We start from the raw sequence: 72,089 nt of genomic DNA on the forward strand, positions 1-72,089 counted from the left end.
TGGAGGATACTACTATCAATATTTAGGTTGGTGGGGTTGGTTGTAGGTCTTTTCTCTTAAGTTTGCCATAAGGGGTTTGATCTCACTCCCTCCTCACTATTATATAACCACCACATGTCCATATTTTAATTTACCTCTTATATTAAACATGATTTGATTAAAGTGCCCTCATGTAAGGGACATGCAACTGGATTTTAATGAATAACATCGGGTTATGGATGGAGTTAATTTTTAGGGGCTAAAACGGTTAGGAAAATGGCATTAGGGTTTGAAGAGTCAAAAAAATCCTTTTTGAGTTAATATGGTTAAAGTAACTTAACCACATGCGTCAGAAACATAATATACTCTTTTCAATTAAAGGGTAAAAATCCAATTTGCCCTATTAATTTGCAAGACAAATGACCAGAGTTGCAAAATCATCGTTCGTTAAACAAAAAGACAAACTATGACAACATATAAACTTAAAGGATCAACTTTTTCAGTTCTTTATATTTAGGATGAAAAGTGAAATTCACAATATACCTAAAGGCCGAAACTCTAAGTTACTAGCAAAAGAATAACTTTATTTGCATTATGATAGAGCAAAATGATACTTTCTATAATAGTAGGGTCCATTTTGAAACCTCTTAAAATGCTTAGGGTGGTTATAGTAAAATTCGCATTAGGGTAACCCCACACTTCCTATTTAAATGAACACAATGCCATTTTCATTATAATCACTTAATCACCGCCGCACCCTTTCTTCTCTCATTCATCCACATCCTGGCCCTAAAGATGACCTCTCTTCTTTCGTGTAATTGTAAGAGCTTTTATTAATTTTATTTTTATCTAATTTGAATTGCCTCATAATATTTCTTTACATTTTTAAAAATCATTTCTTGTTTTCAAAAGTATGAATTTGAGAATTTTGGTTTAATTAATTTTACAGAGATGTGTGCTTTAATTTTGTTTGTGTTGATGTAACATATACACATACTAACTCAGATCTGTTTGAAAAATTAAAAAATTCATTACCAAATACATTTTTTAGAATTTTTAATTTTCTACAGGCATGTTCTAGTATAGATCTATAAACAAATGAAGAAGAATTTGTAACAGATATTTTTTTTGTTCCTTATTTGATGTGTAGTTATGAGGTTTTTTTGTTCCTTATTTGACATGTAGTGATGAGGATCTTCTGTTTTGTGCTTGTTTTGTTGGTCGTAAATGTTAGGTTTGGGGTTATTCACCGATCTCACATCACAAAGGGATCTGGCTAACCATTTAGGAGCAGACTATAGCATGTTGATTGTTCATGGAGTTTCAAGGGCTCAATTGAGAAAGGTAAAATCCAAAGCCATCTATACTATATTATAAATCATATTCGAATGATAGCTTAAGGTAATTTGCCACTTTACTTAAAACACCTTTAAAGCATGATGTACAAGTGTTTAAAGCACATGAAATAAAAAATGGATTTCACTTTCCCATTATACCCTCACTCACACAAATGGATTTTAGAAGCTTTCAAACACCCTGAAATCTTTGGGCGGCCAAAATATTCACTCAAATTTTAAAACACATGAAACCATAGATTTTTGAAATTCAAATCACGCTTCGCTCTTCTCTCTCTCTCTCTTTCACCCCCCCCCCCCTCTCTTTTCCTCTGGATCTGGAACCGGCGACCACAACGATCTTCGTCCATTGAAAAGATTAGGGTTCCGGTGAAGGTAAAGTCATAGGAGGATGAACCACCTGTGATCAAAATGATCTTCATCCATCGCTCTTCTTCTTTCATGTGTAATGAAGCTTCCATAAGAAGAAACATGGAGAAATCTAATGAGCTTCTGGTGCAAGTTCGAAAGCCGCTGCCACTCGGCTTCTATTCTAGTAATAAAGTCATATCTGGATTTTTTGAGATGCTCAGTAATTTGTTCAGGGTGTCTTTTTTTATCAATTAAATCAGCCAAAACAATGATACAGTTACAATCAATTGATTTTGTTCTGCGACTATGAATTTGTGTGTGTTTGTTTGTTCTGTTGCAGAGGAATGATGGAGATTCAGAAAAAAAGGTTATGCAAATCAAAGCTCCGAAGCCTAAGAGAAGGGTTAAGATGGTGAGAACCTTTTACTTTTCCTTTTTTTGTTGTTGTTTTAAGTTAGACATTTCAGTATTTCATGCATTTAGACATTTTAGTTAATAAGCTTGTAAAAAATAAACTATATGGGTTGGTTAGGATGAAAAATGTGATTCTCAATCCAAATTTGTTGCTATTGATCGAGCAACTGAGCTTCAAGCAAGCCTTTGACCAGAGTTATTGAGTTTTGTTAAGTCTATGTACCGATCAAATGTGATTGTTTTCTTTTGTCTAGTAAGTTATTATTTTATAATAAAGTTATGATCATATAAGCATTATTTGTGCTACATATGGCAGAGACACCCCAAGAAATTATGTGATGCACATATGCCAAAATAGGATGAAACAGTTGTGTTGGTGGATGAAGATGATCGAGAATTCAACACAAAGCTTCTTGTTGAGAAAATTGGATTGAGTGGCGGGTAGAGAGGTTTTTAATATGTTGAAAACTCAAGATTGTGGTTTAACAATGATCTATATATATTACCACCTAAAGCCTTTAGCCATGTAAAATTTGTATTATATAGAAAATAGAAGATACTTCAAATTTTATTTTTGTTTTTATTTTTTCGTACGTGTTTAGATTATCTAAGTGTGCTTGTCATATGTCTGGCTAGTAGCTCTCAAACGGCTCAAAGACTCCCGCTATTGTTGTTGAGTTAGGTAAACGCACACCTATTATTGTTTCTTACTTGATAACCTCCTATACAGGGTTGCCTACTTACTAAAAAAGTAAACCCTAGGTTTGGACACCCAAAATTTTTAGATTCTCATTTTGATATTTCATGTATTTATATATATATATATATATATATATATATATATATATATATATATATATATATATAACAAATATTTATATTTGTAATTGTTTTAATTTACCTGCACATAATAATTGAAGTACGATTTTTCTTCTGGATAACAAATGAAGCTTTTAATTCTATTGAATTCAAAATGATTTGGCTTTCTGGTCAAAGTGGTCATATTCAAAAGCCATATTTTAAAAGAGAATTATTACACTTGAGATGAACACACAAAACCCTAATTTCAAATGTTTGAATGTATTATTATTCACTTTGTATCTTATTGATCCTTGAAAATATATAGACCAAAAAAAGTAAATATGTGGCATTGCAACAGTGTGTTTGGCCATGGCCTTTGGAGCTTACAAATGTGGAACCATTGAGTTTGGCATGGGTCTTCAACCAAACAAATACTTTGTGGAGACGATTAACGTAAGTATTCAGTTTTCGTCAGTTATTTTTCCAGTCGTATGTTGTTATTGATCATTGTTAATTGTTATATTAGGTGAAGCAACCATCCAAAAACAATGATAGACCAAAACCATACGGGTTTAACAAGTAACCACTTCTACATATAAGTAGTTGGAACGGGTCCGTGTGAGTTACATCTTGTGTTAAAAGGACCTCCACCACCTTGCCCAGCTAATGTCAAGGTTTCAGATGATAGTGATCATCTATATATATTATCACCTATACCCTTTAACATATACATTTTGTTTTATATTAGGTGGAGCAACCATCCAAAAACAATGACAGACCAATACCATACGGGTTTAACAAGCAACCACATCTAAATATAAGTAGTTGGAACAGGTCCGTGTAAAGGGCATCTTGAGTTAACAGGACCTCCACCACCTGGCCTAGCTAATGTCAAGGTTTTCAAATGATAATGATGATCTTTATATATTATCACCTATTATAGCTTTCTATATGTACATTTCGTTTTATATAATGAAATACAAAATGATTCAAATTTTGTGTCTACTTTAATATTTTGGTAAGTGTTTAGATTATTTAATGTACTTATCTCATGTTAGACTAATGGCTTAGAGATCTCTAGTTATTGTTGTAAAGTCAGGTGAACACGCAGTTGGTATTATTTCCTAATTAATTAATTACATGAGATATTATTAAGGTCACCAATAGCAAGAAACTCACATAAAGGTTTTATAGTACTCTAAGAGGCTTCTTTGTAAAATTAAATTTGTAAAAAATCATGTTCTCTTTTCTTAGTCTTTCAATATTCACTAAATAATTAATAGCATGAATAGTTCAATAATGGTCTTGTAAGCAACTTCTTTCTAGTATTGAATTATTGAATATTTGTGTCTTCCTTTAACACTTATGTTTTCTAATAGACCTTTTTAGTCTAATAATCAGATTATTAACGTTCCCAGGAGTTTGTTATCTCATCTGTAGTCGCCTTCCTTTTCATTCCCTTCCAATTTGAGACCACAATAACAACGGGTTAGGTCAGTTATAGGGTCGGTTGGTGATGCAACAGACCGGTGATGATGGTTTTAGAGTGTTAGTAACGTCGGTAATAGTTAATGGTGAAACCAATTCGACCGGCGAACCTAATAGCCGGCGCAAAGCGGCGGTGATAGCTTATATGTCCCAATCTATTGAATGGTTGTAGATATGCATCATGAAGTGGTTTCATGAGTTTCTTTAGGGTTAAGCGACAATTGGCCATGACAACCTCTTTTTCTCTCTCTCTCGCTCCCGCTCTTGCTCTCGCTCTTGCTCTCGCTCTCGGTAGTTCATAGAGTGAAAAAGACTTGTGTCTCTTTTCTTGCCTCTAACCCATGACAAAAACCATTATAAAATAAACGTGGCCAAATCATTACTTAACACATGCACCAACCAGACATACTGTTCCAAAACTTGCATTTTAGATAAGTGTGTAATGTGTAATCCAACAATGTCATTATACTTGTTACTTTATTTATCTGATTTTTTACAACTCGTGTTTGTTAAATTTTTTAGAAAAGCAAAATACATGGTAGTAGTCAATTTTGTTTTGACTTGCGAGTGAAAATGGAGGTGTATTAAAAATAATATATTTCTTTGGTATTGAAGTCTATACGAGTGTCGGTACCCTGACGAATCAAACCAATTCCGACCGAGCATCTGTACCATTATTCGTTGTTTTTACGGATTTTGATCGTCGGTCTCCTTTCTTGCATATCACAAATTTCTTTTTTTGTTTACTATTTCGGTTGACATAGCGAGCGCTGATAATGTAAGGGTTAAGGGAGTGGGTGTCACACCCCGATATTTCCACGTATTACCGGTGGGCCTGGTGGGGAGTATCGTGACGTAGTTGATATCATCATAGTCAATTTATCACAGTTAAAATGCACAGCGGAAGTCGAAAGATAAAATATTACAAACCGAATGAAAGTAATATCATTTATTACAAAAACGGTTGTAAGGGATCCACAGGCGGATCAAAGATAAAAGGAACATTGTTCAACAGATTTATAAACATCCAAGCTTGCAAGACTCTTTATTGATGCTAGGAGTAGCCAGCCTATTCCGTCTAGTACCTGCACTTAGCCTTTTTGGAAAATACGTCAGTTTACACTAGTAAATACAATTAACCGACTCATTTTGAAAATGTTTAAGAAAATTGATTTGAATGCACAAGGCACAAAATATCTTTTATAACTTGGGACAATTATTTTAAAATAATCTTGTGTACAGATTTATATGTTTGCCGTCCGTCAGGGCCGGTTAGAAGAGCCGGGCAAGATAAATTGACAAACCACAGGTATAATATCCACAAGGAAAACTCCTTATTGTGGATTACCATTTATACATACGCAACTGTCAAGTGTATGCCTACACCCCGTGCTTAAGTCGTGGCCATTTCAATGAATGAGCCGAGGATATCTAGGACATGGTCATTAACCCCCCAAAGGCCATACACCAAACAAAACAGATTAAAACGGGTTATGTAAATATATTAATCACAATCCGATTTAAATAACTACACACCCAACCAAGCGGAAATATTATAATACCGTATCCCAAGCCCGTATAACGGAAAATAAGTTAAAAGTATTTACCTGAGCAAATTATTCAAATTTATCCCAGCCATACAAATCAGCAAGTGCAAAGTATCTTTTACTGGTCTCCTAAATCTGGAATGAAGGTTTTAATTAACCTATTAGATTCCTAACGGGTCTTACTTAAGTTTAAACTTAGACCGGTTAGCTTTAAAGAAAGGTATACAATTCAAAACGCATGATTAAGCGATGACCGGAATAGAACGTGATTTAGACCCAACAAGTTCGAAGACTTGTATAATATGGGTAAACTAAACACATTTTGGATTTTGAGATAAAAATGATAAGGTTTGACCCATTTCGGTTAATTTATGCAAACTAGTTACATACACCGCACCGAACGCGAAAAGTGCATAACGGGTAAACAAATGAGTCATGAACAGGTTTCCTAAGTTAATATGCCTTAAATATATTGTGATATCAGTAGGGTATTACATATATGTGAAAGTTATCATTTATAACCAAACTATGCACCGAAGGGTCATTTTGGTAATTTCACATAAGCTTAAAAGGTCAAATTTGAAACTCTGAGTTCAAAATTTTTTCTTACTGTTAAAGTATAAAAATTTACTTAAAACATCAGTAGGTATTAAGTCTTATATGATAAAAATAATTTTAATCCATACTATGCGTTTAAAACGCGTAAAAGTCGGTTTTTAGCGATTTCCGGGTTATAATAGGAAATCTGAGTTTTTGATCAGTTTATAAAGTTTAAAATATTTTATTTATCATATAAAATCAGTAGCAAAAAGTTTGGTATCAAAAGGTTATGTAAAACTCATTTTATTAGCAAAAAGGGTATTACCGACAATTAACGATTTAAAGCAAGAACCCTATGTTATGCTCAGCTTAAAAATAAATTAAAATCTTTAAAAATCCTAAAATATTATATTACATTAGTGGGTAAAAAGTTTGGTATCAAAATTTGGGTTTAGATAGGCTTTATGCTAATAATGTCGTTTAATTAATAAAAAGCTTTCAATTTACGTTATTGAGCATAACTCCTAACCTAGACCTCAAACTGATGTCAAATTTCTAGGGCAAGTTTATAAATTAGTAACAAAGGTTTTTGTCCTCTCACATTTTCAAAAATTTGGTTTTAAGGTCAAAAGGGCATAATGGTCAACTTTTAGGCATATAACGGAAACATGCAAATGAGTCGGATAAATTAGGAACCAAGTTGTATAATCTCAGAGGGTTATACTAACCTATCACCTGGTCCTAATGGAACTCTAAGGCATGTCTAAACTAAACTAAATCGGGTCAGAACTGAAAGTCAAAGCAAAAGTCTACTTTTGCGACTTTCGGTTCCGAACCGAGCCTAAACTCAGAGTTGTCGGATTGAATCATGCTTAGACATGTTCTTACATTAATTACCAAGTTAATTAAGTGTTAAAACAGGTTCCATAGCTTCTACATTGCTAGTTATAAATTTATTTGAAAAATAGCTTTCTGTTGATTTTTTTAATATTAAGTTTGACCCGAAAATTGACCAAGTTAGGGTGATAATCAGTGGGTGCCCTTTTAAGGGTTTATTACCCACATAATTACCAACTCATAATCACTTTTAATTCGAAAAATGACTGGATCATTAGTGATTAATCACTAAGTCAAAGCTTAATTACGATGGCTTTGACTTTTGGTCATTAGACTAATAAAACATGAACTAGGAAGGCTAACAACACTCACAATGGTCCTTAGCACGAATTAGGAGCCTAAGAAAGCTTGCTTGAGCTCCAGGAAGTTCCAGAGAGTGAGTTGGAATGAAATTTGTGAAGTGAGTAAATGAACTAGCAACATCAAGTTCTTATATAGTGAGTTTAATTGCATGAGATCATTACACACAAGTCTAGGATTGATCCCAGATGAATCCAAGTGTCCCCTATGCATGAAAATCTGTTGGCCAAGCTCCTGAATTCGAAAACCATGCTTCTATTGCGGTGTAACTTGCTGTAACAGGCAACTGTCCATTTTAAACTGCCAGCGACAGTCTTACGAACTGTAAGCAAAAAGCCTTGTGGTCCGCATCCAACTCTTACGGACCGTAAATCCAAACGGACACGATCCGCATCCGACTCTGATCTGAAATACCCAGTTACAGCCTTGCGGACCATAAGCCTTGGGCCATGCGGTCCGCATCCGATGACCAGAAGACAAAAATCTTTAGAATTTCATATTTTGGCCATGCAATCTTTATATCTTCGAATCTTATGTCTTTTTCCAGTAGAGGGGACCATGTAGTCAGGCCTTGCATGCCTTGCATGTGTTGCCATGCATTTGAAAGTTCTTGGACTTATTGAAGAAGGTTAATGAATGAGTATTGTCGTAAATGCACCTAAGATTCCATTCTTTGAAATTTTGAATTATTCATCACATTAGTTAACCGGATTTGAATGTATATCAGATGTTTATAAATCATTTTAAGGTTTGGGATTTATAAAAAGGTCACTCAGAGGTATTAATTAACATGTTGACACTTTTTAATCCTACCATACATCTTTCAACCTGATCCGGGTTTATAACACGTTTACCTTCCATGACACGTGTCTTTATAATATTGGTCGTGATTTTACGAGGTGTTACATCGTCACCCCCTTAAAATAAATCTCGACCTAGAGATTTACTGAAATAAATGAGGGCACTTCTTTTCATTGTGGACTCAACCTCCCACGTATACTCGGGACCTCTACGGGCATCCAATTTAACCTTCACTACCGACACGTGCTTCCTTCGAAGCTTCTTAACCTGTCGATCCTCGATCGACAAAGGTTTTTCAACAAACTTTAAGCTCTCATCTATATGCACATCTTTATGTGACATGGCTAGCGATTCATCAGCTAGACACTTCTTTAAATTGCGGATGTGGAACACATTATGAATTCCACTGAGCTCTTCAGGCAGGTTTAACTTGTAAGCCACTGCTCCAACACATTCGATGATCTCGAATGGTCCTATGTATCTGGAGCTTAACTTTCCTTTCTTACCAAAACGCATCACCCCTTTCCAGGGTGATGCCTTAAGTAACACTTTATCACCTACCTCGAATTTCAAAGGTTTACGCCTTTTATCTGCGTAGATTTTCTGCCTATCCCTGGCAGCTTTAAGACGATCACGAATCTGCATGATCTTATCCGTCGTTTCTAGGACTATATCAGGTCCTATTAATTGGACATCTCCAACTTCCGCCCAGCAAACTGGCGTCCTGCACTTCCTTCCATACAAGGCTTCAAAAGGTGTAGTTTGAATACTCGAATGATAGCTATTATTGTACGAAAATTCAATTAATGGAAGACGATCATCCCAACTTCTGCCTAGATCAATAACACAAGCTCTTAGCATATCCTCCAGTGTTTGAATTGTGCGCTCACTTTGACCATCCGTCTGAGGATGATATGCAGTGCTGAAGTTTAATCAAGTGCCTAGGGATTGCTGGAAGCTTTTCCAAAAAATGCGACGTGTATCTCGTATCCCTATCAGAGATGATAGATAATGGCACTCCGTGAAGAGATACAATCTCGTCCACGTACAGCTGAGCTAACTTATCTGAGCTGTGTGTTTCCTTAATAGGTAGGAAGTGTAACACCCCGTGTTTTCGAATGTCAAAGTCAAAGTCAAAGTCCAAGTCAACTTTGACTTCTTTGACTGTAATTAGTCTATTTTATGTTTTACTTGTATTATGTGGAGTAAGTGTTGTTAACTAGAATGAATCGAAGTAATCGAATGTTTAATCGACGCGAACCGATTTACGACCGTGAATAGTAGGAAGTAACAATGCGATAAAGTTCACTAATCAGTAATCAAACCGATCTAACCATCATCGAACTCGAATCTCGAATTACGTGAACTTTGGTTGTTGTTATACGTGTGTGTGTGCCTTATGCGTTACCTGTGCGTGTTTACTTTATGTTTTGTGTCGTGATCAACAGAATCAATCGAAACTCGAATCGAAACTCGAAACTCAAATTGAATGCAAACAAAATCGAATTATGGCGAATGGTAATGGAAGGATAAGGTGAAATATAGATGATTGTATGTTAGATATAGTAGTTGGGACTGAAAGTAATTTGAATAGGAAACTCTATCGTACTCGTATCGTCTTCAATCGAAATCGAAATATCGAAAATCGTCGCACCAAACACTCGAACCAGGCTGTGGATCGATCAGGCTGTCATTGTCATTATTTTGGAGCCTATAAATAGGGCTGTCATTGTCATTCTTTCCACTTTTGGAAACTCTCTGACCGACCAGCTCGTGCTCCTCACCTTTTCTCAGATTTCTTCCGATTCCGGTAATTTTTCATCCTAAATCTTGTACTTTCTTGATCAATGCATACTCCTACACCTTTCTATCTTTCAAATCTTGATTTCTAACCGTATCATCAAGATCTAAGCATACTAGGATGATGTCATCATGGTGTTCTTCAAGAACATCATGTTTTGGCCTCAATCCACCATGAATAGCTTGGATCTAACCGATTTCCACATAAACAAGCTAAGATCTAGCAAAGATCTGAACATTTACATGGTGTGAAGGATTGAAAGAAGGATTTCCAACTTTCTTTCAACTCTTTTACACTCAATGCCTTCAAACCGGTAGAAAACGGAGCTTGAACCAACTCATTGAATATTCTAATGGTTGGGTGGTTCAAGATTCGAATTCTATCTACGAGGTTCACCGCTTCCGGGTTAAGCATCAAACTACCGTTCGGAACAGTTCACCGGCCAGACTTGGGTGATTCCTGTCCGAGCAGGGGAAACAAGTAAGGACGAAAGTTCCATGGTTTAGCTCGTTGTCACACTACCTCGAAATAACGTCAAATAATCAAAACAGCCAAGTGTTAGATGAACAGGCCGACCAGGTCAGGATGCTGACCGAACGGTTAGGCTGTCCGAACGGACAGCCCAACCGATCGGACATGTCAGCCGATCAACCAGGCCAGCCGATCGGCTAGCAAGTGGCCCCACACTTGGACAATTTCATGAAGTATAGTATTGAACGAGGTGATGTCCGATCGAACGAACCGTTTGGTGAACATTACTCATCGGATCATGAGATACTATGCTTCAACCCTTAATCGATTTACAACTCGTAGTAGTACGGAATGCCACCCGATCGAACAGGCTGTTCGATCGAACAGGTGACATCCAGCTGAGGACTCACTTTTGAAGTTCCTAACTGATCGAACAGGTCGTGCGATCGATCGACCTGAAAGGTAAGGACACTTCAGTATTCTCAAATACTACAACGAAAACTTCAAAAGGTCAAACCATCATACACAAACACATCCCACTCAAAGGAAGAAACAATCCACTCGAACAGTCCAGCCGATCGAGCCTACCGGCCGATCGAACAGACTGTCCGAACGGATCTTCCAACCGAACGAACAACCCGTTCGATCGAACCTGCTGTTCGATCGACCAGGTTGTTCGACCCACTTACACATGTTTCCATTCTACGTGTTACTCATCGTTATGCTAATGAACTATTCAGGCTAACCCTACTCTCAAGTGCTCCCTTCAATCCATCAACCAATCGCTGTGAGTATACTCGATCCCTTTTTGCTTTTAGCACTTTTGGGTGTTACATACGTTACTTATATCAAAACACAATCAATCACACTACTCAAGTTACTTGAACGCTAACCAATATGCATGTATTACGTGACTAAATGAATGCTTGTTGATTGTGTTTACACGTGGAATGTTGTCTACCTGCCTTAACGACGTAGTACTATAGTTTGGACTCAGCACCCGTTCACACGGGGGTTGTTAAGGACAATTACTTGCATGGATTACGGTGGTAATCATGTATTGCGAACTGTCTCGGACAGTCAACCCGCAGTCATTGGTATCGATAGATCCATGTCGATAATTAACATGCTTCGTTTTCCTCTGTGTATGTGCTGGTTATGCGTAAACTATTCGAACTCTATATGTTATTATCAAACTTGTATGCTCACCTTTACATTATATGTGTTGACTTTATTTTAACGTATGTGACAGGTGTTTAAGATGTTTGCTTGCTAGGAAAGCGAGGCTAGAATAAAGCTCTAGAGCCCCCCAACAAATAGTTGTCTGTCAAGAATAAGCAACTTGAGCATAGTTGTCGGTAGATCTTGTTAGGCTAGGTCTTTAGGAGCATTTGAACAATATTTATTTGTTTTATTTAAATCTGAGTTGTCGGAACAGAATACTTGACTGGTTGTTATCTGTAATAATTGGTTTGTTATTTGGGACACAGTATGGGACGTGTTATTTAAACTAAATAGTGATGATAATTGTTATGGAAACTTCTGGACAATCTGTTTCGCTCAGTGCCATGCCCCGATGATTCCGCCATCGGTTGGGGTGTGACAGATTGGTATCAGAGCCATAACTATAGGGAATTAGGCTAGACACGACCTAGTCCGGGTCGCTGTCTTAGAGACCTAGACTATAGTTAGGAACCAACAGACCAAGCTTATGTGCTATATTCTAATATCCTTCGCTATCACTGCACTCGAATTTTCAAATAGAGTCAAGCGATTTAGTCAAGAATAGGTGTGAAAGCCGCAAACTCTCGACTAGATTGTTTGGTCAATGCTGATTTTATCAATTTATCAATGATTTCCTCATTATTTTCGATAACGAACGAGGAGAATTATACCAAATCAGGAGTGAAATCCATATTTTGATGAATAATCTCCTCAAATTTTACTAAAACAAGGAAGAAATTGCTAAGCCAGGGGTGAAACCCGAACCTTGGCAACTTATTCCAACTTTTACTCATATCACCAAAGCCTCGACGGACTCCAATGACCTGAACTCACAAGTATGACCTAGGGAATAAGCGTTGAATGCCCAAGAATCGAGGCAGAAATGCGATCCCGAAAGTCGAAAAGTGACGATAAGTCTATTGCGAATAGTCGAATCGCTTTGGGTAGTCGATGTCTAGTAGCTGCAGACAATCTATTTCTCGATTTTTATGTGTTTCGATTCTGAGCCTGCAACTGCCAACTCTGGTAATTCGTCAATTTTATGTGTTTTAAGTGTGTTTACCTGTTTATGTGTTTAATTTTGATGTTCACTCGATTTTTGCAATCACTTCGATCAACACACAAGATTCGCATTGCTCTTCTACCTCAAAACGTTAACAAGTCGTTACAAATCTATATGATACTATGCTTCGATATACGCTATATTATACTTTACTCGACATGCTATACGATTATACGATATTATTCGATATACTATACGCGATCGCTATATACGAACGACTCGCGAGCTTTGAATGATAGGTTTCTGTATTCTGACTGCATCTGTGATTAAATGTGTATGTGCTACTGTGCTTACGTGTCTCTGTGCTCTACGTGCCTACGTGCTTATGTGCCTCTGTAATTATGTGAATCTGTGACTTTATGCTTATGTGATTTTGTGATGCGTGTCTCGGCGTATTTCTAAGCTTTAGTAAGTAGTAGACGTGTGAGGTGAGATTCGATTGTTGTGTCTGAGACCTACAACTATGTCTGTTGCAGACCATGTCGTCATCTGGACACTGAACCCCACTTACTCGCCAAGAGAAGAGAGACCGGCGTCTCGCTGCTATCATTGCCAAGAGTGTGGCAAAAGCTGTGAGCGATGTCTATGAAAACGCCAGCAAATCGTCTGAGGAGTCGCGAATCGATGCTCCTAAAGATGCTAACAAGACTGTCTTCAGCTTTAAACAGTTCAAGGCATGCGGACCAAAAGAATTCACCGGAGAAGATGGCCCAACAGCTATGTTTCAATGGTTCGATTCTATCGAAGTCACTCTGCACCAAAGCGGCTGTCCAGAAAATCTCCGCACCCTCAATGCTACAGGAATCTTCCAGTCCCGAGCTCTAGACTGGTGGACGGCCGAACGAAACAAACGCGGGAATGATGCAGCTTATGAGCTGACATGGAAGGAGCTGAAAGCCATCATGATGGACGAATTCTTCCCTCCCCATGAACGCCAAAAGCTGAAGGACGAGTTTTGGAACATTAAGCAGAAGGATGGAGATAACGCTGCCTTGACTGCACGCTTTAAACAGCTCAGCATCATTTGTCCCGATCAAGTCAAGACGCCAGACATGGCCATCAAGAAGTATATTCGAGCTCTACCGACTGTGTTGCCGATTTCGTGCATGTCGCCAAGACATCATCGATCGAAGAGACCTACCTGCTTGCCGTTGAGATCAATGACAAGCGGGTAAAGTCTGGTTTTTGGGATAAGCATACCAAGTCTCTACATCAAGCCACCACCGCACCGACCGTCGACACCACCACTACTCAACCCTCCAAGTCATCAAGAAGAAAGAAGAAGCACAACAACAACAGCTCCAGCAACAAGAACTGTGCTATGACAACGACTGCTGCCCCTCTGCAAGCCGTACAGGCTCAGCAGCAGTCTCACCATCGACAAGCTCCAGTGATCAATGCGCCGCCAGCCAAGCGCGCGTACACAGGTCCCCACCCGCTCTGCCCGACATGCTCATACCATCATCCGGTGGGAATCGCCTGTCATTTCTGCGCCCACTGCAACCTCTACGGGCATTTCACTGCGAATTGTCGCTATGGTCCCCGTCAAGCCCCAGTTCAAGCCGCCGCTCATCAAGCTCTACTCCCAGCCCCTCAAGGCCAACCTGCAGCTCAAGCACCCGCGTTTAATGCTCGAGTCTGCTTTGCATGTGATGATCCTAACCACTTTGCAAACATGTGCCCAAACCGGGTTGTGAAACAAGAACCCCAACAGCAGCAGCCTCAGCAGCAACAGCAAGCAGCCCGTGCCAGAACCTTTAGCATCAACGCCCGTCAAGCCCAGGCTGACAACAACGTGGTTAATGGTACATTCCTTGTGAATGGTATTTATGCATCATGTTTGCTTAATACTGGAGCCGATGACTGCATTGTGTCGTTTGAATTCGAGAAGCTCCTTAGTCGTAAGCGTTCTTATCTCCCCTCGTCATTCGAAGTCGAAGTTGCTACTGGAAGAACCGTCGCAGTTAACTCTGTTCTTCGTGATTGTACCCTTGAGCTCAACAATCACCTCTTCCCAATTGATCTCATTCCGATGCAACTCGGAAGTTTTGACATCATAGTAGGCATGGACTTTCTTCGCGAAAACCATGCTGAAGTTGTGTGTTTTGAAAAGATGATTCGATTCTCGCTCGCAAATGGTGACCTCTTATGTGTATACGGCAAAACAGCTTCAAAAGGTCTCAAGCTCATGTCATGTATCCAAGCTAGCAAGTATCTCCGCAAGGAATACAGAGCTTTCTTGGCCAACATTGTAGTAGCGGAGAAGGAAAAGAAAAAGAAGGTTGAAGTCAAAGACGTCCCAGTGGTTCGTGAATTTCCTCAGGTGTTCCCTGATGACCTTCCCGGACTGCCGCCAAGTCGTGATATCGACTTTCGTATCGACCTCATTCCTGGAGCTAACCCTGTTGCTAAAGCCCCTTATCGACTCGCGCCATCCGAAATGAGGGAACTCTTAAACCAACTCCAGGAGTTACTTGAAAAGGCTTTATTCGCCCGAGCACCTCTCCTTGGGGCGCACCAGTCCTTTTCGTCAAAAAGAAGGATGGGTCGTTCAGGATGTGCATCGACTATCGGGAATTGAATAAGCTGACCATCAAGAACCGTTATCCCCTACCTCGAATCGACGATTTGTTTAATCAGCTACAAGGTGCATCGTGCTTTTCGAAGATCGATCTACGCTCAGGTTATCATCAGTTACGCATACAGGAGGAGGATATACCCAAAACCGCCTTTTGCACTCGCTACGGCCACTATGAGTTCGTTGTTATGCCTTTTGGTCTAACCAACGCACCCGCGGTTTTTATGGATCTGATGAATCGCGTGTGTAAACCGTATCTTGACCGTTTCGTCATCGTGTTCATCGACGATGTCTTGATTTATTCCAAGTCGAAAGCCGAACACGCGCAACATCTACGTTTGGTTCTCGAGTTACTCCAGGGGAACCAACTCTACGCCAAGTTCTCCAAGTGCGAATTCTGGTTGGAGGAGGTTCAGTTTCTGGGTCACATCGTGAATAGTCAGGGTATTCATGTCGATCCCGCGAAGATTGAAGCTGTTAAAAGCTGGATTACGCCTAAGAACCCGTCCGAAGTTCGTTCTTTTCTCGGACTAGCGGGTTATTATCGATGATTTATCGAAGGATTCTCTAAGATCGCTGTGCCGCTTACTGCTCTTACTCATAAAGACAGGTCTTTTGTTTGGGGAACTGAATAAGAGTCTGCTTTTCAAACCCTTAAGCGCAAGCTCTGCAATGCTTGTTCTCGCGTTACCCGACGGAAACAACGATTTCATTGTCTATTGTGATGCTTCCAACCTTGGTCTTGGCTGTGTTCTCATGCAACGGGACAAGGTTATAGCTTACGCATCTCGTCAGCTCAAAATCCACGAGAAGAACTATACAACCCACGATCTCGAGCTAGGCGCAGTTGTTTTTGCATTAAAGATTTGGCGACACTACCTGTATGGTACCAAGTGTACGATCTTCACTGATCACAATAGTTTACAACACATCTTTAATCAGAAAGAACTTAACATGCGTCAACGCCGATGGGTAAAACTTCTTAGCGATTACGACTGTGAGATTCGTTATCACCCAGGCAAGGCAAATGTTGTAGCCGACGCACTCAGCAGACGGAATTATTTGCTCAGTATTCGCAATACCCAAGCCCAGCACAATCTCGAAACTCTCATCCGCGAAGCCTAGCATGCCTGTTTTTAACGAACGCACCTTGAAGAAGGAGAGAATCTATCACGACGGAGCTCAGCTTGTTAGCAAAGCAGATGGGATTTTCTATTATCTGGACCGAATTTGGATCCCTAAGCGGATCGATTTGTGAAAGATTATAATGAACGAAGCCCACAAATCCCGGTATTCTGTTCATCCCGGTGCCGATAAAATGTACCAGGACCTTCGCTACAAGTACTGGTGGCCGGGCATGAAACGGGATATTGCTCTTTATGTTAGAAGTTGCCTGACTTGTGCGAGAGTTAAGGCTGAACATCAGCGACCTTCCGGCTTACTCGAACAGCCTCCAATCCCCATATGGAAGTGGGAGAGTATAGCTATGGATTTCATAACCAAATTACCGCCCACGCCATCAGGTCACGACAGCATTTGGGTAATAGTTGATCGTATGACCAAATCAGCCCACTTTTTACCAATACGGGAAGACTACAAGGTAGAACGACTAGCCCGAATCTACACCGACGAGATCATTTGTAATCATGGTACGCCTCGTGACATCATTTCAGACCATGATGCTCGGTTTACTTCGCGATTGTGGGAAATGTTTCAAATGGCCCTTGGTACGTCGCTTAACCTGAGTACTGCATTCCATCCTCAAACTGACGGACAGACTGAAAGAACGATCCGAACTCTTGAAGACATGCTCTACGCGTGTGTCATAGACTTCGGTGGTAGTTGGAACAAATACCTACCGTTAGTCGAATTCTCGTACAATAACAACTATCATGCCAGCATACAAATGGCACCATTCGAGGCTTTATATGGAAGAAGATGTCGTTCGCCTATTGTCTGGCACGAGATCGGTCATTCGCAATTAACTGGTCCCGAGTTACTACAAGAAACGACTGACAAAATCCTCCAGATTCGAGACAACTTGTCGAAAGCCAGGGATAGACAGAAGAGTTACGCCGATAGAAGACGCACGCCTCTTGAATTTGACGTTGGTGACTACGTACTCCTAAAGGTATCACCTTGGAAGGGTGTGGTCAGATTCGGCAAGAAAGGGAAACTAGCGCCTCGATATGTTGGACCTTTTAAGATTCTGGAAAGGATGTGAAAAGTCGCCTACAGACTCGAACTACCGGAGGAACTCAGTAACCTCCACCCAACTTTCCATGTGTCGAACCTCCGAAAATGCCTGGCTGATCATGATCTGATTGTACCTCTCGACGATCTTCAGGTCAACGAAACGCTACACTTCGTGGAAAAGCCTGTGGAAATCATGGATCGCCAAACCAAGCAACTCAGGCGCTCACGCATCCCTATCGTGAAAGTCCGATGGGAAGGCAAACGAGGCGCAGAGTTCACTTGGGAACTCGAAAGCGACATGAAGGCTAAGTACCCACAGTTGTTCAAATGAAGATCTGGAGCATCAAATTGGTAATTCACGGTGCTGTGCAGCTTCGAGCCTAATTTCGGGACGAAATTCCCTAAACGAGGGGAGGCTGTAACACCCCATGTTTTCGAATGTCAAAGTCAAAGTCAAAGACCAAGTCAACTTTGACTTCTTTAACTGTAATTAGTCTATTTTATGTTTTACTTGTATTATGTGGAGTAAGTGTTGTTAACCAGAATGAATCGAAGTAATCGAATGTTTAATCAACGCGAACCGATTTACGACCGTGAATGGTAGGAATTAACAATGCGATAAAGTTAACTAATCAGTAATCAAACAGATCTAACCATCATCGAACTCGAATCTCGAATTACGCGAACTTTGGTTGTTGTTATACGTGTGTGTGTGCCTTATGTGTTACCTATGCGTGTTTACTTTATGTTTTGTGTGGTGATCAATCGAATCAATCGAAACTCGAAACTCAAATCGAATGCAAACGAAATCGAATTATGACGAATGGTAACGGAAGGATAGGGTGAAATATAGATGATTGTATGTTAGATATAGTAGTTGGGACTGAAAGTAATTTGAATAGGAAACTCAATCGTACTCGTATCGTCTTCAATCGAAATATCGAAAATCGTCCCACCAAACACTCGAACCAGGCTGTGGATCGATCAGGCTGTCAGCCGATCGAACAGCCCAGCCGATCGGACAGACTGTCCGATCGAGCAGGTTGTCCGATCGAGATGCCTGGCCGATCGGCCAGCCCTTTCTTCTTTTGGAGCCTATAAATAGGGCTGTCATTGTCATTCTTTCCACTTTTGGAAACTCTCTGACCGACCAGCTCGTGCACCTCACCTTTTCTCAGATTTCTTCCGATTCCGGTAAGTTTTCATCCTAAATCTTGTACTTTCTTGATCAATGCATACTCCTACACCTTTCTATCTTTCAAATCTTGATTTCTAACCGTGAAATCATCAAGATCTAAGCATACTAGGATGATGTCATCATGGTGTTCTTCAAGAACATCATGTTTTGGCCTCAATCCACCATGAATAGCTTGGATCTAACCGATTTCCACATAAACAAGCTAAGATCTAGCAAAGATCTGAACATTTACATGGTGTGAAGGATTGAAAGAAGGATTTCCAACTTTCTTTCAACTCTTTTACACTCAATGCCTTCAAACTGGTAGAAAACGGAGCTTGAAGCTACTCATTGAATATTCTAATGGTTGGGTGGTTCAAGATTCGAATTCTATCTACGAGGTTCACCGATTCCGGGTTAGCATCAAACTACCGTTCGGAACAGTTCACCGGCCGGACTTAGGTGATTCCTGTCCGAGCAGGGGGAACAAGTAAGGACGAAAGTTCCATGGTTTAGCTCATTGTCAAACTACCTCGAAATAACGTCAAATAATCAAAACAGCCAAGTGTTAGACGAACAGGCCGACCAGGTCAGGATGCTGACCGAACGGTTAGGCTGTTCGAACGGACAGCCCAACCGATCGGACATGTCAGCCGATCGACCAGGCCAGCCGATCGGCTAGCAAGTGGCCCCACACTTTGACAATTTCATGAAGTATTGTATTGAACGAGGTGATGTCCGATCGAATGAACCGTTTGGTGAACATTACTCATCAGATCATGAGATACTATGCTTCAACCCTTAATCGATTTACAACTCATAGTAGTACGGAGTGCCACCCGATCGAACAGACTATTCGATCGAACAGGTGACATCCAGCTGAGGACTCACTTTTGAAGTTCCTAACCGATCGAACAAGTCGTTCGATTGATCGACCTGAAAGGTAAGGATACTTCAGTATTCTCAAATACTACAACGAAAACTTCAAAAGGTTAAACCATCATACACAAACACATCCCACTCAAAGGAAGAAACAATCCACTCGAACAGTCCAGCCGATCGAACAGACTGTCCGAACGGATCTTCCAACCGAACGAACAACCCGTTCGATCGAACCTGCTGTTCGATCGACCAGGCTGTTCGACCCACTTACACTTGTTTCCATTCTATGTGTTACTCATCGTTATGCTAACGAACTATTCAGGCTAACCCTACTCTCAAGCGTTCCCTTCAATCCATCAACCACTCGCTGTGAGTATACTCGATCCCTTTTTGCTTTTAGCACTTTTGGGTGTTACATACGTTACTTATATCAAAACACAATCAATCACACTACTCAATTTACTTGAACTCTTACCAATATGCATGTATTACGTGACTAAATGAATGCTTGTTGATTGTGTTTACACGTGGAATGCTGTCTACCTGCCTTAACGACGTAGTACTATAGTTTGGACTCAGCACCCGTTCACACGGGGGTTGTTAAGGACAATTACTTGCATGGATTATGGTGGTAATCATGTATTATGAACTGTCTCGGACAGTCAGCCCGCAGTCATTGGTATCGATAGATCCATGTCGATAATTAACATGCTTCGTTTTCCTCTGTGTACGTGCTGGTTATGCGTAAACTATTCGAACTCTATATGCTATTATCAAACTTGTATGCTCACCTTTACATTATATGTATTGACTTTATTTTAACGTATGTGACAGGTGTTTAAGATGTTTGCTTGCTAGGAAAGCGAGGCTAGAATAAAGCTCTAGAGCCCCCCAACAAATAGTTGTCTGTCAAGAATAAGCAACTTGAGCATAGTTGTCGGTAGATCTTGTCAGGCTGGGTCTTTAGGAGCATTTGAACAATATTTATTTGTTTTATTTAAATATGAGTTGTCGGAACAGAATACTTGATTGGTTGTTATCTGTAATAATTGGTTTGTTATTTGGGACACGGTATGGGACGTGTTATTTAAACTAAATAGTGATGATAATTGTTATGGAAACTTCTGGACAATCTGTTTCGCTCAGTGCCATGCCCCGATGATTTCGCCATCGGTTGGGGTGTGACAGGAAGTGAGCTGACTTAGTCAACCTGTCAACTATAACCCAAATAGTATCATTTCCTTGCTTTGTCTTTGGTAACTTGGTAATAAAATCCATGGTTACCATCTCCCACTTCCAGATGGGAAGTTCAGGCTGTTGCAGCAAACCTGACGGCTTCTGGTGTTCTGCCTTAACTTGCGCGCACGTCAGACATTTGGCCACATAAGTGGCTACAGATTTCTTCAAACCTATCCACCAGTAATTTGCCTTTAAATCCTGGTGTAACACCTCGTAAAATCACGTCCAATAATATATTGACACGTGTAATAAACCCTAATAAAGTCCAACATTGAATTTAAGGGACTAATTTTTCGAAAAATCGAAAACTTTGATTATGAAAGGACTGTAAGTGTTAGTATACCTAAAAATAAGTTTCCAAATAACCTCTCACGATGATTATATTCACAAATGAGCCACTTGTCAATCGAGTGTAGTCGTTTGCGTAATTAATTGAAAGTTTGCGCAATAAAGGGTTAAAAGTGTCAACATGCTAATTCTTACCTCTGAATGACCATTTAACAAACCGGGAGCTTCATAATATTTAATTATACTCTCGGGAATGCCAACTATTGGCCATCTAAGGTTTTTTTTGCCCATAAGTAAAGATACGCGCAACTTTGCAAATTAGAGGGACTAAAAGTGTCAATATATTTAATTATACCTCTGAATGACCTTTTAGCGAACCCGAAGCATCGTGATGTTTAATAATACTCCCAAGAATGCTTAATATGGATTAAATAAGGCTTCTTATTAAATGATGAGATGCGCAAGTTTGCGCATTTGAGGGACCTAAAGCGTCAACTTTTGAATCTACACCATTCGGTGATCATTTAAGCGAACGAGAGCGTAGTAATATTTAAGTATATGCTTGGGAATGATTAATATGGGACATGGAAGGCTTAGATATCATTAAACGGCAGTTCGCGCTACTTTGCGCAATTAAGGGACTAATTGCGTCAAACTGCAAAAGTATGTCGATTCGTATAGAATCGGACCTATGGGGATATGACCATAAGTTAAACATACCCTATTTATCCTTTATATAGCTTAGATATAGGCTTAAAGGTGTTTGGTGCGCAAAAATAAACTTTTAAGTCATGCAGCGACTAAAAGTGTCAAAAAGTGCACAAGTTTGCATTTTCGCGCATATCTTGCATTCTGAATATCCCCGGGCACCCAAAAATTTATGTAAGCACTAAAATTTTTTATTTTAGTGTTTGGCTTGATAAAATTCCATTCGTCGCGTAATTTGGTTCGTTTCTCGCGTCCGTCCGTGTTTCGTCGTAATTAGCCGAACAACGTGACCGTACGACCAAACGAACCGACATCCGGCATATTTTTGAGCATGTTTCATGTTCCCTATGCTTATGCATCATTTTAGAGCCTTAAAAATGGTTTAACGGGCCTTAGATGTGTCGGAAATGGCAATTAACAAGTGCAGGGGCCTAATGTGTCAACATTTGAAGATTTGTTGTGCTGATCTGGTCCCTTACGGACCGTATACAGGACTATACGGTCCGTATACTAACAACCAGCAGTAGAATGTTGAAAACCAGCTTTGGTTTTGCTCTTTGTTTCTCATACTTGAATCTAGGGGCTGCCCATTGTTTAGTAAACCATGGGTAAGAGGTGTATGGCTCAGATTTGATCACGGTTTACGAGAAACGATCCTAACAGTTCTCAAAAACCTATAAATACCCCTCTTAGTTTTGCTCTCATTCACACGTTGATCTAATTGTTCTAAGTTGGGGTCCTTGTGCTTCACACCTGAACATCTAAGATCAACTCCCTCCTTGCTTGGACCTTTTGTAAGTGTCCTTTCATGCTTAGTTTAATTTTAGCGGTTATAACCGAAAGTCAAGCGTTTTCGATAAACGCTTTGACCTTTAAAAGGTTGAGTTATTGTTTGCAACGAACATGGCTATGTGACCGTAATTAGGTAGGTGTTTAACCCTAAAAAGGGCACGTCCTAATTACCACGTTTACTTAGTTTAATTGTTGGGTCAAATAAAAGTCAAACGGGTTAGTTTTAAATAAATTACATAGCTATTATATAAAAGTCATAAAATCAGTTTTCTCACTTTAATAACTTGGTAAATATTAGTTGAACATGCCTAAGCATGATTCAACCCGACAATTCTAAGTATAGGCTCGGTTCGGAACCGAAAGTCGCAAAAGTTGACTTTTGCTTTGACTTTCAGTTCTGACCCAATTTAGCTTAGTTTAGATATGCCTTAGGATTCCATTAGGATCATATTATAAGTTAGTGTAACCCTCCAAGGTTATACAACTTGGTTCCATAGAAATCCTAGTTCATGCGTGTTTCCGTTATATGCCTAAATGTTTACCGTTATGCCCTTTGGACCTTAAAACGATATTTTTGAAAATGTGAGAGGATAGAAACCTTCAATACTGAATTATAAACTTGTCCCTAAAATTTGACACCAGTTTGAGGTCTAGATTAGGAGTTATGCTTAATAGCGTAATTAGAAAGCCTTTTTTATTTATTTAACGGCATAATTAGCATAAAGCCTATCTAAACCTAATTTTTGAAACCAAACTTTTTACCTACTGATATAAAATAATATTTTGAGGTTTTTAAAGATTTTTATTTATTTTTAGACTGAGCATAACATAGGGTTCTAGCTTTAATTCGGTAATTGCCGGTTTTGCCCTTTTGGGCTATAAAATGAGTTTTATAAATCCTTTTGACCCCAAACCTTTTTCTACTTATCTAATATGACATTTTAAGCCTTCTGGAATAATAAAAACATCAGCTTTCCTTTGAAAACCCGGAAATGGCTCCAAATCGCCTTTTTAAGCGTTTTTAACGCATAGTATGTATCAAAACTATTTTAAACATATAAGGGTTGATGCCTACTGATATATTCAGTAAATTTTTATATTTTAATAGTAAGGAAAAGTTTTAAACTCAGGTTTTCAGTTTTGACCTTTAAGCCTATGTGAAATTACCAAAATGCCCCTACGGTGCATAATATGGTTATAATTAATAAATTTCACATATATATGATACCCTACTGTTATAACTTATTAAATTAAGTAAAATTACTGGTTAAATCAGACTTGTAGCTCAGAATAATATTTAATATTTAATCTCTTTTATAACCGTTAAAATGACCAAAATACCCTACGGGGCATAAATAGGTCCTTAATTCGTTTTGGGCATAATGGAAGGTATCCTACTGATATCACAACATGTTTAGGGCATATTAACTTAGGAAACCTGCTCATGACTCATTTGGTTACTCGTTCCGCACTTTTCGCGTTCGGATCGGCTTATGTAACTAGTTTGCATAAATTAGCCGAAACGGGTTAAACCTTATCATTTTTATCTCAAAATCCAGAATGTGTGTAGTTTACCCATACTAAACAAGTATACAAGCTTGTTGGGTCTAAACCACATTCTAATCCGGTCTTCGCATAATCATGCGTTTTGAACCGTATCTTCCTTTAAAACTAACCGGTCTAAGCATAGGCTTAATTAAGACCCGTTAGGAATCTAATAGGTTATTAAAAACCTCCATTCTAGATTAAGAGCCCCAGTAAAGGTACTTGTGCTTGCTGATTAGGATATACGGCTGAGTATAAATTGCATTTTAAGCTCAGGTAAATACTCTTAACTTATTTTCCCTATACGGGCTTGGGGATACGGTATTATAATAATACCGCTTGGTCGGGTATTGGATGTTTGATCGTATTGTGATTAAATTATTGAGGTAACCCGCTTTAATCTGTATTGTTTGAAATAAAAGCCTTTGGGGGTTAATGACCATGTCCCGGATATCCTTGGCATCATTATAAAATAAAAATGGCCACGTCTTATGCACGGGGTGTAGGCGTACACCTGACAGTTGCATAAGGGAAACGGTATCTCACTCTCTTGTGGGCCTATATTTGTGGCGTGTCTGTTAATCTTGACTCGGTTTCTACATCGGGCCCTAAATGTATAACGAACATGTAAATCTGTATACAAGATTATATTTTTATAATTGTCCCAAGTTATAAAAGTTTTGTGCCATGTGCATTCAAATCAATTTTCTAAAACATTTTCAAAATGAGTCAGTTAAGTTGTATTTACCAGTGTAAACTGACGTATTTTTCCAAAAAGATTAAGTGACAGGTACTATACGTAATTGGCTGGGACCTCAGGGCGTCAATAGGGAATCTCGCAAGTTCTAGATGCTTAAAGTCTGTTGAACAATATTATCTTTCTGTTTTAAGATCCGCCTGTGGATCCAACTTACATTCCGTTGTAATATTTGATATTACTTTTGAATCGGATTATAATATATTTATCTTTTGCTTCCGCTGTGCATTTAAATTGTGTTGTTTGACTATGATGATATCAACTACGTCACGATACTCCCCACCGGGCCCACCGGTAATACGTGGAAATATCGAGGTGTGACACCTGGTACATCTTATCACAGCCAGGATGAACAGAATACTTGGAGCTATGGGCTTCTTGAAGAATCACATCCCTAAGTCCTCCATAAATTGGAACCCATCTTCGTCCATTCAATCTTAGGATTCCATCCTTGCCATACGATAACTGTTCAGCAGTTACTCCCAATTTCTCATTCAGATAGTTGGCTTCTAATACAGCTTTCTTCTGAGCGGCTAACCCTTTCCTTCCTGCTCAAGGCATCGGCGACCACATTTGCCTTACCTGGATGGTATCGAATTTCACAATCATAATCGTTTAAAGTTTCCATCCATCGACGTTGTCTCATGTTCAAATCCTTCTGATTGAACAGATGTTGAAGGCTCTTGTGATCAGAATAGATCACACACTTGGTTCCATATAAATAATGCCTCCAAAGTTTTAATGCAAATACAACTACACCCAACTCCAAGTCATGGGTGGTGTAATTCTTCTCGTGCACCTTTAACTGACGGTAAGCATAAGCAATAACTTTGCCCTTCTGCATAAGCACACATCCCATACCTGTGTGTGATGCATCACAGTAAACCACAAATTCTTCAATTCCTTCTGGCAATGTCAACACTGGTGCATTGCTTAACTTTTGTTTAAGGATATCAAAGGATTCTTGTTGCTTAGGACCCCAATCAAACTTGATATTCTTGCGAGTCAACGAAGTCAGGGGTGCAGCAATCCTTGAGAAGTTTTCAATAAAACGCCTATAGTATCCTGGTAGACCCAAAAAGTTGCGAATCTCTGTGGGCGTCTTTGGCTCTTGCCAATTCATGATAGCTTCAATCTTAGCGGGATCCACCTGCATACCATGCTCACTGACCACATGTCCAAGGAATTGGACTTCACGAAGCCAAAATTCACACTTTGAAAACTTGGCGTAGAGCTTCTCTTGCTGAAGGAGTTTCAGAATACACCGAAGGTGCTTCTCATGATCACTCTTGTTCTTTGAATAAATGAGGATGTCATCAATGAAGACGATGATAAACTTGTCCAAGTAGGGTTTGCAAACGCGATTCATGAGATCCATGAACGCTGCTGGTGCATTAGTGAGCCCGAAAGGCATCACTAAGAACTCGTAGTGACCATAACGAGTTCTGAATGCAGTCTTATGCACATCTTCATCTCTAACCTTTAGCTGATGATAACCTGATCTCAAGTTAATCTTAGAGAAATAACTTGCTCCTTGAAGTTGATCGAACAGATCGTCGATCCTGGGCAATGGATATTTATTCTTGATTGTAACCTTGTTAAGTTCGCGATAATCAATGCATAGGCGCATCGATCCATCCTTTTTCTTTATAAACAGAATTGGTGCTCCCCAAGGAGATGAACTAGGACGAATAAAACCTTTTGCCAACAAATCATCTAGTTGAGTCCTTAACTCCTTCATCTCAGTCGGTGCTAACCTGTAAGGTGCTCTTGCAACTGGCGCTGCTCCAGGAATAATGTCAATTCTGAACTCTACTTGCCTATCGGGTGGTAAACCAGGTAGTTCTTCAGGGAATACTTCGAGATATTCAGAAATGACAGGGATGTCTTCAATCTTGGGATTTGGTTCATCAATAGTCACCTGTGCCATGTAAATGACACAACCCTTCTTCATACATCTTGACGCCTTAAGCATAGACACTTGCTTAGGCAACCCATACTGAGTATCTCCTTGTATGGTAAGTGGCTCACCATACGGAGTCTTGATTACCACTTGTTTCTTGTCACAAACAATCTGGGCTTGATTATGAGCTAACCAATCCATGCCTATTACTATGTCGAAACCAGCTAGCTTTAAAGAAAGCAAGGACAATGGAAAAGAGTGGTTCCTAATGGATATGAAACATCCATCTAACACGGTTGAAGCGGTTTCTATAGTATCATTGGCCAATTCTACTTCGTATTTTATGCTTAGGGTCCTGACAGGCAGATTTAATAACTTACAAAACTTATCATCAACAAATGACTTATCTGCCCCCGAATCAAATAATACCCTTGCATAAACATCATTGACAAGAAAGGTACCTGTTATCATGTTGTCATTCTGGATGGCTTCTTGTGCATTCATCTGGAAGACCCTAGCATTGGTCTTCTTGCCTTCCTCAGCTTTCTTGGCATACTTTGGCAATTTTTCTTAATATGCCCTTTCTCTTTACAGTTGTAACAAGTTGCATCCTTTATCTTCTTGCAATCCAAAGTCTTATGTTCCTTGGATTTGCATATCCCACATGCAATCAGCTTTGACAATGACTTTGGTTCAAACCTGTATTTTCCAAAATGACGCTTCTGGCAGGTTTTGCATTTAGGCTTCTCATCCGCCTGCTGGTTACCCCTATTAGATCCAGAATTCTTCTTGTGGTCTGTGTTGCCCTTACGCTTCTTATCAGAACGCCGTGAGTTATCATCCTCACGTTTCCTTTTTCCTTCTTCAGAATTCTTAAGCGATCTCAGCCTGACCGCATCCAGAGTGAGGGACAACGACAAATCTGCTGCTGACCTAAAAGTAGCAGGTCGAGATGCCTTTACACTAGCTTTGATCTCTGGGGATAAACCCCCAATGAAACGGGCTATGCGTTTTGGTTCCGGTGTCACCAAGTAAGGAACCAATCTAGACATGGTATTAAAACTCGTTAAATATGCCTGACAGTCCAAATTCTTCATAACCAATGTCAGGAAATCGGTCTCGATCTTCTCAACTTCATGTTGAGGACAGTAATTCTCTTTGATCAAAGCAACAAACTGAGCCCATGATAAGTTGTATAATGGAATCTTTCTAGTAGCTTGGATCAAGGACCTCCACCAAGCTAGGGCTTCACCCTTGAATGACTGTGAAACATACTTCACAACATCTTGCTATGTGCATCCACTAACATCAACCACCGTATCCATCTCATCTAGCCATGTCATGCGGTCAATGGCCCCTTTTTCCCCAGTGAAATCCCTGGGCTTGCAAGAGACAAAATACTTATATGAACAGGTCTTTGCACGTGGCTCTTGGTTGAATACAATCTTCTTAGACGGAACACTATGCTGATTTGATGAGTGTCGGACATCATCTTTCTTAGATGGTGGCTTACTATGAGCCTCAGAATGAGTCTTAGGGTGTGAGTTAGAATGAGGTACCGATAGGGTCTTGCTTCGAGTACCACTCGTTTCATTGTCTCGTCTGTCTAGATCTCGAGTAACGGCATTGTCTATTAATGCCTGCAGTTCTGCACCAGCTATGTTGATTCTGGTGGTATCATGATTTTCCCTTGGATGACTGTTGATTTCTTCAGACTCTGCCATGTAGCTTGATTGCTACATAAAATAATGACAGGGATTCATTCAGAACTCCATAACGGGATTATTATCTTGTTATATTTATTAACCATGGTATTAATAAACCATATTGGTTAATTTGTTAAGCATATATATTCAGGATTTTTCATTATAATTATCCTTAGTCATAATTTATTAATAAATTATAATGGCACAAAAGGCCAGGCCACAAGGACTAGTTTAAATTTTAAGCCATGATTTTATAAAATCAAAGCATTAAGGTTTGAATGCAGTTCATTACCTTTCTTGACAGGGAGTCATAGACCACCACTGTCTTTTGTCTTATATGACAATGAATATGGCATGCAGGCATTACATCACTACTGGATGTTTTAAATAATATCAAAAGGAATTTGAAGGGTCCAATATAAGGATGACTTACGTGATTTTGTCGAATCACATTTGCCAGGAGTGTTAACATGTTTTCAGATGTTAACGAGGATCTGAATCTTAATAAGGAACTTACCATCATGGCCCTGTCTTAATATGACATATGGACTAGGTTTTGCCTCTAAGATTTATTTAATTTAATGGCAGATCTTTTTAAAAGGAATAATATTTTTTTATTTCATATATTATATTTATGCATGTAATGATAATTAAAATTTAACACATTTCATAATTAAATAAAAGAGTACATGAATGCCCTAAACGGGACTTTAACAGAAACAACTTGCCCATGCAAGGGCTAAAATGAAAGGCAAGTCCTCGCAGGGACTGAATACTAAATAGATGTCCACGCAGGGACTTAATTGAAAATTAAAGAAATATAAAAACAAACAATTAAGGAATTTAATGATCCCTTTTATTCTTCCCTTTTATTAAACTCGCCAAACCCTTCAGAAATCCCCGATGGCTTCTACGCTCTTCCTGAACCTCCCGCTCCACCTGGCTCAACCTTTGAAGAATCTCTTGCTGATGTGGTAGCGGGATCTGCGGTGGCTGCGGCGGCTGCTGCAGCTGCAGAGGTTGAGGTGGTGGCGGGTATTGGTACCCATAGGCTGGGTATCCAACTCCCCAGGGAGCTCCATAGGGCCCTTCAGGATGGAGAGCATTGTAGTTTGCTGCTACGAGGTATGGGTCAGCTTCAGCGTAGTTGTAGTTAGTATGGGCTGGCTGCTCAAAAGGGTTGTATGTCGCTGCACCGGCGTATGTAGGGATCGGGTTATCATAACTCATGTGTGATGGTGGTATGACTGGCGCAGATTCCACCTCGGAAACTGGATTCGAAGGCCCGCCCATCTGCGGGTCTTCGTATAGTGGCGGGTAGTGACTGCCACTGGAGTGTTGAGGGGTGCTGAAATGGAATCCCCCTCGCACGGACATCCGTGCTCCTGATCTTCTCGCCTCGGTGGCTCCAGAGGCGGCTGCTGCTCTGGCGGCGGTGGTGGCGGTGGCGTGACCGCTACAAAACATGAATCCTCTGAGGGATCCTGCTGCTGCTGAGGTGCTGAGTGGTAGGAGGGAGTAAACACCCAATCGTATTGGGCAAATCTCGCCTCATAGTTGTCTGGACCACGATAAGATGATCCATGAAAAGACAACCCATCCAAAATCTCGATGGGGTGAGTCAGTGTCACGGACGGTGACTCGGCAGGATCGGTATCTTCATCCATCTCCATGCCCTGAGCCTCAGGGAAATGGTATTCGGGGCCCAATCGGTTAAAGCCCATTGGTGCTTGTACCTGGTTTGCCGGGTTGAACCGGCTCTGGAAGAACGGGGTCGGGTCTTCAAAGGCGCGGTGCGACCCCGACCGCTCCAGTGGAAGGTAGGAATGGCGAGAATGATCGGACTCGTTGCCTTGATGGAGTCCGTAGGAGTCATGCTATGATGGCGAAGAGTTTAGCGAGACCGAACTTCGCGGGCTCTAAATATGTCCTCCAATCTTCTTGGGGACTCGTGCTCATTGTTACTGAGGGTGTTCGCCGCTGAGAAGGCCCGACTTCATGATCGTGGCTAGTAAATGGCGCCTTGCCTCGTCCTCCTCTTCTTTGTGGCGGCATTTTTGATCCTGTCAACATAAACAAGGAAAACAACAAAGGAAACATATAAAGAATAAAATAAAATAAAAGATTAGGATTAGTCCTAAGTCCTTGCCTAGACTCGGAAGTCAAGGAATGTGCAACTGTGTCATTGAGATTAAACACAAAAGGCTAGTGTTTAATTCACTCAATGTTGGCTCTGTTACCAACCTGTCACACCCCGATATTTTCACGTATTACCAGTGGGCGCGGTGGGGAGTATCGTGACGTAGTTGATATCATCATAGTCAATTTATCACAGTTAAAATGCACAGCGGAAGTCGAAAGATAAAATATTACAAACCAAATGAAAGTAATATCATTTATTACAAAAACGGTTGTAAGGGATCCACAGGCAGATCAAAGATAAAAGGAACATTGTTCAACAGATTTATAAACATCTAAGCTTGCAAGACTCTTTATTGCTGCTAGGAGTAGCCAGCTTATTCCGTCTAGTACCTGCACTTAGCCTTTTTGGAAAATACGTCAGTTTACACTGGTAAATACAATTAACCGACTCATTTTGAAAATGTTTAAGAAAATTGATTTGAATGCACAAGGCACAAAATATCTTTTATAACTTGGGACAATTATTTTAAAATAATCTTGTATACAGATTTATATGTTTGCCGTCCGTCAGGGCCAGTTAGAAGAGCCGGACAAGATTAACTGACATACCACAGGTATAATATCCACAAGGAAAACTCCTTATTGTGGATTACCATTTATACATACGCAACTGTCAGGTGTATGCCTACACCCCGTGCTTAAGTCATGGCCATTTCAACGAATGAGCCGAGGATATCCAGGACATGGTCATTAACCCCCCAAAGGCCATACACTAAACAAAACAAAATAGATTAGAACGGGTTATGTAAATATATTAATCACAATCCAATTTAGATAACTACACACCCGACCAAGCGGAAATGTTATAATACCATATCCTAAGCCCGTATAACGGAAAATAAGTTAAAAGTATTTACCTAAGCAAATTATTCAAATTTATCCCAGCCGTACAAATCAGCAAGTGCAAAGTATCTTTTACTGGTCTCCTAAATCTGGAACGAAGGTTTTAATTAACCTATTAGATTCCTAACGGGTCTTACTTAAGTTTAAACTTAGACCGATTGGCTTTAAAGAAAGGTATACGGTTCAAAACGCATGATTAAGCGATGACCGGAATAGAATGTGATTTAGACCTGACAAGTTTGAAGACTTGTATAATATGGGTAAACTAAACACATTCTGGATTTTGAGATAAAAATGATAAGGTTTGACCCGTTTCGGTTAATTTATGCAAACTAGTTACATAAACCGCACTGAACACGAAAAGTGCATAACGGGTAAACAAATGAGTCATGAACAGGTTTCCTAAGTTAATATGCCTTAAATATGTTGTGATATCAGTAGGGTATTACATATATGTGAAAGTTATCATTTATAACCAAACTATGCACCGAAGGGTCATTTTGGTAATTTCACAGAAGCTTAAAAGGTCAAATTTGAAACTCTGAGTTCAAAACTTTTTCTTACTATTAAATTATAAAAATCTACTTAAAACATCAATAGGTATTAAGTCTTATATGATAAAAATAGTTTTAATCCATAATATGCGTTTAAAACGCGTAAAAGTCGGTTTTTACGATTTTCGGGTTATAATAGGAAATCTGAGTTTTTGATCAGTTTATAAAGTTCAAAATATTTTATTTATCATATAAAATCAGTAGCAAAAAGTTTGGTATCAAAACATTATGTAAAACTCATTTTATTAGCAAAAAGGGTATTACCGACAATTACCGATTTAAAGCAAGAACCCTATGTTATGCTCAGCTTAAAAATAAATAAAAATCTTTAAAAATTCCAAAATATTATATTACATCAATGGGTAAAAAGTTTGGTGTCAAAATTTGGGTTTAGATAGACTTTATCCTTGTAGGATCGTTTGCTGACGCAAATGAGTCGATCAGAAGAGTTTTTGCTCGAAACGAAAGGCGGAAACAGACATATCGAGTTCAATTCAACTAGATATCCACAATAAACTGTCTCTTGATTGATTTGACAAAGAATTACAGCGAGTAGACACTTCGGCAGCAGTTCGGTACTCAAGCCAGAAAGTTACAAATGACGAGACACCTTGGGTATTTATAGGCGTGTGATTTCGCACGAAATCAACACAAGCGAAATCAAAGTTTCACAAGAAATCATATTTCGTGCGAAATCACCAAGTAATTTCATGCGAAATTACTTGTTCTATTTCGTGCGAAATTAGCCTTTTGACATGTTTTACGTTTTGCGTGCCCTGATCTATCTAATACAATACAAGACTCGATACAAGACGTATGCACCAACAGACTCTCCCTCGGATGTTGACGAAGTCTTCAGTGTGTCGAGTCTTCAATCTTCAGTCTTTATCAGTCTTCTCGAACTCTTATGAAGTATCTAACAATGTAAAGCATCCTCAATCTCTCTCTTCTCTTCATCTCCAGAATCCCAATTTGGCTCTTATCTCTCTAATTCTCTTGATCAGATCTCTTGATTCCTTAAGTTCATCAGCATCATCAGCTTGTATGAACTTTAGCTCCAGGATCGTTACTTGGCTCTTACAGAATCATGATCGTGACCTGGCTCACTTCCTAATCAGGATCGAAACCTGGCTCTCTCTAACCATATACTCATCAGGTATCGGAACCTGGCTAACCTGCACATTCTCTACCTAAAAGTAAATTTCACAAATTTTAACATTTGACAAATTTATGTTTTCTGTTTACCACTTGTAGAAGATAAATCAGAATATGATTTAACAAATTTAATCACTGATGAACCACTTGTAAAAATAGAATGATTTAACATTTAAAAGCTTCTGATCACCACTTGTAGGAAAAACATACACAAACTCCCCCTCACAAAATGTCCATCAAGTTTAGCACTTGGAATTTTGAAAATCAGCTTTCCAACATCAGTTGTCGAAAATCTTTTTGAATTATTCAAAATTTTATGCTAAAACACACTAAATTCTTTTTGGATATTTGATTTTAACAGAAAACAGTAAAGAAATATTTACAGACAATATTTTTGTGAGTTTGTGTAAGAGGATCCTAGCAGTTTTGAGACAAATCACTAACACCGTTAAGCTTTAAACATTTTAAGTTCTAAACAATTCACTTAGATTGTCATTATACTGATCCACTTAAATTTTCACACAAAGTTCAACTGATTCAAGATACGAGATTAATGTTTTAAAGACTTAAACTTATTTATTGTCGGTATACTGATCCACTTAAATTTTCGCACAAAGTTCAACTGATTCGAGATACGAGATTAATGTTTTAAAGACTTAAACTTATTTGCGTGTCCCACCTCAAAATATACTCCCGTATCCAGACCTCTATATTCAGTTATTCAGTCTTACAGGTGAATGTACACTCATGATATCTGTAAACGGGTAGATGCGAAACCGTGAGAGCTTAGGTCAGAACTTTCGTTCGTGCAAAGAGATGACGGTTCGAATTTAGGTGTCTCCCGTTTGGGGATCTTTTCTTCAACATCACATGATTAGCATTTTTCAATGTTTCATCATTTTTTATACTGAGGGCTGGCTTTAAGATTAAAGCTTATACAAAGTATTATACGAGGACTAGGCTATTGCTTCCGCAAAATCAGAAGTCCTGGTATAATACCCCAGATATCACCACGCACAAAGACCTAGTATGTCAGAAATAGAAAATCTTTCAAACAAGATTTCGGGGGTTACCCATATATCTGAGAGATGTTCCCCACGATATAAGTAAGTATGATATTTAGGTTTATATCTCGAAAACAATTTACTAAATGTATAAAAACCTACTGGCATATCCACAGTGAGATTGTTTATCACATTTTTGACTTTCCAATTCTTTAGCGTGTTGTGATAGTCCACTGATGTACTATCATTTCCTCTTTTCCACAACAAAACTCGTTTTTGAATTTTATCATGTTTTTGGCTTTTTTCAAATTTCCTAATGTTTTTGTATTTTCTGAAATTTCTTACTCCCTCTAAAATTCAAAATCATTTAAAGAAATTTGAAAACAAACTGTACAAGTAAATTGACAACAGTTGTGAATTGCTTCAAATCGCCATCCACTTGGCATAAACAATCAGAACTCCCCCTTTCAACAAACTATTTTCCCATAGGTGATTTCAAAACACTTAAGTTTGTTTTAATCAAAATGGTTTTTCCGAAAAATAAGGTTTGTTAATTTTACCACTTGTAGGAATGGGGATTCATTCATCACTTTGTTTTCAACCACTTATAGGTTTGCTAATCTCTTTACCACTTGAAAACATATGACAATATCACTAAAATACCACTTGTAGAAAATCAAGTACAAATTAATGTCCCTGATTAACCACTTGATCATCGAAATAACACAGTTACCATCCTGTGAATTTCTCAAGAAAGATGCTGATTCCTACTCCCCAATTACCCACCTGGGAGTTCCGGCAAGTCAGGATTTTACTTGTGAAAAACTGCCATCCAAGCCTGACCAAACTTGGATGTTTCCTCTTCAACTTCTGTTTCAGTCGGGGTGTAAGTAGCCTTCTTTGTTTCATAAAAGTCTTTTACCCCTTTCACTTTACCATCGACCATCTTCCCACAAATCTTTTTCACATTTCCATTAAAAACTTTTTCCACATCAAATTCTTTCTTCTCAGAATAGAATTGATTCGAGATTTCAACTTTACCCACTTTTGTTTTAAAATTTTCAGCTCGCAATGGTGGAAAGTTCCCATAATCCATTGGCGGAACTAAATTTTCTTCTTTTAAAACAATTTGTGACTCCTCTGACTTTGTGGAATCAGATTCATCGCCAGATTTTACATCTGATTTCTTAACAACCCATGTTTGGTTGTCAAGATTTGCTCTTCTTTTATAAAACCGTTTTAAACATTCACCACCTTCATATTTTGAATTTTTGAAAACCTTAAATCGTTCCGTTGGTGGTTTGACATCAACAATCTTTTCTTTGAGTTTTTTAGAGACTCCCTGTTTTGTGTTGGTTGCCATTTGACAGTTCCAGGCAATGTGTCCAACTTCATGACATCTGTAACAAGTTCTTGTCTCCTTTCTCTCATAAGATCCAATCTTTCCAGGCTTTTGTTTTTCAGCAATGAACTCTTTGTTTGACTGCTTCCAGAATGAGCTCTTTACTTCTTTTTCTGAACTTGTACCTGAAACAAATTTAGTATTTGTTTTAGAAATTTTCTCATTTTTATAATTTTCTGGTGGAATAAAACCAAGACCTTTCTTTTTGAAATTACCGTTATGGTTTGGTTTCTTTTGAAAACCAGAACCAGAACTGTAACCCTTTTTCTTATTTAAACGTTATTGAACTCTTGAAGTGTATTTTTTACGTTTTTCATTAAGATTTACATCTTTTATTTCAGAAATATTAATTTCTGTTAGTTTGAAAACCTTTTTTATCTTTTCAATTTGAACACTTCTTATTGGAAATTCTTTATCAGAATATAATTTGTCAGAGTCATTCGAAGTATATGCAACTTCGAATGCTTCGTCATTCAAATTTGATTTTGATAACAAAAATTCTTTACTATAAACCCGTTTAACCGACGATTTTGGACAGCTGACTGACGAACTTGAACTTCCAGACTCAGACTTTGACTCAGACTCCTCATCCTTATCCAACACCTGATCAACCACTTTCTTTATTAACTCAGACTCATGATCAGTGTCAGACAATGTGAATGTGACATCTATGTTTTCTGGTAACTCGTCAATCATTTCAGACTTTAACTTTATATTGACTGCCGTTTTGACTTGCTCCTCATTTGGTTTTCTGGGAGAATACCCTTCCCAGATCGGAGGCAGACACTTGTTATAATTGACACTTTGTTTCTTACCAGTATCTTTCTTCTTCGGTTTCTCATCTTGAAAGGCTTCAAGACCTGCAATAGTTGGATAAATTCAATCAATCAAATAATCAGAACTGGAATAACTTTGTAGTAAACGTCTGATTCTTTCATTTTCAATCCTTTCAGTCTCCAACTCTTGTTTCCACTTTGCACACTCTTCAATGTAAAAATTTATGGCCTTTTGCTTCGACATCATCACTGCATTCATCATAGTCAATGCATCTTCTCTTTCAGAATTTGTCTTCTGTAGACCAGTCACTGTTCTGTTCAACACATCATATGACTCTTTCACGTAATTGATATCAAACAATAACTTTTCTTTCATCTTTTCAAACTCGGCCAACTTCTCGTCTTTCTCTTCACACTGCTTACACGACTCCAAACACTTTAAACATGGTTTGATGACTTCAACGATCTTTTCAACTTCGACTACTTTTTCGACTTCAACGACTTTCTCAACAACTTCAACTACTTTCTCAACTTCAACCACTTTCTCAGCTAACACCATCTTCTCTTCCTGAGCTATATTCTCGCATTTTACTTCTTTCTGATTCTTTGCTGCTCGCCTCTCCTTTAACTTCTCAATTCTATCTGCAAAATAAAATTGAAAACTTTTAGGAGATAAATGAGTTTTTGCAATATTAATATGTATTTCTTCCTCATCATCACTGTCATCAGTTAAAGATTGATCAACCACTTGTGTTTGTTCTGAACTATCTTCTGAAGAACTAGATTCAACATCTTGATTCTTCGCATCATCAGCAAACACTTTCATCCATTCTGTAAACAAATCTGGTTCTTTAACAATTTATGCAATAAGTGCTATTGTTTTTGAATCAGGTGGAATGTATTTATCCCAGCTAAATCCTTCTGCCACCTTTTCATCATCTTGATCAATAATACCATAATAAGCTTTCTTATTTGCATCTTCGATCATTTTAGCATGAGCAGTTTGTGGTTCTTTTTGTTGATGTGGTTGATGAGTAATTTGTTGATATATGGCCTTCCGATAATAATCATTTTCACCGAATGGATTCTTTGTTCCACTTGCTTCTCGATTAGTGCATTCCCTCTTGAAATGACCTTTCTCCCTGCATCGAAAACAAGTAACTTTAGATTTATCAAAACCCAAAGTAGAAACATGTGCATCCAGAAAATCATTTCTTCCTGTAATCATTTTGAATTTTTCAGCTCTTCTCAAAACACTTGTTAAACACCATTTGATATCCATTAGCTCCATTTCTTCTGCATCAATCTAATCGTAATCCTCTTTCGTCAGCATAGGATTTCCGATCCTTCCTGCAACCAATCCCTCATAGGATTCTAGCACTGTAGCAAGTAATGCCATGTGATCTTTAGCAACTTCTTCAGAAAAACTTTGACCATTTGGAAGATTCAATGCAATGTCGCACTGTATCACACAACCATTTCCACTTGTTGAGCTTTGAGAATGATAACTTGAAGTTGAACTCTTCGGATTAACACTTGGATATGAAGAAACTCCACTGCTGTTGTTTGGACTTTGATTGATTGTTCCAGATGAGTTTTCAGCACTGAAAGCAGTTTGAATTTTCGGACTTGCTTCGACATCTTGAACCCTTCCTTTGTAGTACATCTTGATGTCTTGTTGACCACTTGGATTGTTCATCCTAGCAATCTTTTGTTGTTCAAGATCTTGTCCTTCAATTTTCTCAATGAATTGAGATATTGTCAAACCATCATATTCTCCAGTATTCTTCAATATCATCAAAAATGTACCCCACTCTTTCTGTGGTAGAGCATCAGCCAATTTGTCAACCCATTCTTCTCGTTCTTTGTTTATATCTAACAAAGTCATTGAACAAACTAAGTGACAATATCTCTCAATCAGTTTCTTTGTACCCTCACCCTGTAAACTCGTAAATAAATCAAACTCTTTCTTTAATAATGCCTTCTTATTCCTAATCATCTTCTCACTTCCTTCAAACTTAACACGCAGTGCATCCCAAATTGAACGTGAAGTATTATCATGTTGAAGCAAGATAAAAATGTCTTCCTTCACAGCTTGCTGTAACAAACTGATCATCATCTTTTCTGCTTTGTACATGTCTCGTTCTTTGTCTGACAATTCAGATATTGCTTTGGTAACACCCAAATCAGTACGAGGTCTAACATACTTCTTCTCAATACATTCCCAAGATCTCAAATGATTCGCTTGGACCCAATTCTCAAATCTATCTTTCCAACCATAATACTCCTCAATGCCCATTAGTTTCGGGGGGTTTTTGTAAAGTTCCGGTTTCATTTTCCATGTTCATGTTTTGAGCAATAGCAGCAGGAGTACTTGGGGCAGTAGCAAATGCATTGTAAAATTCCTCTTCCATGATTCGGTAACAAGTTTCACAAAATCAGACTTCTCAAACGAAATGCCCTCTCACACGAAATCAAAATCTGGTGCGAAATCACCTGCACAACAACTTCAAACGAAATCAGTTCACGCGAAATGAAGATTTGGTACCAAATAGGTGATTTCGTACGAAATAGCAATCTGATTTCGTACGAAATACCAAAACTGAAGTAATTTCGTGCGAAATAACCCAAACACAGTGATTTCGTGCGAAATCAAGCGTAATTTTCACGCGAAATAGCTACTTCAAGCGAAATCAAAAGCCTATTTCGTGCGAAATATTGCTGACATCATCATCTCAAACAGATTTTTGTCCAATTGATCAATTTTTAAGCTGATTTTAGGTCTGAAACTTTCTAGGGTTTGTTAAAACAATAATGCGCTTATGATGTGAGAAATTCAAGTCATTTTGACCATAGAAACTTGTTAATTGTGAAAAGAAGGTGTAGAAAACAGAAATTTGAAGCGGAATTGGTATGAACTCTTCCTCCTGAGCTCTGATACCACTTGTTGGATCGTTTGCTGACCCAAATGAGTTGATCATAAGAGTTTTTGCTCGAAACGAAAGGCGGAAACAGTCATATCGAGTTCAATTCAGCTAGATATCCACAATAAACTGTCTCTTGATTGATTTGACAAAGAATTACAGCGAGTAGACACTTCGGCAGCAGTTCGGTACTCAAGCCGGAAAGTTACAAATGACAAGACACCTTGGGTATTTATAGGCGTGTGATTTCACACGGAATCAACACAAGCGAAATCAAAGTTTCACACGAAATCAGATTTCGTGCGAAATCACCAAGTAATTTCGTGCGAAATTACTTGTTCTATTTCGTGCGAAATTAGCCTTTTGACATGTTTTACGTTTTGCGTTCCCTGATCTATCTAATACAATACAAGACTCGGTACAAGACGAAGTCGACAAACGTATGCACCAACAATGCTAATAATGTCGTTTAATTAATAAAAAGCTTTCAATTTACGCTATTGAGCATAACTCCTAACCTAGACCTCAAACTGATGTCAAATTTTTAGGGCAAGTTTATAAATTAGTAACAAAGGTTTTTGTCCTCTCACATTTTCAAAAATTTCGTTTTAAGGTCAAAAGGGCATAATGGTCAATTTTTAGGCATATAACGGAAACATGCAAATGAATCGGATAAATTAGGAACCAAGTTGTATAATATCAGAGGGTTATACTAACCTATCACCTGGTCCTAATGGAACTCTAAGGCATGTCTAAACTAAACTAAATCGGGTCAGAACTGAAAGTCAAAGCAAAAGTCTACTTTTGCGACTTTCGGTTCCGAACCGAGCCTAAACTCAGAATTGTCGGACTGAATCATGCTTAGACATGTTCTTACATTAATTACCAAGTTAATTAAGTGTTAAAACAGGTTCCATAGCTTTTACATTGCTAATTATGAATTTATTTGAAAAATAGCTTTCTGTTGATTTTTTTAATATTAAGTTTGACCCGACAATTGACCAAGTTAGGGTGGTAATCAGTGGGTGCTCTTTTAAGGGTTTATTACCCAAATAATTACCAACTCATATTCACTTTCAATTCGAAAAATGACTGGACCATTAGCGAATAATCACTAAGTCAAAGCTTAATTACGATGGCTTTGACTTTTGGTCATTAGACTAATAAAATATGAACTAGGAAGGCTAAGAACACTCACAATGGTCCTTAGCACGAATTAGGAGCCTAAGAAAGCGTGCTTGAGCTCCAGGAAATTCCAGAGAGTGAGTTGGAATGAAATTTGTGAAGTGAGCAAATGAACTAGCAACATCAAGTTCTTATATAGTGAGTTTAATTGCATGAGATCATTACACACAAGCCTAGGATTGATCCCAGATGAATCCAAGTGTCCCCTATGCATGAAAATATGTTGGCCAAGCTCCTGAATTCGAAAACCATGCTTCTATGGCGGTGTAACCTGCTGTAACAGGCAACTGTCCATTTTAAACTGTCAGCGACAGTCTTGCGGGCCATAAGCAAAAAGCCTTGCGGTCCGCATCCAACTCTTACGGACCGTAAGTCCAAATGGACACGGTCCGCATCCGACTCTGATCTGAAATACCCAGTTACAGCCTTGCGGACCGTAAGCCTTGGGCCATGCGGACCGCATCCGATGACCAGAAGACAAAACTCTTTAGAATTTCATATTTTGACCATGCAATCTTTATATCTTCGAATCTTATGTCTTTTTCCGGTAGAGGGGACCATGTAGTCAGGCCTTGCATGCCCTTGCATGTGTTGCCAGGCATTTGAAAGTTCTTGGACTTATTGAAGAAGGTTAATGAATGAGAATTGTCGTAAGTGCACCTAAAATTCCATTCTTTGAAATTTTGAATTATTCATCACATTAGTTAACCGGATTTGAATGTATATCAGATGTTTATAAATCATTTTAAGGTTTGGGATTTATAAAAAGGTCACTCAGAGGTATTAATTAACATGTTGACACTTTTTAATCCTACCATACATCTTTCAACTTGATCCGGGTTTATAACATGTTTACCTTCCATGACACGTGTCTTTATAATATTGGTCGTGATTTTACGAGGTGTTACAGTGGGTGCAGCAACCACACTCGACAACCATCGGCGTGATGCGGCAATCCGGCAACACCCACTCCTTGTGATACATCAAGTGGTTCGGCAAGGAGGTGCAAGCCTTTGCCAAGTGTTGGGTGGGTCCCTCTCTAAAAACTAGCTAATCATATAATTAGTTTGGATATATGAAGTATGAGAAATATATGATAAGTGACAAATTGTAACGATTATATTATATTATATAATAATATAATTTGTAACAAGGTTAGGCTTTGAGGTGTTGTCCCTCATGCTTTGATGGTGGTTTATGCATGTTATGTTTGTACTCTTGCATTTATTGGTTGTACCTAATATTGGGTATAAAAACCTTTTTTTCCTATCTTAGATCTCACTCTCTCACATCTTTCTATTTTTTTGGGAGACACCACCACAACCACTGTTGCTCTCTGCTACCACCATGACATTTGGTCTCCGTCACTGGATGACGTTGTCGCTGGAGTTACGACAACGTCCGGTGAAGTCGTGTGGTGTTGTCCCTCATGCTTTGCTGGTGATTTATGCATGTTATGTTTGTACTCTTGCATTTATTGGTTGTACCTAATCTTGGGTATAAAAACCATTTTTTCTATCTCGGTTCTCACTCTCTTACATCTCTCTAATTTTTTGGGAGACATCAACACAACCACTGTTGGTCTCCGCCACCACCATGACCTTTGGTCTTCGCCGCCGGATGACGTCGTTGCCGGAGTTATAGCGACGTCCGGTGAAGCCATGTTGTGTCTGTCGTGAGTCCGGTGACTGTCGAGGATGCGATTGGTTAACATGGTTTGGATTTGTGGTGTTGTACTTCATGCTTTGTTGGTTGTTTTTGCATATTATGTTTGTACTATTGCATTTATTGGTTGGTACCTAATTTTCTACTTTTTGGGAGTCACAACCATAGGCACCGTTGATGCTTTTTGTTTCTCCGGCTATGGTGAACAACATGTGAGGCGTTAAAAATCGATGAAGATGACTTAATGTTCATCGGAGATGTTTTTTATGGTTTCTGTTTTTGTGATTCGGTGGAAAACAATGTAAACATAGTGAAACCCTTTTTATGGCTTTGAGAATCTTGATGCTCAAGTGGCTATGATGGTTTCCTGAACCTTGGTTGTGGGTATGAAGTTCAAGTATGTTAAAACGAGGTGCGCATGCCAGTTGTTTGATGAAATGCTTTGATGGTTAACTTGCTATGATGGTTACCTGAGCTTTGGTTATGGGTGTTTATTAACCTATGTGTGTTTTATGTTGTTGTACCTCATGCTTAGCAAGTGTATTGTGAGGCGATGATGATGTATTTTTGGCGTGGCAACTATTATGCTTGAAAGCAAGCAACCAGAAGTGCAGCCATGAAAATCGGTCTGGGCCTGAAATGTATAGACTGAGACGGTTGTGTTGGGTGAGGTGGTTAAATTCGATTATGGTGCTGTCGTTGGTGTTAATATATGTGGTAGTGTTAGTATCCATAAATATATACTTACCAATTCAGTAACATTTTCCGATGTTGATGGTCATTTGTGGTTGTGTGACTTTTCTAGTAACAAAATAACAAGTAACCAAATCAAAACGGACTAGTAATGATGAAAAGTCATGCAAATATATAGAAAGTCTGTTGTAACAAACTCAACTTAACTTATCATTACACTCTCATTTGTTATCTGACAGCATCTGCTTTTTGCCCAAATTTAACTGCCGTGGAGCCACCGGTCCGGTACGGACATCCCAAATCCACCACCAACCGTCCCACCGGCACCGCCATGAGAACCACCACGAGCTACTTCTCATCAGAGTACATCACAAACCCCCACACCTTCATCAAGATCCTCGTCATCTCATTCCTCTCACTCTCCTTCTTCTTCGCCGTCAAACACTTCTCCTCCGACACCACCTACTCTCCGGAACTCTCTAGAACCTTCTCTTTGACCGCCGATTCCACCACATCCGCCGTCAACAGCTCCGCCACTCCTTTATCACCACCGCCAACTGCAGTCTCACCTCCGCCGGTTCCTCCGAAGCCGGAAAATGTGGTGGAGAGGACGGGAATTGTGGACGAGAGCGGTGCCATGACGGAAAACTTTGTGATTGGGGATTATGATGCGAGTTTGATTGAAAATGCGGCTAATGAAAGTTTGGTGGAGAGAGGAGGTGAGAGCGATGATAATCTGGGGAAAATTGAGAGATTTAGGGTTTGTGATGAAAGTATGAGGGAGTATATACCTTGTTTGGATAATGTGGAGGTGGTTTCTAGGTTGAGTTTGAGTGAAAAAGGGGAGAAGTATGAGAGGCATTGTCCTGTGAAGGGTAAAGAGTTGGATTGTTTGGTACCTAATCCTAAGAGATATAAGGATCACATTCCGTGGCCTCGAAGTCGAGATGAGGTATGGTAGTTAACATTGCATTAAGTAATTGTTATTTAGATTTGCTTGATTTAAATCATATTTTGATTTGACGTAGAAACGGTAAGGTTGTTGTCATGTGACCGGAAGGTCATGGTTTGAGTCGTGGAAACAACCTTTTGTGGAAATGCCGGGTAAACATGCTTACATAAGCCCAAGTTGGCGTGACAACCTCAGACCCGTGCATGCAGGAGCCTCGTGCACCGAATTCGCCCTTTAGATCATATTAGGATTTGAACTTCTTGATTTAGATCATATTTGGATTTGAACTTTTTTTAACGGCAAATTTGGATCACGGACGGATCACTGGAATATCATCGTGCCACCAGCGAAACCACCCGATCATATCCTTCTTCACTAGGCTATAATGCCTATACACCAATTCAGGAGGAAACTCAATAAACCTGGGAAAAACCCCCTTGTGTGAATCGAACCCAGGACCTAATGGTCCCTAAGCCTTATCCCACCCCCAAGATGACACTAGGCTATAATGCCATGGACATTTGGATTTGAACATATTGATTTAGATTTTTGGATTTGAACTTATTGATTTAGATCATATTTGGTTTTGAACTTCTTGAATTAGATCATATTTGTAATCTTTGTGTTTAGTTATAAGTTTTTTGAATGTTGATACAGGTGTGGTATGATAATGTACCTCATACGCGTTTGGTTGAAGATAAAGGAGGCCAAAACTGGATATCAAGAAACAAAGACAAGTTTACATTTCCAGGAGGTGGAACACAGTTCATACATGGTGCCAATCAGTACTTGGATCAGATCTCCAAGGTTTTAAATTTTGACATTATAAATATAATCATGTATGCATGTCTTTGACTCCATCCTTTGTTCAAGTATGCAGATGGTTCCTGATATTGACTTTGGTCAACGTGTCCGAGTTGCCTTGGATGTCGGCTGTGGTGTAGCAAGTTTTGGTGCATTTTTACTGGACCGGAATGTGACTACTTTATCAGTAGCACCAAAAGATGTTCATGAGAATCAGATTCAGTTTGCTCTAGAGCGAGGTGTACCTGCCATGGTGGCAGTATTTGCAACGCATCGTTTGTTATATCCAAGCCAAGCATTTGATTTGGTACATTGCTCAAGATGCAGAATAAACTGGACTCGTGATGGTATGCCTTCTCCTTTGTGATTGTTTTACTTGATAAATATTATATATGACACTTTTGGGCCATTCACTTTATGATTTAGGTTATCTACGGTAAAAGCAAAACATAAAGCAAAAAAATGAAATGGGTGAAATTGTCAAACGGGTCGAAAGCTGCTCAGTGTGTATTTTAAATGCATAGAATCTTCTAAGTCATTCTAGTAAAACCGTTAGTTTATTACTGAAAATATAACTTCTGAAATCATATTTAAATGTAATTATTAATAAGAAAATCATGAAGGTTGGACAGAAAGAGATTCTGTTCAGCCCAACCCAACCCGTTTCACCCAATACAATAAGGTACCCGTTTTGATCCGTCACTTGAACTGCTAACTTGTCACCTCAAATAAGTAGAGTCAAATATACTTGCGTGAATCACGATTCATCCATATATTGTGCATTATTCTTTCAATATTTTTTTGGCATAGAGTAGAAGCTATGAGCTTACAAATCTTCTTTCTATGTTATATCTTCATACTTATTTTGTTTAGATGTACTATGAAAATTGGATCTTGATGAGGTGTCTTTCTTTTAGCCTCAGGTCTTCAAAGTATGTTACAATAACCGACATTTTTAGGTTGTATCAAGTGTGTTTTTATGGATCTTTTACTGGTATTATAGTTATTAATTGGCTTTACCGTTTTTTCCATTTGTGTTTAAGATGGAATTTTGCTTCTGGAGGTGAACAGGATGCTAAGGGCAGGAGGATACTTTGTCTGGGCTGCGCAACCTGTTTATAAACATGAAAATAAGCTTCAAGAACAGTGGAAAGGTAATTATTTTATCCAGCACTAAGCGAAATTACAAAATATACTTATTACAAGTTTTAATAACATATATATCCTTTGCTTACATAAGATAGTGGTTAGATCAAGTATCTTACACCTCCAAGTTATGAATTTTAAATTCTTTTAATCAATGTTTTTTATCCTTTTCCCTGTTTCAAAATCCATTTTTTTTGATGAACTCAACTGCAGAAATGGAGAATCTTACTGGTCGGTTATGTTGGGAACTCATAGCAAAAGAAGGATATATCGCCATCTGGCGTAAGCCTCAAAACAACACCTGCTACCTGGCCCGCAATCTAGATGTACAACCTCCATTATGTGACGCCAATGATGACCCCGATAATGTTTGGTATGTCAGTGTACACTCTTTCTTCCATTATCTAACATGATATAACCAATTTTCAATGCCTTTGATAACCAAAGTGTGACCCACCTTCATGGTAACAACTAATAAGTCTATTTTATAAATAAAAAAGACCATGATCTACCATTGCATATATTTGGATTGTGATGTATCATCCGTTTTGTGTTACAATGGTTTAGGTATGTCCCACTGAAGGCATGCATCACTCGATTACCTGAAAATGGTTATGGAGCTAATGTTACAACATGGCCCGCACGCCTTCATTATCCGCCAGATAGGCTTCAAAGTATAAAAATGGATGCATTCTTATCCAGAAATGATATCTACAAGGCAGAGTCAAAATACTGGAAAGATATAACATTCAGCTATGTAAATGTTTTTCGTTGGAAAACATTAAATGTACGAAACGTGATGGATATGCGGGCTAGATATGGCGGGTATCTTATTTCCCTACTTGAAAAGTTTCTTTTCGGTACAGGTGGCGAGATGGGCAGGTTTTGGTAATGGGTCAAATTAGGTTCAGACTGAAACGGTTCAGTTTATTATGGGCCGAATTGGGTTGAACAACAATTCAACAAACACTTTTTGTAATTCTTTTGCGAGAACTCATGGATAATTAATGCAATAGTTATGAATACAAATACAGTAATAAACCAAATCTACTAATTTTTTTGTTTGACATGCTTGAGATAAAACACAACCCAAATCAACTCATTTATCAGTAAATATGTCGAAATCGCCTCCTCTATTTTTTTTTTTTTTTTTGTAATTTTGTGATATCTTACATGTTTATATTATAATGACAGATTTGCAGCAGCATTACATGATCATGGGGTTGATTGTTGGGTGATGAACGTTGTTCCTATTAGTGATACTAATACTTTGCCTGTAATATATGACCGTGGGCTCATAGGTGTTGTACATGACTGGTATGAGCTACTATTTTTTAAACCCATTTTTAATAAGCATCTGGTCCACTTTAGTTTTTTCTTCAAATCCTAATTGATTAATCGCTCCCGTCTTAAGCTGAATTAAACTATTGAATCATTCTTTTCCAGGTGTGAACCATTTGATACATACCCTAGAACTTATGACATATTGAATGCCGCCGGTCTTTTTTCCAAAGAGCAAAAAAGGTATTATGTCAAATTCTTCTTTTATGATTTCTTTAATTGTTCACTAAGTACTCCGGAATGATATATTGGGTAAGGATAAAGGCGGAACAGTCAAGCAGGTCAAAACCGCTAATTTTTCGAGGTTAAGTTGACCTGGAACACTTTTTGAAAAAATAGATTACAGTAATAATTAGTATGTCGATACACGATTAATCTTTCACCTACTTTTTCTATTATTTTATCCAGACTTTAAGATATCACTACAAACTATTTCAGTACAGTCTAATTTTTTGGGAAAAAATTGATCCAGGGCAGGTTATAGTTCAAAAATACATTTTGTGTTGGTTTTGACCAGTTTGAGTATTTGAGATAAAATTTAAAAAGTAAATTCTTGCTTTACTCGAGCAGGTGTAATATCTCTACCATAATGCTCGAGATGAATAGAATATTACGACCCAACGGGCATGTTTACATTCGTGATGCGAATTCAGTCATTTATAAAGTTGAAGAAATTGCAAAGGCCATGGGATGGATCACGCACGTCTTCGACAATGGCGAGGGTCCCAATGCTGGTGCCAAGCTTTTAACATGTGAAAAACGCCTGTAACCTTCTTCTACTTGGAGAATATCTATTGATGAAGGTAGAATTAACCCCTAGAAAAAGGTTGAAAGTGTTGATAAATGGACATTTGTGGCTGTATTTATTTATTAATTTCAATTATAATTAAATGTTAATGAATATAGTTATCAAAACATGAATAAATGTTTTTCTTTTTTTTAACCAAAACGTGGAAGGCCTAAAAAGAATATTAATAATTTTTTATCTCCTGAAAACATTGTTAAATGTTGGTTTAGTTCAAAAGTTTTTGCTTGATTTTCAGTTATTAAAATATTGTTTTTTTCCATAAAAATTTTGTTACTCAATAGTTAAGGTTAATGACTAAGAGTTAATTGTACGAATTCTTCATGGTGGTCTGTTTATGTTATATGTTTGTTTTTCTTAAGTTACATATGCTCCCACCATTTGATAACATGCTTGGTTTGAATTGTTTCACTAACAGATGTAAACTATCCAATTTAATGTGAAATGACCATTATACTCATTTAGTTATTTTTTTTAATATCCATGTTGGTTTTCACTTTTCAACTACTCATATTAAATGTTTCAGTTTTCAACTACTCATATTAAATGTTTCAGTATTCAATATCTTCACCATCTCCTAATCAAAATCTTCCTGTCAATGACTCGGTATCCATTTAATATAACTTTATGAGTTTATTCTCAGAGATATGTAAAAATACAAACATAAACATTTAAACTAGAATACGCCAAACCGCTATTTGCGCTATTTGCGACTGAAGTAAATCGTCTTCAAATAACTACGCCAAACCGTTACTTCCGACTGGGTAGGAGATCGGGACAAAAATAGTAAAGTAAGAGTGAATCTATTTCTGCTTCCGGAATTTGCAGCAAAACACCTAGCAATGATAAAGATGTGTCTTGAACTGCTAAGTTCCATCTACACGTCGTTTACACATTGGCGTAAGTGATATTGAACCAATTGTTCGTAGTTTCTTCAACGATTCTGCAGCTTCGGTGATGTTTGATGATTTGCGAAACGCTGGATACATTATAGCACATTACTATAAGATCCAACTAACACATTGGCAACTTCAAATGTGTTGTGATTCTCATTAACCACCCTAAAGGGGCACAACCGTCATGTGTCGAACAACCAGTTTCATGCTTCAGGTGCCCTTTGTAGATGAGTTCTTGAACACTTTGTAGTGATCAGAGCACATGGACGGGGAAATCCGATGACATCCGTGTCATCGGACAAGTATTGTCGAGTACAAACAAGGACAATTTTAAAGCTTAGGAAAACGTCATATTCAATTAATTTAAACAAATCATTTTCAGGGGGTCTGACCATTTTTGGAAGGTGTGAAAACTATGGGGGTAAAGGATATTTTGAAAAGATGTTGAATGTAGAATGAGGTAAAGGATATTGTGAAGAAGTGGTTGTGTATATAGGGGAAGAAATGGGTTCGTTTAATGAAACCTGTCGTGCATACCCGTATTTATTTAACAGTTGAAACGGCTCAAACGTTTTAATGCAAGAAAACGTCTTAAAAATGTCTTAGAAGTTTGTGAAACGTCCTAGAAACAATTGAAACGGCTCAAACGTCTTGAGTTTTAGAGCTAACGTCTTAGTTGTCATCTGAAACGTCTCGAGTTTTGGAGCTGAAGCAAACGTCTCGCGCCATGCAAATGTGAAGCTGAGATCTTTCAAGCCAGCTCAACCGGCTAGCCATGTGGAAACGTCTCAAGCCATGTGAAGACGTCTCAACTAAGACTTCTGAGACGTTACAGGGTATGTCGGACACGTGTATGCATGTGATTAGTTAGACGTTAAGACGTTTCAGGCATATGGTAGCGTCTCTACAAGACGTTTGCTTTGGCTAATTTCGAAAATCTGACCAGGTCAAGGTTAATCTTGCTATTTCCTAAAAAAACTATTTCCCTTTATTTTGATTATTTAAGGACAAAAAAAAAAAATAGTTCTTTTCTTTTTTTAGTTGCATGCGGCCCCCACTTTTTTGTTCAAATACACGCACCTAACTAGGTCACCAATAGACGAATATAAAGAACCATGTTAGAACCTTAAGATTGAAAAGTAACTAATGTTTTTTTTTTTTTTTTTTGATATGATTTCATTTGAAGATTTATGTTTACCGTGCCTTCTTTTATGAAATGATGTGATGAATATTGGTTCCTTGGTGGATCTAGGAATTTTTCCATCAGGGTGCGGACAATTTTTAAAAATTTTAGGCCCCAAGGTATATAAGTAAAAAATCGGTTCGTATCGAGTCGGGTCGGGTCATGTAAAACAAAAGAACATCGAACTAAATTTATATAATCATAAAAAATATGTCAAACCATGTTACAAACATAATTAAAACGTCATCTTACGGGTTTTCATTTTTTGAAATCTATCCAAAACATGGCTCCATAACATATTACATAATATATCAACTATTCAAGCCCTAGAAATCATAATGTAAATAACCATAAAAATCATCTAAACAACATATACACCATAAAAAGAAAAAGCCAAACATTCTTCACTAACATATATAACCCACCAGATCTACTATGTGGTGTATGCGGCTATAAAAAAAGGCAGAATCTCATCACTAACAAAATATAACCCACCATATAACATAATGAAAAACAAAACAAAGCACATGTCTACTGTCATGGTTAGTATGCGGCTAATATCAACCAAAAAATCAACCGAAATTCATCAAAAATAACAAAGAAATTTACCCATGTTCGATCGGCGGTGTTATGGTAGCTGATTACGGTGGTATAGAGAGAGCGGGAGAGAATATGTAAGGGTTTTGGGCTTGTTTATTTTATTTTGGTTTGAAATGTTGTTGATTTGTTGGGTTTGTTTATTGGGCTAAGACTTAGTAGTGGGCTAGTTAAAGGTATTGAGTATTTAGGTTTAGTTATTTAGGTATTAAAAGTTAGGGAAAAGATCCAATAGGAAGTTAATTTTCGCTAGGAAGGATAGGAAGCCATAGGATTATGACATGTGGCAAATTTTAAAATAAAGAGAAAGGGTATTTTAGTCAATCCAACTCCTTCTTCTTCCTTTTTCAAAACCCAGTAAATTCAAAAACCCACCATTTTCAAAACCCACCATCTTCAACTATTTCTTCACTTTCTATCTCAATAATCACTACATTATAGTGCGATTTTCATCACCAATCAATGATTCATAACCCGATGAACGTGTTCTTCAGCTTTTTTTGAAGAAAACCCAGTTTAATTTCATAAAAAAAAATCTCGTTTTTCCGGTGATTTTGGAGATAATCACTCGATTCGTTCGATTCGAGTGTTGATAAGTGTTTCTATCATTCAAATTTCGTCAATTGATGAAGAAATCGGCTTCAATCCATGTAAGAAAATCTTTAATTTCATTTTCATGATCTGGGTTTTTGATTTAGTCATTGCGTTTTACGATCTTTGCGGGGGTCCGGGGGCGGCAGCCCCCGGTAGCGGGGTCCCAGGGGCGGCAGCCCCTGGCGGGGTCTGTGACAACTCGAGTTTCCGACTTTCACTTTCGCATTTATTGTACGTTGACTTTGACTTTTGTATTTAATGTGCGTTGACTTTGACTGTGTAGTCATTTGACTTGTTAACTTGTAACTGTATACGTGGTGCTATAACGAAATGTATTGTGTTTGCTTGTTTATGTGTTGGAAATTTAAGTTGCATAAGTTGTTTAGAAATTGAATCACCCGACGAAACAGAAGTTGATTCGCCAAATAACCCACCGACGAAACAGAAGTTTGTTTCGTCAACTTCAGTTTCGACGAAATAGATCTGATTCGCCGGCCCAGTTTCGCCGAAAGCCCAGTTAAGGCCCAATGCACTGTTTCGTGTTATATAACGTGAAGCGGTTCCAGTTTCACATTTTTAGCAATCTGTGAACCCTAGAGCTCTCCACTGTGTGACGGCGACAACTACCTTCCACCATCACCTCTATTTCTCGAATCCTTAGTGGTTCTTCTCGAATCGGTTAGTGTAATCCTATGATGTGATTCCATTGTATGACTATCTGTTGATTTATGCTCTTATGTGGCAACTAGGGTTAGTGAAAGACATGAATCCAGAATTTATGTCGTTATATATATATATGATATTGTTCTTGAATACTTTACGATTCTGATGTAACTAGTTGATGTAGCTTGTATATTCTTGGTGATATTACGATTAAAAGAACATGACCATCAGGTCCGCACATGTTGTGATTTACGGTCGTTTCATGATCTAGGGTTCATGCTAGAGATTGGATGTTAGTGTAGGAGGTGATTAATGTTTTCTGTATGAACAACAATTACTGAATGGCTACTGTATTGTGTCAATGATTTCAGAATGATTAGACAATAATTATGTGCTAAATGATTAGATGATGATTACTGTTTGATTGTTGACGGCAATTAGGGTTTTCCCGTGTTATTGCGTAACTGATCGACGTAACGGATATTGACGTAACTGATACTGGATTACGAAACAGAAGTGTCGGCGAAACAGATAGGGTGTTTCGCCAAGGGTAGTTGACGGAACAAAGGGGTGTTTCGTCAAAGGGTTGAACGACGAAACAGAATATGTTTCGCCAAGAGTAGTTGACGAAACAGAATGTGTTTCGTCAATATGTGTTTCGCCAAAGTGTGTTTCGCCAACCTGTGATTCGCCAATTTGAATAATCTGCACAGTAACCTGATTTAACTCTGTTAGAAGTTAACTGGATTAATTAACTGCTGTTGACTGATGTGCATGACTTATATGATAATGGTTACATGTTTAGTACTTCTGTGATTACCTATACGTGCACAACTTGGATATAAACTGATTATGAATACGTGCGTACTCTAGGACGTGGTTGATTTACTTTGAGCACATACTTAGCATACCAAGCAAACCCAAGGTGAGTTCACACAGCCAAGGCATGGGGTTCCCGGGTGGGAATGGGATTTGATGAATTATTGTGTATACTCAGATGATAGAACCTAACGATAAGATACGACTAGACTAGTAACACTTATTGAACTGATCTTCGCACACCTGCCAAGGGTTGGCCGCGATATTATGACTGACTTCGCACACCTGCCATAGGAAGGCCGCGAACTAAATTTACTAATCTTCGCACACCTGCCTGGGAGGCCGCGATACAAAATAAACCTAGTCTAGAATACTTGGGAAATTTCCCCTAATCTTCGCATACCTGCCTGGGAGGCCGCGATACGAACTAATACATGAATAACGAACGAACATACTGATACACGTACTTTTACGACTTGCTATTACTGAACTATTAACTGTGAACTCGCTCAACTAGTTGTTGACTCTCTGCTGCATGCCTTGCAGGACCTTAGGTACTTATGGAGCTTGCACTAGGAAGGAGCAGGTCGTTGTGGAGCATGGATCGTGGATGCCATGTTAAAACTCTTAAACAATCAAACTTAACATTACTTTGGGTTTACATTTACATACTTTGGATTTCCATTATTACGCTTCCGCTAATGATACTATGTTTGGTTTAGAACATCAATTGTATTGAATTGGGTTTTACGAACTATCTTATTTATATTATGCTATGTTCAATATGATTGATGGCTTGATCCTGGTCATGTCACGCCTCCAAGCGGTGGTACTCCACGTGTGGATTTTTGGGGGTGTGACAGGGTCCAAGGGGCAGAGCCCCTGGCTGGGGTTGAGCTGCCAGGTCAGCTCGGAAAATTTTTTTTCGATTAAATTGCTGTACTAAAAACGCATCAGAAAAATTAATTTTCCAGAAATTGGCTCATTTCGAAGACAGTAATTCGTAGACAATTCAGACAGTTCACATTGACAGACAGTTTTATGTGTCCATTGCGTTTTAGAAATAAGAGAGTTTTATGTGGTTTCTGGCTATTGCGTTTTAGGAAAAAACACATTTTTAAGTGTTTTTAGTCATTGCGTTTTAGGTAAACACATTTTTTAGGTGTTTTCAGTCCATTGCGTTTTAGAATGAGTCATTTTTAAGTGTTTTCTAGCCATTGCGTTTTACATATAAGACATTTCTTTGTGTTTTTTGTGCATTGCGTTTTAGGTAAAACACTTTTTTATGTGTTTTCAGTCCATTGCGTTTTAGAAAACAGACATTTTAAGTGTATTCTGGCCATTGCGTTTTACAAATAAGTCATTTCTTTGTGTTTTTGGTGCATTGCGTTTTAGGTAAAACACTTTTTTATGTGTTTTCTGGCCATTGCGTTTTACAAATAAGACATTTCTATGTGTTTTCTGGCCATTGCGTTTTAGAAAAATGTCATTTTTTAGGTTTTTTTTCATTGCGTTTTACGTGGTCTTTCTATTGCGTTTTACGCAACTGGGTTTAAATTTTTTTTTTTAAAATATAGCAATAGTATACTCGTTTTAAAGATAAAAAAACGCTCGTTTTTTTGGTGCAATTTTTATAAAAAAATAATGTCGTATGAAAGAGTTATTAACGTTTAAAAAATGAGGGGGGAATTGGAGGAGAGAGAAACTATTGGCTTGGATTGACTAGAATGCCCTTGAACAAACTCACGCGCCTCTTTTCTTCCTTTCATTTTTCTTGATTTAATCTTAGCCCTTGATTAACTTAATGGATGGTCAAGATCACTTCCTATCCTTCCTAGCCAAATAAACTTCCTATTGTATCTCCACCCTTAAAAGTTATATAATTTAGGTAGTATTTAAAAAAAAATAAGAGTTTACTAAAAAAAATTAAAATATAAATTGATAACACTTTTTACATAAGGGTTGCAGACGAAAAATTACAAGAGGTGCGGACGGAAAATTCCAAGGGGTGCGGACGAAAAATTTCAAGCGGTGCGGACGGGATTTTCGACGGAACTTAGCACTAAATTTTTTTTTTCCCGGGGGTGCGCCCGCCCACCTTGCCTTTCTCTTACGTCCGCCTCTGATCATAAATCAAGAAAGTATAAGCATTTATACACATTGCTTTAGCTGTAACACGTATGACTTTTGTTTTGTCTCGTACTTCACTCTTTTTCAATATATTTATTTATCAAATATTACATAGAGATGCTAGTTCTCACAATCTCCTACTTAGAACATCCATAACGCCAACCTTTTCACAAACCGTCACGTTAGCTGTTACATCAGATTCCAAACATACTTAAAAAATGCTCATTTGTCCCCAACACTTAAAAAGTTTTAAAACATCTACAAGCACTCATTAAAAATATTAAAATAATATATGTACATGAGAGAGGGGGTGTGACAACTCGAAATTTAGAACCTTTCGTTGTAACTTACTTGTACGTTATGTGACTAGTTAAAATGATAACGTGAATCTTTTTATGTGATAAGTGCTTTGTTACGCGTGTATTGTATATATATATGTGTGTACGTGTTATATGTGAACCGAGAACCCGACACGAAACAACGGACCCGACTCGAGACCAAGAGGTCTCGAGTGAATAGTGACCGAATAGGCCTTTGGGCCGAGAACCTTGTGGCCGGTTGGGCCATTGGGCCGTGAACCCCCACTCGAAACCCATAAGGGTGCAACACTTGGAACTTGGCTATAAATACACCACCCCTAGTTACTTGTTACCACTTTGTTGAACATTAGAACACACACACACTTCTATCTTCTCTCCCACTAGAACTCTAGCACACAAACACATCTCCAAGACTCTCGGATCCACTCGGTTGACACAAGAAACTCTCGGATTTGGACTTTGGATCGGCACACACACACACATCACCAACCGGTTAGTATTTTTATGGTTAATTTTTGTTGTGTTTGTGCTTGAATGGATGTATGCATAAGATGATGTCTATAGTTAGAGATTACATGATGTTCTTGATGTTTATGATGATTCTAATATGCACCATGTTGATAACCGGTTAACATATATTATATGGCAAGATGTGATATGTTGTGTCTAAATGAAGTTTGAACCACTTATGTTGATGAACATGAAATCGGGTTACATATGTCATGAAATCGGACTTGTATGAAAACCGGGTTATGTGTTATGCTTAGTGTTTTGATGCTTGTTCATAGTGTTGATTGAATAAGTGGTTAAAATGTTATGAACTTGATGAAGATGTGTTTGAATATGTGAAGAACACTTTGAATGATAGTTAAGAATGTGAAAACCCTTGTGATTTTGATCCATCTTTGACTAGTAACCTGATTAGGAAAACTGTTAGTGGAATGCTATTGGTAGTTTCCTGTTTTGGGCCTGATTATAATGTACCATTAATCTGACCATATCTGCATCAACACGTGAACTTGACAACGACAGCTTACCGACTCGCAATCACCCGTTGCGACTCGCAACCACAGCGTTACGACTCGAGACCACGCGGTTGCGACTCGCAACCATAACAGGACAAGCCGAAACCACAGGTTACGAGTCCCGTTGCGACTCGAGACCTCAGCATGATGAACCGAAACCATGGTTGCGACACCGGTTGCGACTCGCAACCATCCATGATCAACACACAGCATGACTCGAGACCATGCTTGCGAGTCCGGTTGCGACTCGAGACCACACTTTGGGCCTTAGTTAGTGGGCCGGACTTATGAACTTCTGTGCTACGGTTGATTGGTTATTTGGGCCTGTTATCACGAGCCCAACTGTTTGGACTGTGGATTGTGTTTGAATGTTAACTGTGAACTGTTACTGATTATACGTGATTTCCATGCGTGTTGAACATTTGTACACTACTTGGTTCGAACCTGATTATACGTGATATCCGTGTTAGGACGTTATTGACTACTTGCGACTTGATTGACTTTCTGTGATTAACTGCCGAGCAAACCGAGGTGAGTTCACACCCTTTACAAAGCATGGGATTCCCTGGGTTGGGAACGGGATTCAGGAACGTGGGTTCCTCGTCTACCTTTGGGTAGGACGTCAGTGGTTCAGGAATGTGATTCCTCGTCCGGATGGACGGATAAACGTACTAGACTAAAACTCTATCACGAAGTCCCTCCTTTTTGTATCGACTAATCGCCGGGCCAATGGCGAGCGGGTCATTAGTTAGATAGCGCTATTTAGGTCTGACAAGCCTCACACCGTGCCGCAGAGGACGGGCGTGAACTAATGGATCTGGGGCACGTCAATGATGATAGACATTGATGTTTTCAGGGCACATAAACATGACTACAGTCAGCAATCGATACGGTAACGAGTCTAGTATACACATGGGGTAGCCCCCACGGCTGGAGAGCCAGATGATGTACATGGGGTAGCCCCCACGGCCGAAATGCCTGATAACTACATGGGGTAGCCCCCACGGCCGGAGTGCCGGAGTAACTGGGAACGAACATGTCACGTTTTTAAACTATGGGGTAACCCCCACGGCAGGATGCCAGATAAAGTGAACTGTTTTCGAAACAACTAAAACGAACGCCCACCTGTGAACTCACTCAACTAGTTGTTGACTCGTTACTACATGCTTTGCAGGACCATAGGTACTCAGTGGGAGCTTGCATGGAGGAGGATCGTTGTGGGACAGGGATTGCTACAAGATATGTTAAACTTGAAACTTTTGGAACTTATGATATAACTTTAAACTTATGCTTCCGCTTGCAACTTAAACTTATTTGTTTTGGAACACCAATCGTGAATGGTTGAACTTTTATAACTATTTATATGCTTGTTCAGTATGATTGGTGGCTGGATCCTGGTCAGTCACGCCTCCAAGCGGTAGTACTCCGCAGGTGGGATTTTGGGGGTGTGACAGATTGGTATCAGAGCCATTGGTTATAGTGAACTCGGTTTTAATAAAGGAGAAACGTTTTTGTTAAAACCAGACTATAACCGGTTTAGTGCTCAACGGTCCACAACGACACTTCGCTCCTCATGCAAGGCTCGATGTTCTAGGTAATATAATGTATGTATATTGCCTACTTGTTAGTTACGTAGTACATTGCTCATGGTATGCTTGATTAGTATAACTACTGTTATTTGAACACGTGCGTGCTTACTCTGTCCTACTATCGTGCTTTCGCGAACCTCTCTCACACGTATTACCCTTATTATGAAGAACCATGTCTGGACGCGTTAACATGACACAAGCCCAGTTGACGGCTTTGATCAACGAGCGAGTTGCCGCAGCGCTCGCAGCTGCAAACGCAGGAGGTATATCCTGCAGTCCGAAATTGTTCTAGGATCATTTGGATCCTACTCTCGTGAACCAACCTTTGTGTTAAACTCTGTCTTTTCTTTCACCTACCTTAGGTCAGGCACCGGTGTGCACTTTTAAGACCTTTATGGACTGTCGACCCACAACTTTTAGCGGCACCGAAGGAGCAGTAGGTCTCCTACACTGGTTTGAGAAACTGGAGTCTGTGTTCGAAATGTGTGAATGCCCTGAAGCGCGCAGGGTGAAGTATGCTACTGGTACTCTCGAGGGTTTGGCTCTCACGTGGTGGAATGCTCAGGTGCAGATGTTAGGGTTGGTTGCTGCCAACGCCACCCCATGGGAAAACTTCAAGGAAATGATCAGGGAGGAATACTGCAGTCGTGACGACATTCACAAACTGGAAGATGAGTTCTACAATCTCAAGATGTCAGGATCAGAAATTGAGGCATACACTAAGAGATCGCATGAGCTTGCCTTGTTGTGTCCTACTATGGTGGATCCTCCCTACAAGCGAATCGAACTCTATCTCAAGGGCTTGGTGCCAGAGATCCAAAGTCATGTGACTTCAGCAAGGTTGACTACTATCCAGCAGGTTGTACAGTTGGCTCACCGTCTTACTGACCAAGCGGTGGAGCAGAACAAGTTACCGAAGCGTATAGGTGCTGCAACTACTTCTGGTGCTTCTAGTGGGGATAAACGGAAATGGGATGGAACTTCAAGCAGGGGTTCAACTTCAGTGCAAACTCAGTCTCAGCAGAGAAAGACGGACGATCACAAGAGCCCCAGTCAGCAATCGTCTGGTGGTCAGAGTCATGGTGGATACAAGGGAAATCACCCCAAGTGCAATCGTTGTAGCCTACACCACAGTGGGCCGTGCACCAGGGGCAACTGTCATCGGTGCAACAAGCCTGGTCATGTTGCGAAGGATTGCAGGAGCGCATATCCCGTCAACCAGAATCGTCAGCAACCTCAGCAGAACCAGCGACAGCAGCAGGGTAACAACAAGGGATGCTTTCAGTGTGGAGCTGAAGGCCACTTCAAGAAGGATTGTCCCCAACTGAACCAGAACAACAACAACAATCAGGGGAATGGTAACAATGGGAACAACAACAACAATGGTGCTAGGGGACGAGTGTTCGTGATTGGTCAAGGTGAAGCAAGGAATGATCCCAACGTGGTGACGGGTAAGTTCCTTCTCGACGACTTTTATGTTACAGTCTTATTTGATTCGGGTGCCGATACTAGCTATGTGTCACTAGAAGTTAGTAAGATGCTTAAGCGTACTCCTACACCCCTGAGCGACAAGCACACTGTAGAGCTAGCTAATGGTAAGAATTTGGAAGCCTCACACGTAGTCAAGGGTTGCCAGCTTATTCTCGCTAACCAGACCTTCGCCATCGATCTTATTCCTATTGTCTTGGGTAGTTTCGACGTTGTCGTTGGGATGGATTGGTTATCCCAACACCGAGCAGAGATTCTTTGCAACGAGAAGATCGTTCGTATTCCTGGTTTAGGTGGTGAACCTCTCATGATTCGTGGCGACAAGAGAAGTGCTGTTGAGAACATCATCTCTCTTCTTAAGGCCCAGAAATGCTTACGAAAGGGCCACACTGCGATTTTGGCTTTAGTTACTGATACCACAGAGAAAGAGAAGAAGCTAGAAGATTTTCCGGTTGTACGCGACTATCCTGAGGTATTCCCTGAGGAATTACCTGGTCTTCCGCCCCATCGCCAAGTCGAGTTTCAGATTGATCTAGCTCCTGGAGCCGCGCCTGTAGCCCGTGCACCTTATCGTTTAGCGCCATCAGAGTTGGAAGAACTCTCCACGCAACTACAAGAACTCTTGGATAAGGGTTTTATTCGTCCTAGCTCATCGCCTTGGGGAGCTCCAGTGTTATTTGTGAAGAAGAAGGATGGTACCTTCAGAATGTGTATCGACTATCGTGAACTCAACAAGGTAACTGTGAAGAATCGTTATCCTCTACCGCGTATTGACGACTTGTTCGACCAGTTGCAGGGGTCGAGCTACTACTCAAAGATTGATCTGAGATCGGGATATCACCAGTTGAGAGTTCGAGAAGAGGATGTCTCTAAGACGGCCTTTAGGACTCGATATGGGCACTATGAGTTTCTGGTCATGCCGTTTGGGCTGACGAACGCACCGGCAGTTTTTATGGATTTGATGAATCGAGTGTGCAAGCCGTACCTGGATAAGTTTGTTATAGTCTTCATCGACGACATCCTGATCTATTCTAAGAGCAAAGAAGAGCACGAACAACATCTACGACTTATTCTGGAACTCCTTCGGAAGGAACAGCTTTACGCGAAATTCTCGAAATGCGACTTCTGGCTTCGAGAGGTCCATTTCCTAGGGCATGTGGTGAACAAGGATGGGATTCACGTTGATCCATCCAAAGTGGACTCTATTAAGAACTGGCCTGCGCCTCGCACACCAAAGGAAATTCGCCAATTTTTGGGATTGGCAGGTTACTACAGGAGATTCATTAAGGATTTTTCTAAGATCGCGCAGCCTCTCACCTTGTTAACACAGAAAGGCGTTGTTTATCGTTGGGGAGATGCACAAGAGTTAGCTTTTCAGCATCTAAAGGATAGACTTTGTAGTGCACCTATCCTTTCACTGCCAGAGGGCACAGAAGATTTTGTGGTTTACTGTGATGCATCAATTCAAGGTCTTGGTTGTGTATTGATGCAACGAGATAAAGTCATAGCTTACGCCTCACGACAACTTAAAGTTCACGAGAAGAACTACACGACGCATGATTTAGAGCTGGGAGCTGTTGTTTTCGCACTTAAGTTATGGCGGCATTACCTTTACGGAACCAAGTGCGCCATCTACACTGACCACAGGAGTCTAGAGCACATATTCAAGCAGAAGGAACTGAATATGCGGCAGCGACGATGGGTCGAACTGCTGAATGATTACGAGTGCTCTATCAGGTATCACCCGGGCAAGGCCAATGTTGTGGCAGACGCCCTGAGTCGGAAGGACACTACGCCTAAGCGCGTAAGAGCTTTACAACTCACGATCCATTCTAGTCTACCTTCGCAAATACGAGCTGCTCAGATAGAAGCACTGAAACCAGAAAACGTTAGAGCAGAAGCTCTACGCGGGTCAAGGCAACGCTTAGAACAGAAGGAAGACGGTGCTTATTATGTAACAGGACGCATTTGGGTCCCACTCTATGGCGACTTACGAGAACTTGTGATGGATGAAGCGCACAAATCTCGCTACTCGGTACACCCTGGTTCGGACAAGATGTACCACGATATTAAAACCACGTATTGGTGGCCTAGCATGAAGGCCCACATAGCAACGTATGTCAGCAAGTGTTTGACTTGTGCGCGAGTCAAGACGGAATATCAGAAACCTTCAGGCCTACTTCAGCAACCAGAGATACCACAATGGAAATGGGAGCAAATTTCCATGGATTTCGTTACTGGCCTACCTAGATCACAGCGCGGAAACGATACTATCTGGGTGATCGTGGATCGACTCACAAAATCCGCACACTTTTTGGCAATCAAGGAAACGGATAAGTTCTCCACTCTGGCGGAGATATACCTCAAGGAAGTTGTTTCGAGGCACGGGGTGCCCACTTCTATCATCTCTGATCGAGATGCACGTTTTACTTCGGAACTGTGGCAGGCAATGCACAAGTCTTTTGGCTCACGTTTAGATATGAGCACAGCGTACCACCCGCAGACGGACGGGCAGTCCGAGCGCACTATCCAGACATTAGAAGACATGCTTCGAGCTTGTGTAATCGACTTTGGCAACAGCTGGGAAAGGCATCTGCCACTTGTAGAATTTTCGTATAATAACAGCTACCACACCAGCATTAAAGCTGCTCCGTTTGAGGCATTGTACGGACGTAAATGCCGGTCACCCCTCTGTTGGGCAGAGGTGGGGGATAGTCAAATCACTGGTCCAGAACATGTGGTAGACACTACTGAGCGGATTGCTCAAATACGACAACGCATGGCGGCCGCTCGTGACCGTCAGAAGGCCTACGCCGATAAGGGCAGGAAACCACTTGAGCTCCAGGTTGGGGAGCGGGTATTACTCAAAGTTTCACCCTGGAAGGGTGTGGTTCGTTTTGGTAAACGCGGCAAACTCAACCCACGATACGTTGGACCTTTTGAAATCCTTGAGAAAATAGGCAAGGTGGCCTACAGACTGAAATTACCAGCAGAACTCGGTGCAGTTCACAACGTTTTCCATGTGTCAAATCTGAAGAAGTGTCTGTCAGATGAGACGCACGTAGTTCCTCTGAAGGAACTTACGATCGACGAACAGTTGAAATTCGTCGAAGAACCTGTCGAAATCACGGACCGGGATGTTAAGGTCCTCAAGAGCACTAGAATACCTCTTGTTCGAGTTCGTTGGAACTCACGTCGCGGCCCAGAGTTTACCTGGGAGCGCGAAGATCGGATGAAACAAAAGTATCCCCAACTGTTTGAGAACAGTACAAACGCTACTGAGGCTGAAGCTACGGAATTTCGGGACGAAATTCCAGATCAACGGGGGGTGGATGTGACACCCCAGGAAAACCGGGAAAACCTTGCAACTTGACTAGCTTCCTCAGTGAGTGCCATCAAATTTCGGGACGAAATTTCTTTCAACTTGGGGATGATGTGACAACTCGAAATTTAGAACCTTTCGTTGTAACTTACTTGTACGTTATGTGACTAGTTAAAATGATAACGTGAATCTTTTTATGTGATAAGTGCTTTGTTACGCGTGTATTGTATATATATATGTGTGTACGTGTTATATGTGAACCGAGAACCCGACACGAAACAACGGACCCGACTCGAGACCAAGAGGTCTCGAGTGAATAGTGACCGAATAGGCCTTTGGGCCGAGAACCTTGTGGCCGGTTGGGCCATTGGGCCGTGAACCCCCACTCGAAACCCATAAGGGTGCAACACTTGGAACTTGGCTATAAATACACCACCCCTAGTTACTTGTTACCACTTTGTTGAACATTAGAACACACACACACTTCTATCTTCTCTCCCACTAGAACTCTAGCACACAAACACATCTCCAAGACTCTCGGATCCACTCGGTTGACACAAGAAACTCTCGGATTTGGACTTTGGATCGGCACACACACACACATCACCAACCGGTTAGTATTTTTATGGTTAATTTTTGTTGTGTTTGTGCTTGAATGGATGTATGCATAAGATGATGTCTATAGTTAGAGATTACATGATGTTCTTGATGTTTATGATGATTCTAATATGCACCATGTTGATAACCGGTTAACATATATTATATGGCAAGATGTGATATGTTGTGTCTAAATGAAGTTTGAACCACTTATGTTGATGAACATGAAATCGGGTTACATATGTCATGAAATCGGACTTGTATGAAAACCGGGTTATGTGTTATGCTTAGTGTTTTGATGCTTGTTCATAGTGTTGATTGAATAAGTGGTTAAAATGTTATGAACTTGATGAAGATGTGTTTGAATATGTGAAGAACACTTTGAATGATAGTTAAGAATGTGAAAACCCTTGTGATTTTGATCCATCTTTGACTAGTAACCTGATTAGGAAAACTGTTAGTGGAATGCTATTGGTAGTTTCCTGTTTTGGGCCTGATTATAATGTACCATTAATCTGACCATATCTGCATCAACACGTGAACTTGACAACGACAGCTTACCGACTCGCAATCACCCGTTGCGACTCGCAACCACAGCGTTACGACTCGAGACCACGCGGTTGCGACTCGCAACCATAACAGGACAAGCCGAAACCACAGGTTACGAGTCCCGTTGCGACTCGAGACCTCAGCATGATGAACCGAAACCATGGTTGCGACACCGGTTGCGACTCGCAACCATCCATGATCAACACACAGCATGACTCGAGACCATGCTTGCGAGTCCGGTTGCGACTCGAGACCACACTTTGGGCCTTAGTTAGTGGGCCGGACTTATGAACTTCTGTGCTACGGTTGATTGGTTATTTGGGCCTGTTATCACGAGCCCAACTGTTTGGACTGTGGATTGTGTTTGAATGTTAACTGTGAACTGTTACTGATTATACGTGATTTCCATGCGTGTTGAACATTTGTACACTACTTGGTTCGAACCTGATTATACGTGATATCCGTGTTAGGACGTTATTGACTACTTGCGACTTGATTGACTTTCTGTGATTAACTGCCGAGCAAACCGAGGTGAGTTCACACCCTTTACAAAGCATGGGATTCCCTGGGTTGGGAACGGGATTCAGGAACGTGGGTTCCTCGTCTACCTTTGGGTAGGACGTCAGTGGTTCAGGAATGTGATTCCTCGTCCGGATGGACGGATAAACGTACTAGACTAAAACTCTATCACGAAGTCCCTCCTTTTTGTATCGACTAATCGCCGGGCCAATGGCGAGCGGGTCATTAGTTAGATAGCGCTATTTAGGTCTGACAAGCCTCACACCGTGCCGCAGAGGACGGGCGTGAACTAATGGATCTGGGGCACGTCAATGATGATAGACATTGATGTTTTCAGGGCACATAAACATGACTACAGTCAGCAATCGATACGGTAACGAGTCTAGTATACACATGGGGTAGCCCCCACGGCTGGAGAGCCAGATGATGTACATGGGGTAGCCCCCACGGCCGAAATGCCTGATAACTACATGGGGTAGCCCCCACGGCCGGAGTGCCGGAGTAACTGGGAACGAACATGTCACGTTTTTAAACTATGGGGTAACCCCCACGGCAGGATGCCAGATAAAGTGAACTGTTTTCGAAACAACTAAAACGAACGCCCACCTGTGAACTCACTCAACTAGTTGTTGACTCGTTACTACATGCTTTGCAGGACCATAGGTACTCAGTGGGAGCTTGCATGGAGGAGGATCGTTGTGGGACAGGGATTGCTACAAGATATGTTAAACTTGAAACTTTTGGAACTTATGATATAACTTTAAACTTATGCTTCCGCTTGCAACTTAAACTTATTTGTTTTGGAACACCAATCGTGAATGGTTGAACTTTTATAACTATTTATATGCTTGTTCAGTATGATTGGTGGCTGGATCCTGGTCAGTCACGCCTCCAAGCGGTAGTACTCCGCAGGTGGGATTTTGGGGGTGTGACAGGGGGTCCCAACTGCTTGCCCTAGGTAGGTTGCCAGGTTAGATTCTCGGACCTCAAATCCAGACTGCACCACCACAACGCATTACACCAACTTTCCCTTCATCAGTCATTCCAGACGTGCCCATGCGTGCAACATTATAAAAGTCGTAAAATTGGTTATGTATTAAACATGTCTACCATTAAAATACCTAATTTTATGTGTGTGAACCAGATTTAGACCTTTAAATGAACCGAAAGAACACGAATAGAGGCGTGTTCATGTTCGTTCATTTAACTTTAACCGAACACGAATACAAACACAAATATATAATCAAACACATTTTTTTGTTCATGTTCGTTTATTAAGAAAATGAGCAGTTCGTGTTCATTCGTTTAAGACCTGAACGGACAGTTTACGATCATAAACAAACAAACTTAAACGAACATAAACAAACAAACTTAAACAAAGACAATTTAACAAACAATAAACAACACAAGTGAACATAATTTAGTAAACATAAATTAATTACGATAAATTTCATTGAAAACCTCATTTTTATTACTAGAAAGCTCAATTACCAATTAGTTATATTTATATAAACATTAGAAAGTTTTTTTAGAAGGGTGTACCTATTGGCATACCCAAATGCCTATATGCACACCAAAAAAGGCTTTTTTTGTCCTATATGCACACCCTGTATTGTCGAGCTGTGGCCAAAGCGCTGCGTTTTGGTCCGGTCAACCAGACAAAAGACTGACGGTGTCTGACGGGTCTGTTGACCGGATCAAAACGCCGAGCTTTGGCCGCGTTTTGGTCCTGTCAACCAGACAAAAGACTGACCGGGTGTCTGATTGACAGGACCAAAACGCGGCCAAAGCTCGGCGTTTTGGTCCGGTCAACAGACCCGTCAGACACCCGTCAGTCTTTGTCTGGTTGACTGGACCAAAATGCCGCACTTTGGCAACAGTTCGACACTGCAGGGTGTGCATATAGGACAAAAAAACTCTTTTTGGACTGACTATCTACTCACCAAGTGTGCAAATAGTATCCATTTTTTTTTATCTTTAATATTTATATAAATATAATTAGTTATGTATTTAAATTTATAATGAACATAAACGAACAAACATAAATTATCGAACATGAACAAATATTAATAAATTAACATAAATGAACACAAATGAACAAAACATAAACGAACATGCACGAATATAAATGAATGAACAAAACATATGTTCATGTTGATCGTTTAATTAAATAAAAAAAAATTATCTTTATATTCGTGCGTTTATTAAATAAACAAAGATAAACAACCACCCCGTCAAACAAGTTACCCGTTTACCGATTGTTTTAAAACCATACATCCAAAAATAATCATTCTCAAATACCATTCGAGTAGTGAGATATGTCTTCACTCATAAAGTGTTAAAAATTTAGACTGAGTTAATGTAAGGGTTTCACCTGAAATTGATTTCCTCTCTCGCTGCAGGTATCTTTCCCTCTCTTACTCTCATCTATTGGGGTTTCTGATTCATCTGCATCATACTTTTTAGGTTTGTCATGTTGAACAATGATCATAGTAATCTTCTCTAGTCTAGGTTATAATCTGGTGTTCGGATAACAAATTGCCTAAATTTTGTTGAAGTTTGATGATTTTTGTTTTTCTAGGGCAACTTCTATCTCATTATTTGACCATAAAGTTAAAAATCATAATCAACAGTCAAAATCTGTTGTTGCTAGTTTAAATTCCATTATCTTGTATCAAGTTTTGGGATTATTTGAACCTAAGTACCTAACCTAGGTTAAGGGGCTGTTTGGCAATTTCTGAATGGTTAAGTGCTGAGACAATATAACCATTAACTGTTCAGAGGCAAATGTCTCACCAATTTAGATTAGAGGTCTTCACCATTCCGACTCAGTATAATGCTTAACCATTCAGAGGCAAATATCTGAACCATTAAGTGTTGAAACAGTAAGAGGTCTGAACTGTTAAGAGCCATATTTTGAGCTAAACAAACAGCCCCTAAGGTTTTTTTTGTGACTTTTAAGGAAGACAAATAGTTATTGAAATACAAAATAACCTTAGTGTTAAACCAAAGGTGTTACAAAACCATTGCAAGGTATGAGACTTTTTCATAGCGGTTGTATGGGCAATAAATATGGGTTTTACAAACTAAATGGGCTCCCTCACCCACCAGACTAGTCTTTTGAGTTGGGTTAGTTCTCCGGTTTGGGATATAACAGAAAGTGTGAGGCACTCTGAGGCGTTTCGTTAATGTGGTGTAGAAAATTAATTTTTTTACGAGCATAGAGAGTTTGTAGGTTTCTATACACTGATAGCTGGTGCGATATTTATTTACGTGACCTCAGCACCTTCAATGAAATTTTGAATGCCGATTTGTATGATTTCATGTTGTTTGTTTGTACCTTCTTTTATTAGTCCATACTCTTGATGAAAAAAATTTGGTTACTCAATTGAATTGCATGATTCAATTTTTTTGCAGCTGATCATAGAGAGGTGGAATATTGACCGTTATGGACCGTATCTTTCAGACTTACATCAGGCGAAAAAAGAAAACAATACCAGATTTTGATATTAGAAAGTGTGATTTTGGTTCTAATAAACCGGGCTCTGACAAACTCAATGCTAAACTTGGGAATCAAGAAGTGGAGAGTGAGTATGCTTGGCTTCTTATATTATGCTTAATTGAAACTGATAAACAGACAAAAGACACCACACGCGAGGATCAAAATGAATATGAAAGCGAAAACGGAGATGAAGATGAAGATGCACATGTAGATGAAAACAATAAAGATCCTGAATATCTCCTGTTTTTAGAGAATCTCTCCGAACATGGTAAATCATACAAGCTGAAAATTTCTCGAGATGATGAGGAACCTTGTTTTCTGTATTATGAAGAGCAGGTTAGTTCAGATTGGTGTGGTGACCTTCAAACATGTACTGATGATAGTGGAGATGAAGTAACCGTTTCTGAAGATATGCAAATCAAGCAGCAGGCTAAAAGGAAGCGGAATGAAAAGAGTGGTCCGATTTCTACTAAAAAAGAAGTTTCTAAAAGAAAGAAGATTAATGATCGTAAGACTGTAACACAGTCCCCTCGAGACCAGGGTATGACTGTGCACATTAAAGAGGAACCTGTGGAAAATGAAAAGAACGTTACAACTTGTGATTCAGATTCAGATGTAGTGATTTTGGATGACGTTCAGAAGTGCAGTGAAGTAAATAATAAACAACTAGTGGTAGCAGAAAAAGAACCATCGGTATGTATTTCCTTTTCTGTTTTTAGATGTGGCAAATTTGACCCGATTACCTATTAATGGGTCGATTTGGGTCCTGCTCATTCTCAAGCGGGTCAACCTGGTTGAAAGTGAATCGTCTCATTCAAACATTTTGATTATTATTGTAATAATAATATTGGTTTTGCAATAACTAAAAACAAAGTGTTTCCACGTCCCGACCCGGATTGCTGTACAAAAAGTGACATGTTTATGCGACCCGCCTGTCTTGCCACCTCTAGTTGTGTACGATGGTTCTAGGGGTGTAATTTTTTCCAAGCTCGGCTCGTCTTGGCTCGTCTATTATTTATTAAATATTGAGTTTTTTTTTATCTTCATGCAAGTAGATTATTTTATACATATATAAAATCTGTTTATATATTTATGAGGCTCGTTTAGGCTCCCATGCCTAGTTAAGCTCTGTGTGTGAAGCTCAAGCTCGTTTATTAATGAGCTTCAATTTAGGCTCAAGCTCGTTTGAGCTTTTTGTAAGCCGATCTTGAGTGGCTGACGAGTGGTTCGGCTTGTTTACACCCTGATGTTGACTGCATCATTTATGTTCTTATAATTTCAGTTAAGGGAGAAGCTGATGTGCATTCTTAAGCATCCATATGATGAAGAGGAGTATAAACTCCTTTCAGAATATATAGAGAAAAAGAAGCCAGTATGTCGACGTAGACCCTTGCGTAATGGCAGGTCGAGAGAAATTCCTGAGGCTGGAGTGAACAAGTCGGTGCTTAATTATGGCCCTGGTAACTTCACTTTTTCTCATACTTCTATACACAAAATTGATTTTGTGTTGAGCGCGCCCCTTTAAACTACAATTTATATAATGTAAATTAAGTTCTTGTATCATTTATCATAGAATCTTCTTGTTACCTTAAAATCATGCAGAAAGATTTCAACTGATGCTCGATGCTGCCCGCAAGGATCCACCTAAAGCTCTTAATCTCCTGCGGATGTTTCGCTTCTGGCTAGAAGTAAGCTTTCTTACGTTTATGACAAACTCCCATGTAGATATGTGTTTAGAGTTTTTCACTGATATGCTAATTTGGAAATGATTATTTTATTTATCAAAGGGCTAACTCGGGTTATGTCTATCAATAACAAGTCAAAATCTGGCCCATAGTGTATTTTTAATGAAAATCATTAAAGATTTTGTAATTATAATAAGTGTTATAGATATATAATAACTTTTGTATTGAAAGTGTTTTCGGTCAACCTGACTCATTTTGGCTCGTATGTAAAATCTACACGTTTTGACCAGTTATCCCCCTCCCCGGCTCACATGTTTTGCGATTTCTACGGACATATTATGTGTAACTTTTTGATGCATGACAGCATGCCCCCAACGACGATGCATTTCAACCATGGAGAGAGAAGCGGTTTCTGAAGGTGCGACCAAGTAAGAAGAATGCTCTTAATCACATGCAGCAGCAGCTGCTTTTGAAGGATAAATGACTAATATTATGACTTAAAAGCCGTTTGTACAAAATGGTAGTTTAAGATAACCATGACCCATATGGTTTATACAATGGGTTTGGTCTCTCTTATGAATGTTGTTGACTTAATAATATATGTTCAGGTGGGCCCCCACCATCCACTGATATTAATCATTGTAATTATTTAATTAAGATAATCTAAACTTTTATTTCTATTTTTCCAAATATTCATGTTGGTTTTCAACCACTCATAATAAATGTTTTAGCATTCAATATTCCTACCATCTTCTAGGTTAAGGTGTTTTTGGTTTTTAAGAGGTAAAATGTCTGCAGTCTGCGATGTCTGCGCTTTTAATGAAACGTCTTCGGAAAAACAGTCTGTAGAGGCTTGTGGTTCAAGGGTACAAACAAGAAGAATGAATTGATTATGATCAAACCTTTGCTCTTGTAGCAAGGTTGGAAGTAATAAACTGTTCTTGGCCTTTGCTATCAACCGCAACATGAAGATGTATCAGATAGATGTAAATTGTGCTTTTCTCTAGGGACAAATCCAAGAAAAGGTTTATGCGTGACTTAGAGGTGTACAAAAAAACCGGTTTTAGAACCGAAACCGGGAAAAAAACCGAAACCGTTTTTTTTTAACCGGTTTTTTTTTTATAACCGGACCGGTTTTATAACCGAACCGCTGGTTTGTGAGCGGTTACTAATCTTGATTTGAAAAACCGGTTAATAACCGAAACCGGTTTTAAAAAAACCGGTTTTTTTGGAAAAACCGGTTAAAAACCGGTCCTAACCGGTTACACCGGTTATTGTTTTGGACTTGAAAAACCGGTTAGTAACCGAAACCGGTTATAGAAAAAAACCGGTTTTCGTTTTGGGTGAAAAAAACCGGTTCGGTTAATAACCGAAACCGGTTTTTGAAAAAAACCGATTTATACACCTCTAATGCGTGTCAACCACCTGGATTTGATGACACAATCCATCCTGATTATGTTTACAGGCTAAACAAAACTCCAGGGCGAACATACCCTATGTCAAGGGGTAGCCCCCGCTGCCCCTTGACTTGCCGGCAATGGTGTAATCTTTTTATTTTTTGTGTTTTTCGGATTTCGTTGCCCCTTAATAAATATTATGTTACCCCTTTTCAAAGCCTAAATAATTTTTATACTACCCAAATAAATACCCAATACTTATAAGCCCAACCATTATAGCCCAAGTCCCAACCCCATCCTCAAGTCAAGTGTTTTCCAAATTCGGTATTTTCTAGTCTTACTTGTTTTTTTTTCCTATTGTTTATACTTTATGCCTTATGTTAGGATCTGAGTTTCTTTTGATTGTGTTTGTTTAATTAGAAAGAAGATGAAACAGAGATGTATTGCAGCGGAATTAGATGAAATAAACTTTCAAAACACAATCAATGGAAGAATAAGTTTCAACAAACATATTTAACATATAATCGAATAATTGTATTTATTACAATAATCAATTACAATGCATGCATGCACTAATCTCCCCTCAGCCTGAGCTCACTTGATTGTTCGTACAAAATGACTTGTGTGAAAGAGCTAACAGAACAGTACAGGGTACTGTTCTATTTATAGTACAAAACAACCACTGAGCATCTTTGGCTGACGTCACCATGAAAGTGACATCTAACCTCCTAACAAACTACAACTACTGCTACACGCAACCACTGATTACAAACTACTGATTACAATAAACAAAGTATAAACAAAACACTGATTCTTCATTCCACTACTATAGCTCCAGCAGTGCTTTGGTCTTCAGCAGTACTTGAGACATATCAGTAGATTGAGTATCAACACTTAGTCTTCGTCAGTCTTTATGGTCAGCAGCAGTTGTGAAGAGCAGTACTTGAGTCCATCAGATGT

General features: G+C 39.3%; 2 protein-coding genes across 2 annotated transcripts; both read left to right on the forward strand.

The window, feature by feature from the left end:
* The first annotated feature begins 43,375 nt into the window (after positions 1-43,375).
* Positions 43,376-48,392, forward strand: LOC110941300 (probable methyltransferase PMT10). The gene is made up of 9 exons (XM_022182920.2): positions 43,376-44,158; positions 44,816-44,965; positions 45,039-45,309; positions 46,006-46,116; positions 46,322-46,481; positions 46,676-46,933; positions 47,303-47,425; positions 47,555-47,632; positions 48,020-48,392. The coding sequence occupies exons 1-9, from the start codon at positions 43,538-43,540 to the stop codon at positions 48,216-48,218; spliced, it is 1,971 nt and encodes a 656-aa protein (XP_022038612.1). The 5' UTR covers positions 43,376-43,537; the 3' UTR covers positions 48,219-48,392.
* An 18,405-nt stretch (positions 48,393-66,797) lies between these two features.
* On the forward strand, positions 66,798-70,422 carry LOC110941299. Its single transcript, XM_022182919.2, has 5 exons — positions 66,798-66,947; positions 67,963-68,740; positions 69,330-69,507; positions 69,650-69,735; positions 70,097-70,422. The coding sequence occupies exons 2-5, from the start codon at positions 67,994-67,996 to the stop codon at positions 70,214-70,216; spliced, it is 1,131 nt and encodes a 376-aa protein (XP_022038611.1). The 5' UTR covers positions 66,798-66,947; positions 67,963-67,993; the 3' UTR covers positions 70,217-70,422.
* Positions 70,423-72,089: the final 1,667 nt, after the last annotated feature.

This window comes from Helianthus annuus, chromosome 5 (genome assembly GCF_002127325.2).
Source record: "Helianthus annuus cultivar XRQ/B chromosome 5, HanXRQr2.0-SUNRISE, whole genome shotgun sequence".
NCBI classification, from domain to species: domain Eukaryota; kingdom Viridiplantae; phylum Streptophyta; class Magnoliopsida; order Asterales; family Asteraceae; genus Helianthus; species Helianthus annuus.

Excerpts from the sequence above, each read along its gene's own strand:
- LOC110941300 (XM_022182920.2), top strand. The coding sequence starts at position 43,538 with ATGAGAACCACCACGAGCTACTTCTCATCAGAGTACATCACAAACCCC. Across the intron at positions 44,966-45,038 it reads ACTTGGATCAGATCTCCAAG|ATGGTTCCTGATATTGACTT; the intron begins GTTTTAAATTTT and ends TCAAGTATGCAG. Across the intron at positions 47,633-48,019 it reads TTTTCCAAAGAGCAAAAAAG|GTGTAATATCTCTACCATAA; the intron begins GTATTATGTCAA and ends TTACTCGAGCAG.
- LOC110941299 (XM_022182919.2), top strand. The coding sequence starts at position 67,994 with ATGGACCGTATCTTTCAGACTTACATCAGGCGAAAAAAGAAAACAATA. Across the intron at positions 68,741-69,329 it reads TAGCAGAAAAAGAACCATCG|TTAAGGGAGAAGCTGATGTG; the intron begins GTATGTATTTCC and ends TTATAATTTCAG. Across the intron at positions 69,508-69,649 it reads GGTGCTTAATTATGGCCCTG|AAAGATTTCAACTGATGCTC; the intron begins GTAACTTCACTT and ends AAAATCATGCAG.